Source organism: Dysidea avara, chromosome 11 (genome assembly GCF_963678975.1).
Source record: "Dysidea avara chromosome 11, odDysAvar1.4, whole genome shotgun sequence".
NCBI classification, from domain to species: domain Eukaryota; kingdom Metazoa; phylum Porifera; class Demospongiae; order Dictyoceratida; family Dysideidae; genus Dysidea; species Dysidea avara.
The window spans coordinates 14,520,917-14,583,240 of record NC_089282.1 but is presented as its reverse complement, the minus strand read 5'-3'; the positions used below and the strand labels follow the sequence as shown (position 1 = coordinate 14,583,240).

Below are 62,324 nucleotides of genomic sequence, written 5' to 3'. Positions count from 1 at the left end.
TTGCAGCTGAAGCCCTATAAACCAGGAAACAAGGCCAATCATTCAGGGTAAATCCCGTGCAAAACCCCTCAAAACAGGAGCAACTGTCAAAGTTCTATCTGGTGTGAAACCCCACAAAACCAGGAGCATCTGTATGCTTAAGTTGCTTTTGTATTTGGTGTATTGCTAAGTTTATGAAGTTTGTGTTGCTAAGTAAGTTTGTAGGTTACTAAGTAAATCCGAAGCAGAGTGGATCATCGGATTTCATTCTTACTTTTGTGCAGGAGCGGTTTGTATGGCTTCTTTCACACAGCTCCTGGTTTTATTTGGCTTCCATAACTCGCTTAATACAAACCCGAAGCGAAGCTGAACAGTAGATTTAATTCTTACTTTTGAGCAGTTTGCATGGATTCTATCCTGCATGGTTTTGTGCGGCTTCTTTTCCCACAGCTCCTGGTTTTGTTTGGCTTCCACAACTCACTTAATACAGATCCAAAGTGGAACGGAACATCGGATTTCATTCTCACTTTTGAACAGTTTGCATGGATTCTCTCCTGGTTTTGTATGGCTTCTTTCCCACAGCTCCTGGTTTTGTTTGGCTTCCACAACTCGCTTAATACAAATCCGAAACGGAGCAGAACATCAGACTTTATTCTTACTTTTGAACAGTTTGCATGGATTCTCTCCTGGTTATGTTTGGCTTCCACAACTCGCTTAATACAAATCCGAAACGTCAGACTTTATTCTTACTTTTGAACAGTTTGCATGGATTCTCTCCTGGTTTTGTATGGCTTCTTTCCCAGAGCACCTGGTTTTGTTTGGCTTCCACAACTCGCTTAATACAAATCCGAGACTGAGCGGAACATCAGACTTTATTCTTACTTTTGAACAGTTTGCATGGATTCTCTCCTGGTTTTGTTTGGCTTCCACAACTCGCTTAATACAAATCTGAAAAGGAGCGGAACATCGGATTTCATTCTTACTTTTGAACAGTTTGCATGGATTCTCTCCTGGTTTTGTACGGCTTCTTTCCCACAGTTCCTGGTTTTGTTCGGCTTCCACAACTCGCTTAATACAAATCTGAAACGTAGCGGAACATCGGATTTTATTCTCCCTTTTGAACAGTTTGCGTGGATTCTCTCCTGGTTTTGTATGGCTTCTTCCCCACAGCTCCTGGTTTTGTTTGGCTTCCACAACTCGCTTAATACAAATCCAAAACGTAGCGGAACATCAGATTTTATTCTTACTTTTGAACAGTTAGCATGGATTCTCTCCTGGTTTTGTGTGGCTTCTTCCCACAACTCCTGGTTTTGTTTGGCTTCCACAACTCGCTTAATACAAATCCGAGACGGAGCAGAGCATCGGATTTCATTCTTACTTTTGAACAGTTTGCATGGATTCTATAGATCTCCTGGTTTTGTACGGCTTCTTTCCCACAGCTCCTGGTTTTGTGCGGCTTCCACAACTTGATTAATACAAATCCGAAGTGGAGCGGAACATCGGATTTCATTCTTACTATGCAGGACGAGGTGAAGGAGCAGTTGAGTGTAAGCTATGGTACCAGAACGAGTATAGAATCAGAATCACGATAACAACATAAGATTTCGTATTTCAGGCAGGATTTCACTGAAGGTGTATGAGATTTCGAACCAGTTGGTGACCCCTCGGGGATTTGTGTAATTCACTAGACGGACCCCTACTTTTGTGAATGGGTCAGTGGTGCCATACCAACCCTGACCAACTACATCACTCATGCAGTGAAACACTAATTTTTGACTCCATTCTATTCCGAAATTGGATCAGGATTCTCACTAATTCTATCAAAATTGTTATTCTCCAAGTTACTTGCTACCGTTAAATGCTGACTGTGGGTGTGGCTCATTGAAATACTACATAGGCATGTGAGTCCCTCAGTCAACATACAACCACAAACAGGACCATGTATGGAACCATTGTGCATGGGCATGGCAAGGGAGAGAATAAAAAAGATAAAAGAAAAAGCCGCAAAACAAAGCAGACAAAAGAACAAAAGATTAAAAGCTACAATATTAAGTACTTATCTAATAAACTTCATCACCACAAAAAGGTCCATCTTTTCATCTAACGAACATAAAAGTCTGGCTATGGCCACTGGCAGTAGCCTACCGCTTTTGTGGCTTCATGGGTCGGGTACGAACTCACCGGTGTTGTTCCAGCTGATAGTTAGAAGTAGGAGCATGTAATAAACACTCCATCGAGCCATGACTGCTCATCTATAACACCAAAATTATTCAGGTTCGTTGGTTTCCATCTTCCCCGGCAGGTTGTTTGTTTATGTCACGTGATTAATTAGTGATGGTGCTTGCGGGAGTGCTTTAAACACGTGCGCTAAGTCTGTTAGGCCAGGCAAACTCGTTTAATTGTTTCTCATCCCCGCCCGCATCCCTATTTACGCCACCGCATTATTGCTGTTATATGTGCACATGTTTTTTGATGCTGGCTATCATTTTACAGCACAGCAAATGTCACAGTCATGCACTTCACCTCAGAAACGTGGTAAAATGTAAGTCACTAGTTCTTAAAAGGCTTTAGCTAACCTTTATAGTAACAGACAGCTTGATTTGGAGTATTTCCTTTATGGCTTTAGGTAGTGGTTACTGAACCGAAAGTCGGTTCTATTAAACCGACAGTCACGTGACACTTACAAAAGTTGACTTTTACAGGCTATTGGAAGGGCCAACTAATTCCAAACAACAAATAAAACAGTAGAATGGATCATTATCTATCGAATCTGGTCTGCTTTAATAATCACATGATCCATGCACTTTACAATGAAACATTTGGTGTTAAAGAATGGTGGAACTACGGATGGCCACGAAGTACAAAGAGCTGGCAACATTTACTGTGAAAGTCGGGATGTTTCTAGTCAAGAAACTGGGCGCTGAAAGGGTTTGTACGTATTACATTCGAGTCAGAGACTCCAGGCGGACATTATGTATGTTAAGTGGACGACTCTACTAGGTAGTGGAAAAGGCTCAAGAACAGCTTAAATATACATGCTGTATGTGAAAATTCTTGTGTTCATGGAGGACAATACAGTTGTTGAAGAGCCAACCAAAAGCTAGCACAAAATTAGTCTCGCGGCGCCCGACCTTAAAAAGAGGGCCTGGTGAAGCTGTGTACAAAAAGTTTGAGCTCTGGAATGTTACGTTTACGTGTTACGTAAGTGCACTGTTTACGTCACAACATCCATTCAACCAGATCTGCTTACAGCATCACCAAACTGATAGCGCTACTTTATTTATTCAACATTAAAACGAACCCAACAGAATTGTATGGCTGTTTTCTCAATGAGTTTAAGCGGCAGAGTCACCGGATGTAATTAACTGTAAGCCGCGAATCTTTTGAAATGTACGCATTACATAATCAATTTGAAATGGAGTGATCTGATTGGAGCTTCCAACATTCCGGCAGCGCCAAACTTTTTGTACACAGTTTCACCAGACCCTCTTTTTAGGGTTTGGCGCTGCGAGACTAGCACAAAATTAATGTAAGTGTCACAGTTTGTGTTGAGACACGTACAGTGAGATCACCGGCTTAGTGGATTATATTGCCAGTACAGTGGGTGATAATTGTACTGTGCATAGTACTGGCTTGGATTGGTGTGCACATAGTGTACATGTTTGTATGTTCAGTTGAAGTGCTTGACAATAAATTTCTATTTAGCTAATACAGTAGCTAATTAAATGTCAATTCAATATTCATTATACTAAAATGTGTTCAGCTTCTCCGTATACTGTATTCATTCGTTTAGGCACCCCTCAGGGTGCCTATACGAAAACTCCTGAACCAGCTGAAAAATTTTGTTGCTCCTTGTAGTAGCTGCTGTTGACATACCTTTGACAAGTCACTGGTATCATTAGTTGTAGTACTAAGCCTTGTTCTCTACAATTCTCCTTGTACACACCCTTTGTATTAAGATAGTACCCCCTGGCTTTCATTTAGGACCTGGCATTTGTTTGACCCCAGCTTTAATACGGATAAACACGGTAGCTACATAACCCTTTAAGCATAAGCCTGACTAGTTGTTTTTTTTGTATAAATACATTGGGTAAACAGTGAAAAAAGACATACGTAGGTGATATTCCATTGTATTTGCCTGTTCATGGAAATTAAGAATATTTATCTTTGTTTCATTTCAGTACCATCAAGCAAATATGGGTAATGTGTGTCTGTTATGTTTCTTTTTTGTTCACATGCTGGCAAACATGGGTTGAAAACTATACCTTTATGGATTTTCCAGTTCATGGTGAACACAATGATCTAATTGCAAGTCCCAATTCCACAGACTGTTGTACTCGTGATGTAATGATTAATATGGTCACTGTACCAAATGACAGCTTTGCTGTTCCTGTATACCTTCTAGTGTATAATAACAAAATTTGGTGAACAAGCTAAATTTTAGTGAATTGGCAATTCGTCACCAATCCACCAAATTTAAACTTTGCTAATATTATTTTCATAGCTATATGGTTCAAGCTTTTGATTGGTGTCAGTTTTGCCAAGCCAAGTATAGCTGTACAACACACCTCCACGTATTTTGCAAGTGGGACAAGTGTGGCTCATGACAGAAGCTGCGTGCTGCAACACTATAGACTGGGAAATTGTACTCGATTAGTTGGTTTGTAAGATTGCAAACTGTAATACTTTCATTGATAAATGGGCGAAGCTCTAAAGACAGTAACACATGATCCCTATAAATGGATGTGGCTCACAAAAGACGTGGGGCTGCAGCAGGGCTAGGTTAATGCACTTTCACATGAACTAATTATTGATCCATCACACACATGAACCTGGATATTTTATAAAGCGGGGGATGACCCAACTCGTTTTTAACTGTGAAAGCAACCAGGTGCAGGGTAGCCAGCCTGCTAATGCACGAATTAAAGCAGTTGATGTTTCAGCACAAGAAGGATGGTGCAGTGCTTGCTTCGTCAACTTATAACATCTACAATTTTATGTGCAACAAAAATCGCCAAATTAAAATGTCACCAATTACAATTTTTTAGCAAATCACCAAATGTTTGTTATTTCACTATAACATATTGAGAGAAATTTTAAAAAAGGAGAAATGCAAAATAGTTGGCCCATGGGTTTTTGCTCAGCCAGTCACAAATGGCAAATACCACAATAGGAATGCTGTAAGCACTGATTCAGAAACAAAAGTTGGTGCAACAAGGCCTACTCACGTAATACTTTACAGGTTGACTTTTATGAGGATTAAGGGCTTAATAAAAAATAAACACGGGAATGCATAATATAAATCTAGCCTGCTATAAGAGTCTATAGCTATTTAATCATATCAACAGTGTATTTTGAATTTTATTGCAGGATACAAGATGATTGAATCTTGAAGTTCCTTCACTCATGTAGTAATAGTTGATAGCATCTGCTACCAAGTTCATGGTGAAACAAATTGTGAGTACCTCCATTCCAGGCTATAAAATCTTGAGTTCTGTACTGAATGTTATATATTGTGTTTGTACACTGGGTGGCTCTTGACTGGCCAACATTGTAACACATCTTTATACTCATCAGTTTGTACATTAAATTAGATTGTCATGTATTGACCTGTTTATAACGTATTAATATCATAGAAATGGAGAAGGCCTTTCAGCACTTTTATAAGTATCTATAGCTGCTACTTTGGTGCACTAGTCATCAGACTTTATACCTAAGTGAAATTGCATGTGTAGAATTGTCTGGTGAGACATCAAAGACAAGTAACACTTATGACATATCCATGAAGTTTGAAACTGATGTGTAACCAAGGGTTTCAGATTTAGAGACAAGCTGTTGTGTAATATTGTGTGCATGTGTAAATTAATGGCTTCTATTCATGACACTGGAGATGTACAAAGCTCTGGATTTAAGTATGTTAGTACAATGCTAGCTAGCCTTTGACAAATAGTCAATTATCTGTTTGTTGCTCCTGTGAAAGTATCAATGCCAACTTAGGATCACTTTGTGTATAGTGATGTCTACTAGTGTGGGCAACTTAGTGAATGTCATTAACCGCTGTCCATTTTCACACATAGCTACTAATTATCATGTCTAGCTAGTGCATGCACGAACAAACTCCATAGTGTGGCAAGATGCATATGCATATTAAACACAATTTAGTTCAGTACGACAACGGAGATGACATTACTGTTGTCTAATGAGGTAATATGATTAACTTTGCCACCAATGCAGTGATCTTGAAGTGCATGGCAGTACCCAGCATATCCAGACATGTTATAGAGCTTACAGCCACCTTGCCTGTGTAGATGTAACTTAAAAGGCTGGTAAAAGTCTCTGCATCCACTGATGGAATTAAGTAATATCTCCATTTCTCCACTGGTGTGAACATTATCAGAGAACATAGCACGGAACACTGCTGAATTATATATATATAGCACTAGCACTACCACCACCAGATGTTACAAACATCACATTATGTGCACTGGGATCTTGTAGTAAAGACCTTAACACTTCACAGCACCAGTTAGGTTCTTCTAGCACCTCCACATTATTGGCCTGGCTGTTCAGTACATCAGACACATCTCGCACTACCACTCACTATAGCTACACGATGCTCGACTAGCTATAGCTGACACAAAGTGATTTTCAAACACAAGCACGGGCACTACGTGCAAAGTATAATGGTAAAGATACATCAGTTGTAATAATCAAGTGTATAAGTTAACTGTGACAATATTCTATTTCAGCTGATTTTGAACATTTGACATACAGTACATAAGTTACAGCTTTACATACAGTATTGCAAATAATTATAACTAATATTATACAGTGTATATATAGAGTATAGTAGGAAACTTTGGAGGCATAAAACTTTGGTGAATAGCTAGCTATTTATGAAAAAAATACCATGTTTGTTATATGTTACTATACATTGGCATTAGCTAATGACAGCCGGAAATATACTTTGGTAGAAAAACTTTGGTGAATTAAAGGACAATTCACCAAATTCGCCAATGTTTTATACGCCGAAGTTTTGTACTATACAGTATATAACAGTACAGTTACTAAAGTGTGATTCTGTACAAAGTTTCGTGAACTTCCAACTGTTTTCTAAATGAAATGCATTATCAAGTAATTCATGTGCAAAATTCATTATTCACATCAACTTACAGAATCCATTATAGCTTCTAAAACTTAACTGACTGTGAGAACTTAAGAATGGAGCACCCAGTAGAGATTACGTGATTGAAAATAATGGATGCCAAGCAGCAACCGCTTTACAGCTTGTTTTGTAGTATATGTTAGTCATGTATGGTATATTCTTATGTTGACATGAAAGTTGGGCATTGCCAGAATAATGCAACCACATCTTTTCCAGTGTTGTGATAACTCTTACCCACATGTAGAATGAACCCATGACAAATAAACTATCATTAAAGTTGGATGCATTTTATGTACAGGTATCCCAGTATACATCTAGAGACAGACATTCAATAAATTTATTCTCAAGCACCTCAACTGAACACGATACAAACACACCACATGCACACCAATCCAGCAGCCAGTTTACTATGCACAGTACAATTATCATCCACTGTACTGGCAATACAATACATTATATAACTGATCTCACTGTACGTGTGTCAGTACACAAAGTCAAAACACATTTTGTTGTGGTAGTACCAGCTGTTTGGCTCTTTACTAACATGAACACAGGGATAATTCACAAGCAGCTTGTATTTAGGCTGTTCTTGAGCCTTTTCCACTACCTATTAGGCTATTCTTGAGTATTTCCCATTACCCTTGGAGTTGTCCACTTAGCATTATTGTCCTGGAGTCTCTGATCAGTAACAAATCCTTTAGTGGGCAGCCTGCTTGACTCACTACGTCTCAACTTTCACAATAATTGTTGCCAACTCTCGGTAATCGTGGCCATCCGTGGTTCCACCATTCTTCAACATTGTACACCCCGCATCCCCTCATGTATCCCACAACTCAGTAGCGATTCCGGGAGAATTTTAAAATTAATGGAAATAATTTTTATTTAGCATAGCCTTGTGCAGTACTCCCTGAGGATCTCATAAACACTTAGTTTTTAAAAATCCATTATAGGATGGTAGAGTTATAAGCAATTTTGTCCTTTAAAATAGGCAAAATTTTCTTCGTATCTTTCCATTGAAAAATGTCCCAAAAATGGCACAATTGAACAAATGCTTATAACTGAGCTTTGCAATAACATTTTGAACTTCTGTTTTCTGTTATAAATACCTTACTAAATGGACTACAGTGTAACGGTACTTGTAAAACCCTCTGAATAAAGGTCACCTGCATAGAAAGCCACTAAATAGCTGTATGCATTTAGCATCTTGCAGATGGCAAACCAGCATACACATGGTGAAGTGTAACCACTCTGTACCAGTCACCTCCACTCAAAAAGACAATGTGCATGCAAATCAAGGAGTTGTACTGTTGATTTATAGCTGCTTATATGATTATTTTGTCTCTTAACGTACAGTTCCTTGTCAGCTACCAAAATGGTGCATCAAAGAGATGAGCTATTTGTGGTGCAAATTTGCTGACTTTAGCATAGTAATATTGAAAACTACATGGACAGAAATGCTCACCTTGGTGTAACTAACATGTGCTGGGTCGTTTCTTTCAAAGAAAACATAACATTGAGATGGTTATATTGCAAAATAATCTTATGATTCGCATAAAACTCCACTCAAACATATTTGTAGCAGAAAACTAACTGCACTGTCGTATTTCTTTCCCCCAGAAACCCTAGAAACTATCCAATTGTTTGATTAATCGCTCGTATGGCAGCAAAATGATTGTGCCAACTCTCCAATGGAAGATTCACGGAAAAATTTTATGCAAAATTTACGGAAATCCGGAATCGCTACCACAAGTTGTAAAGTGTATGAATCACATGATTATTAAAGCAGACCAGATTCGATAATCATCTATTCTACTGTATGATTTGCTGTTTAGAATTAGTTGGCCCTTCTCATCGGCCTGTAAAACTTAACTTTAGTCTTTAGTATGTGTCACGTGACTGTCGGTTCAATAGCCCCGCTGCCTTATCGGAGCCGACTTCGGTTCAGTAACCACTGCCTTTTTTTAAATAATGAACAATGAATAATGACCTCCCACCCGCATGGAAATCCAAACTTTTGTGGATGAGAAGCAAGTAATCATCAAGTTTGCTTGGCCTTAGTGCATAGGCGGTGAACTGAATGATGGGGGGTGCAATAAAGGAAATTAGCATGGCCTATAGTTTATACTCATTCAGTGCGGCTCCTTTGCACATGATTTATTATGGCACTGGGTCTGCACGAGACTGATCATTTAGCTACCTAGTTCTGAGTTCACAGCTTTAATGTGAAGACTATATGACTCCCTGTAGACTATCTACCTCCTCACAGGTAGTATTGAGCAATAAATCCGTCAATATAATGTTCCATAACACCGCATGCCATATGCATCATAGCTATAATTATATATTTGATACCATGATTATATTCAGTGTAAATAGCTACCAAGTACCAACTGAACTATAGTAGTGGTGGAAGATAACATTGTTATTTATTAAAAAGAAGAACCACCCCACCACACTTTATGCTAAGGTGCAGGTTTAGGCTATGCCCACATCTACAGAGCTATCAACAGTGCCTATAGAACAAAGAATAGACCGAGTGAAAAAGAGCTTGAGACATGCATGTGGTGCGCATAGACAGTCCAGAGATGTCCTTTCCCCCTGGAGCATGATACTTCACAGGATATCGATGATCAGAGCATGCAATGAGGAAAACTCGAGATGGCTAGTTCATCGCTTTGCAAAAGGCGTCTTCCACTTGCAGGACAAAAGGAAGAATATGTTTGTAATATAAACCGCAGGCTGCAGGCACCAATGTCTAGCAACTACATACCTATGTTATATACCTGCATGTGCAAACTGAGAAGGTAAATAAAAGAAATAGTACAGGTGTAGAGGGTAATTATATAAGTGCATGTTTAGGAACTTGTACCAACTGCCCAGACTAGCTACATGTATTTATATCATTGCATTGTGCATGTTCTTGTAACTGAACTCTTCCGTCATGGTGCTGTGTTTCATACACTGGCGTTGTTATATACTAAATAAAAGTTAGAAAATTGTAAGGTAGAGGTATACATCATACATTAGAAAATGGTTTGTATAAAATCCCTTGATCTTTGGGAGATGAGTTGTTTAAAACCACTAAGAGACCTCTGGAGAGGTTCTCTAAAATGGTTAGAGGCCTCCTAGATAGATATCTCCATGCAGTTGAGGGAGTCAACACATCACATGCACCTCACTTACGATCAGTATATATATATATATATATAGTGAATTAACATATACTCATCAGTGGCGTAGCCAGGAAAAAAATTTTACCGAGGCAAAGTTTATACATTGACCTAATTGAGAGGGTCTGCTTCTGACTCAACTGATTCACAAACACTTTCAAGCATGGGTGGTACAGCATTTGCTGGTTGACTCTCCGGTTAGATGGAAGAAACTGTTTCAGAAGACTACATTTCATAAGTAATGCTCCAGCTTAGTTTATGCTATCATGCTTCAATTATTAGACTAGTTTAATTGCATTCAACACAAAAAAACTGACTAGATATTTTGACATAAATGCCAGATGATATAGACCAAGGTGTGTAATGAGAACAGTGGCTATAATTTGTACTGAATCTCGTACTGAATGCTCTATTAGACTATATTACGATGACTGCTCTATTAGAGTATCTCGATCTTCAAGTAGCTGAAAAGTGTCCAACCAATGCCAGACCTTGCCACCGTGGGTTCCGGCCCTGCTTAGTACTACAGCCATGTGTGGTACAGTTATGTTGTTTAGTAATGTTTAAGTAGAAAATTCGGGGTGCCAAAACTCAGGCCTGCTCAGCCTGAATTGTTAAACATTTTTACCGAGGCAGCTGCCTCGGTTGACTCAATGATAGCTACGCCACTGGACTCATACAGACAAAGGTAAGTATATGTGACTCAAGGTGGATTTGCAAAAAGGTATATACTTTTCCACACATTTTACATGCCAGCAAATAAAATAATGGAACGCTTGACTTCAATTGCTCTTATAGTTTCAAAAATGCAGCCAGATACTCATGGAAAATTTCAGGCAATTATATGCGATGATAAAAAGGTTATGAAGCTTCAAAGTTCAAAAAATGGGTCAAATTTTGTGTGTGAAAAGGCACCTTTTTTTCAAATTCGGTCACAGTACAGTTAGCAGCATAAACAACAGTCACTTATAGGCAATTATACCAAACCATCAGGTGTGCAACCATATAATAATATTATATCTTTTATGTTTGTGTATATAGCTGAGATGGTAGCTACCAAATGAGTTCTATAGAGACATGATGATTGGTTGATTCTGCAAAGAACAGTTTGGACATGCACCCTTTCTTCGTGATCTACTATTTGACTAGGAGTTAGGAATCTCAACATTTTGAAATGAACTTCAGTGGTTCTGTCCTAACGAGAAATAGAGAACACATATAACACACATGTGTTACTCCTCCTTATGTATTAAGTGATTTACAGCAAAGGAGACTTAACAACTGAGTGAAATACAATGTTTCTGGAAGGAAATTGTCGACTGGAATAACTTACCAACTTCAATAATTTTCCTTCGGGCATTATTCACTTCCTGGGTGCATCGGCATGCTGTCTTCCCAGTAACAATAACTAAATATTCTTGTAATTTGCCATTACTGCATAAGCTTCACAAACAAAGCTGAATTGCATAGATGTGTACACAGCAAGTCAAAGGAAATCAATTTAATACCATGGCCAGCTGATTATCAGTATAAAATAATATAGCTGGACTTATAAGTCGACTATTCTGAGCAACATTGAAAAGTCAAGCCTATTATGCTTTTAAAATCAAGATTATTATATGCATGCCAATTAAGATCTGACTATATTTCATTAGAATGAGTGGCCACAAGAGTCATACTGTATAATATATAGTATTTCCTGACTGTTGCATTATAGAGTTGTTCGCAACTGCTCTAATAGAGCATCTCCATATTAAGTTTATAAAGCAGTAATGCTGTGGAGTGTATTCTTTTTATTGGATATATGTACATTTTATGTTTAATTAAAATTCTCAAAATAGTTTTGTGCTGGCATAATGCTTGATGCTTTTGCTAGCTGTTATGTTCAAAATTATGCCTTATTAGTGCAAACCTAATTAAAGTATAAAATGTTAAACACTTAGTTTATTACCTGGGTATAACATGAAGAATGACCTTTGTTCAACACTTCCAAGAAAGGTTTTGCAGTACGTTTTACTCTGTCAATTGTAGAGTTTACAAATATACATGACAACATGACATAGAGAACTCATATTGCTGCCAGTTGCAAAAGGTTGTACATTGCTTTTACTTGTTATACCAGCACTTCATTATACCGATGACCCATGCACAGTGCCACACAGTGCTGAACAATTGGCATTGAAAGCAGTAATGGTTGGCCAGCCCATGCATGCCTAACACACAGTAGATGGATCCCAGGGGCATGCCATGTCAATCAACCAAATTGTTTTTGTCACATGTATCTGGAGTACCAGATCTGGTTGCTGGTCCTCTATTTGCTCATCTAGAATTTAAAGTCCTTTGTGTTTTTTAATGATAATTCTACATTAATTTTTCTATTTGCTGTATGGAAAGGCGCATGTGTGTATACATAATACACATACACCCTAAATTGGACCTGAGATTGTTTCAAATTATCGCCTTCATTTCTACCAAATAACATGGACATTTATGAAACCTTTTCTCACATCACAAAATGCCTATACCGATTACAATTACTTCATCAACATGCACATATTCAGGCAAAATGGTGTCACCATTTATTTTATTATAATTAAATTTTATATTTTTATCTCTTAATTTATAATGTACAATATCCTACCTTCATCAAGGCTTTTGTTTGTTCTTCTCCAATTCCTATATCCATTAAGCTAGGGTCTGCAAAGGTATACAGCATTTATAGCACTTCTACACTGTTTGTTGCTTACATCAACTATTTGCCAGCTGCAGGGCTTTTATTTTCCTAAGGCTTTACAGCATGTACAAGTGCTGAATGTCTGCAGGATTCAGTGGTCCTGCAGCCTGTTAAAGGTGTCATATACTATATTTTTGAAAAGTTGATACATGGCAAGAGAAAAAAATCCATGACTGGACCTGGGAAGCCTTGAACCTGTAGCCATCTGATTAATACGTGAATGCTTACAGGAGTCTGCCAGGTAGTCAGGATGTTTTCTCTTGGCCAATGTCATGTATTTGTATCCATAGGAACCTTAGATAAGGTTACATATGTTTGCAGGTGCATGCATTGTGTGCCTCAAAATTCAAATGCTAATGACACTGACCTATATTGATGTGGTTCATTGCTATAGTTCAAACTCCAGTAATAATTTGAACACTTAAACAGTAGATGTGACTGTTCTATTAGAGTAGTTTGCTAACAGTTGTATGTTCTATTAGAGTAATTGAACTAAGCGCTGTGGATATAATCAAGGGCTTTGCTAATCCAAACCAATTCACTAATATGAACAGACTTTTATCAACTTGAGAACAGAGCTGTTCAGATTTATGAGGATCCACCAATAGCAAAATACATTTCCTAAAACCTGCTTTGAAATATTCCAGATCACTGTAAACATCTGAAATCTGAATAGGAAAGACAAGAATTAAGTAATGCATGCAGCACGTAGAGCCTACTGTGAGGGAACATCAGTAAGTATACAATGACCCAACTAATAAGAACCATCAGGTCTGTAATGCCCATTAATTCAATATTATATATTAGAACGTCATCCCAGCACTTTCCTCAACTTGTACCTTTATTCAAAGTTGTACAAGGTATCAAGATTGGCTTGCATGTGTTTTATATGAGAATTCATATCATACCATTAGAATGGTGGTGGGAAGACATTCCTTGATTTGCAGAAACTGTTGCTTTTAAAGATTTGGCAAACTACTATCTTATACACCAGCTTGCAATAGTTATCGTCACTATTCGTGTGATCCACAGGAAATTGCATGATGTCGTATGGACCAACGAGTTGCATGGTTGGCACACTTAAACTATATTTCTTAAGCTAGCTCACGCAGTATATTAAGTCCATTACCGTATGATGGGAAATTTTGACAAAAGAAAGTTAACAAATTTGATGAATCACTTAATTCATCAAACATCCATAAGTGCCTGTAAGTTTAATTGGTAGCTGATGAGTGTAGATTTGTCAAATTTCCCTTCTGTCAAATTACGGTATTTAGTCCGAGTCACATGGTATATTTGCATATAGCTAATACAACATAGGCTTAAGCAAATTTACATAGTGAACACCACCCTCTTTAGAACAACAGTCTCAACACACCAGCTACAGTAATTGCATTTGCAAATCCAATTTTTAAGCAACTTAACATACAGTACTTTGCAGCAGAATTGAAATGAACACCTGAGCTATGTACACTAGCTATCTTACAATCATGAAAACTACACATTTAACTACATAGTGCATAGCAATATTACACTCTAGGAGTAAAGATGTCTTATATGAGTCTCACAATTCAAGATAATCTTCATCTGTAGTAAAGAAATAACAGATATGATATACCGCTACAGTGAGCACATATAGTTAATACCTTTAGACTTCTTTCTTTTGTATTTTGACTTCTTGGTCAGTTCCACAGAAAGTGGTTCATATCCTGTTGCTGATCGAGTAGCAAAATCTCGACCCTGTCTTCTTTTGTGGCGACGTCTCCACACACAACAACAAATAGCGAACAGCAACAACAGAAACACTACAAAACCACCAGCTGCCCCAGCTGCAATGATTATCGTCATCTTATTATCATCTATTGTAACACATAAAAACTGCCAGTGACCATTACCTGATGTGTGTACCTGATTCCTTGCCAGCTGAAGTTGGAGTAGCAGTGGCAACAGATGAGCTTGCAGAAATGGAAGTGATAGTTGAAGCTGATGTAGTGGAGGTCACTACCACTTGTAATGGACTACAAATAGAACTATCTCCAACTCTGACTACTAGATGTGAGCCAACAACTAAAACAGAAAAAAAAATGCATGGCATTCTATAGGGGAAAGTATATGACTCACTAGCATATGGTCCAGTTAATGGTAAGTTAAGATCAGTCAATAAACTCCTCTCAGATAATACTCCATGTTTACCAGTCAGATCACCAACTGGACAAGCTAGTTGGCTATCAAGTGAACAAGTCAGTGGAGCATGATAAGGATTAAATACTGGAGCTTCTTCCTCACAACTGGTCTGTATTGAGAGGTGAATTAAACCACCAGAAGCCTGTGTTTGTCTTTTAACTACATCCCTCTTCTTCTTTGGATCTGTACCAGAAGGTGATGGTGTTACAGTAGTGGAAAGCATAGAAGATGAGGTCGCTGAAGAAGTAAGTGATATATATGGTATTTCTGGGCTAGAAATAATACTAGCTTGTGCTGAGGTTAGGGTTGTACTAGGTAATGATTGTGTAGTATTAGTTGGTACCACAGTTGAGTTTGATGATGTAGGATTAGTTGCGATGATTGAGTTGGAGACAGTTGAGTTAGGAGTGGGCACAATGGTTGAGTTAGAAGTAGCTACGACAGTTGAGTTAGGAGTGGGTACAATGGTTGAGTTAGAAGTAGCTACCACAGTCGAGTTAGGAGTGGGTACAATGGTTGAGTTAGAAGTAGTTACTACAATTGAGTTAAGAGTGAGTACAATGGCTGAGTTAGAAGTGGTTACCACAGTTGAGTTTGGAGTAGTTACCACAGTTGAGATAGGAGTGGATACAATGGTTGAGTTAGAGGTAGTTACCACAGTTGAGTTAAGAGTGGGTACAATGGCTGAATTAGAAGTAGTTACCACAATTGAGTTAAGAGTGGGTACAATGGCTGAGTTAGAAGTGGTTACCACAGTTGAGTTTGGAGTAGTTACCATAGTTGAGTTAGGAGTGGATACAATGGTTGAGTTAGAGGTAGTTACCACAGTTGAGTTAAGAGTGGGTACAATGGCTGAATTAGAAGTGGTTACCACAGTTGAGTTAGGAGTAGTTACCATAGTTGAGTTAGGAGTGGATACAATGGTTGAGTTAGAGGTAGTTACCACAGTTGAGTTAAGAGTGGGTACAATGGCTGAATTAGAAGTGGTTACCACAGTTGAGTTAGGAGTAGTTACCATAGTTGAGTTAGGAGTGGGTACAATGGTTGAATTAGAAGTAGTTACCAGAGTTGAGTTAGGAGTGGGTACAATGGTTGAGTTAGAAATAGTTACCACAGTTGAGTTAAGAGTGGGTACAATGGTTGAGTTAGAAATAGTTACCGCAGTTGAGTTAGAAGTAGTTACCAAAGTTGAGTTAGGAGTGGGTATGATGGTGGAATTAGTAGTTACCACAGTTGAGTGAGAAGTAGTTACCACAGTCGAGTTAGGAGTGGGTACAATGGTTGAATTAGTAGTTACCACAGTTGAGTTAGGAGTGGGTACGATGGTCGAGTTTGACGATGTAGGAATTGGTACCATGGTTGGTAAAGAAGTGCTCATAACTAAAAGAGTTGTAGATGCTATGAGCGTGAATATAGGAGTAGGTAATATTTTGGTTGAAATAATAGGAAACACATTGGTTGATGCCTGTGTTGTTGTTAGTGTGGTAGTGTTTGTGGCCTCCACCACTGAAAGATCCAAATATATCATAGTCTCTGAGAATGGATCATTAGCTAACTGAGTGAGGACAAGTTTCCCCTGAAGTGTTCCTGAAGTGATGTTGACTGTAACAGAAACTGTATTCATGTTATACTTTATGTTAGCACACAACCACCGACTACCATTTGGATAATGTATCACAATAGATCGACCTACAATACTGTCAACACCAAACAGTGATAGGTAAGGATCTGAATAGATAACATTGATGGAGTCTTGATCAGCCAAACTACCATATTTACCACTCAAGTCACCTATCTCATATGCATCAAATGTTATTGGTGAGGATGTGTCTCGTACAACATTCCTTGGATTAAAGTGATCACCAGCAAAACTATTAGCACATTTCTCACTACCTGGAGCAGTTTCATCTACTGGAAAATCATGTACATGATAGCCACTTGCTCTGGAGGATAATCCAGTCAACTCTACTGTAATAGTTGTAGGGGAAAATGGAGATACTTGGTGGAAAATGATTTGACCACTAACTCCATCTTCTTGAAACCTTGCAATAGCTGTCCTTGGAGTATATTCTGATATGTTAGCACAAGCAATTCTTAGAGCTCCGCTGTCTTTTGCATGCACCACAACTGAACGACCAACTATGCTCTCACCAAGTGTATTAACCCTCAGGGGTAGTTCAGTATCAGAATATAACAATGTAGAGTAACCATTTATAAAATCTAATTGTGATGATTTTCCAGAGAGATCTCCTATCTCACAACTAGTCTGATTGGATGGATTACAATATTTCTCATATGTTAGTTCATTAGTGGAAATTCCCCTGGAGTTATAATGTGGCCCCCCATCATCACAATTGCCGGTGCTCCCAATAGTGTTTTCATGAACGTGCCAGTTATGTCCAGTAGAGTCCACCGACCCATTTAGATATGACAGCCTAGTAAACACAGTGGTAGTTGGATTCATCACGAGTGGCTGAATGAAGTAGATATTACCAGTTAAGACACTGCGTAATGGACTATAAGCAATGGTGACATCATCCAGAGGTTCTAAATAGTCAATGTTAGCACACACCCAACGAGCTCCATCTCCATGATGTATCACAACAGAACGGCCAACAATACTGTGTATTCCATATAAGGGCAGGTAGCTATCTCTGAACATAATAAAATCAAATACTGCAGGCAACCGGCCAAATTTTCCACTTAAGTCACCAACTTCACACTGCAAAGGATTATCTTCTGAGCACACTGATGAATAATTAGGATTGTTACTAGCCATTAATGGGTCAAAATGACCTCCAACAGATACAGCACTACAAGCGTCAGGTCTTGCCATGAAAGGGTACTCATGGACATGCCACGGAAAACGTTCTGTTGGATATTGATGGAGACCACTCAGTGCGACAAGTACAGTAGTTCGGTTATCATTGGGTGGTGATTGTACAAAAGTGATTATCCCAGTTACACCATCCATATTGAATGTCGCTGTGGCTGTAATGGCCATCACACCTAAAAATACAGTACATATAAAAATAAACAGTGAGGTTCTAAAATATGTGCCCTCAATCATATAATCAGCATGGATACTTTCAAGAATGTGTGTATGTTAAAATTCCATTAAGACACACAGTAGCATACCATGTAGCCAAGAAAGCTGGTGCACCATACCATTAACAGATGAAAATACTATTGCTTGTGTAGCTACCTCTCTTCATTAAATGGAACCATTTTCACAACATAGCTACCGGCCACCTGGTTACACGGCAAAATATCCAAGGCCATTCACGATATTACAACTACATTTCCTTTTGCTCTTGCATTTCAAGAATACAGTTGGTTCGCATTCATCTGAGCTCTTCTTTCTTGTTAACAACTCTTGCTAAATGGGCCAGCTGCCCAAACATTTAGTAGTGCTGTCAAAAAAGTGCTTTGATACAGGAAAGAACAAGTGAGTTATGAGGCTATAAAAATATCCCATACATTTAGTACGGATGGTTCAGATTCACAAACATGTTGAAAACGTACTTGTTTAACCATTGGGAGTGAACACATGTTCACCTCTTTCATATTACTATATTTGGTGGGCTCAGGTGAACATGAACTGACAAAAATTTATTGCAGATAAAAGCAATATGAGGCTCCACTGTACACTGCTATAGCCATCGCCACCTTGCACCCTGGCTTTTCGGGAGCCACACTCTTTTTTCACAGCTAACATAGATATCACTTCTTTTGTATTGGTAAGTCCCAAAGCCAGCCTACTGCCAGCTTTGGGCTTCTATTTACCTTAGGTATAGCAGAGTGTTTTATCAGAGTTTAACGTATTCGTGTTTTATCAAACTATGCAAAAACAACTTTCTTCATGTGAATGTTCTATTAGAGTATCTTGATCATCTAGTTAAGGGATTATACTCTGTAGCTGTAAAAACAATATAACCTAGCTTCAGTGACAAAATTTTGACCTTGCATACATAATCCGCTAAGTGGAAGCTACAAACAATTTGAATAAAACACAAGTTAAATCAGGTGAGGTTGGGCCAAACAAACGCCAAGACTATACTCTGGTTAAAGGAATTTATGTCAGTAATGAAATTGTTTTGATGTTGGCATAGTATAGTACATGTATTCACATTGAGCTGATACAGTACCTCAAGATAATGTATGGAATATCACAAAGGCTTGAAATTTACGTACAGTATCTAATTGTAGGATCTTAAGACATGGCACTCACTATTTTAGTTATACAAATCCTATTAGGGACCTTATAAGTACAACATCTTCTATGTCGCCTTACAAGTTGATATTGGATCTTCACAACTTCATAACATGACCTTTTCTCAGGTATCAGCCCAGCCTAATTGCCCTGCAACTGTACCAAAACCAGGCTACGAGTGTAAGTGGGCACACTACTGACAAAAACATGTTTCACATAACACGTGGCTAATATGATGATAGTTGTGATGCATCAGACTAACCTCAATGTTCATGTTCTGGAAATGTTCTTGAGTGGTTTACTGTAAACGTTTTGTGCTAACTGTATGGACTGGTGATGAACCATGCATAAAATTATATCTAACAAAAGCATAATACTAGTACTGCAAGGCTATTTATTGTATAATCAGACCCAGAGGCAACGAAATACATATGCACGTGTTGACAAATTCACATTACACTAAGTTCAGGTCCACTAATAGCAAACTTTCAAGTAGTAACACAATTTACATATATACTGTTTCATATTAAATAAACTTGAAACCTATTCTGGCATTGTGAATGACCTCAACTGAACCACGTTGCCAACTACAAGGAAATAGCATTGACTTATGTTTCCGCTATTCATTTTCTGTACGTCGTATAAAGTTCAAGCAAACATAATGAATGACTGGTACACTTACCACATTCAAATCCACTGTAGTAAACTGTTAGCGTGCACAGAATTAGGAGTACACGATTGGGACGCTGTCCATACATGCCGACAGGTTCTTGGTAAGACTAGAACACGCCTTAAGCACCCCTGACTGCTGCGAGGATTTCTGTGTCTTTCGTGACCCCTATTTTAACTAACGAAGCACGTGAGTGATCTCGTGATTAAACGAAAAGGAAGTTTGTTACGAAAGATTACGGAGTTGGCGGTAATTAATTGTCGCTCAAATCCTTTCCATCCCCAACGGCATCTTAGGAGACCTCTTATTTTTTAGATAATAGATAATAATGGTGAGTTGCCTTGATGACTAGAAAGTCGTGTATTGTCATGTTCTAATAAAAGCACACCACGAATGTTTACATGTGTACATTTTAAATCCATGCAGACGGAATTACAAAGCCCACCACATTCTGTAGATGATTACCAGGAGAAACTGGTGAGTGTTATCACATTGTACTTCATTAATAATTCATGATTTGTTCTATCTTGACATGTCTTTCCGAGTGCTCCTTTACCTAATAAAAAGCTCAATTTATTATCTGTGTTGTGTGTAGATGCAAGATCGGTCAAAGAGATTCAAGTTTCTCCTGGAGCAAACAGAAATCTTTACACATTTCTTAAATAGCAGTGGCAGCAAAACTCCCACCAGCCCACTTAAGATGAGTATAGGCCAACCGAGGAAGATGAGAGACAGAATTCCTTCTGAAGGTGCCTCAAAGTAAGTCCATTTTACTACGTACAAAGGTATTATTCTGTGTTATTACAAATGCTCTTAGTCGTCATCGAATGACAGAAGAGGAAGAAGATGAAGAATTGTTAAATGAATCTTCGACTGAGGAAGGTCCAATGGTAGCTCGATTTGCTGATTCTCCGTCATGTCAGTCTAGATAATATTTATTGTGGGTTTGTTTATTATAAATCTTGTCTCCTTTTAGACATTATTAATGGGTTGCTGAGGGATTATCAAGTTAGAGGGCTCAACTGGCTGATATCTCTGTATGAGAATGGCATCAATGGAATCTTAGCAGATGAAATGGTACATATTGCTGTATGGCAGACCACAAACAGAAAAATAACTTATCAAAAATGTTTAAGCATACATACAATTATCACTATTATGCTTACTTTGAACCCTAACGTTTTAGTGTACTGTGGAATTCCTTTGTCTCAGAAACCTTGTTATAGTGTTGTTAGTGAGGTGTCCTGATTAAAAGAACTAGTTCTAAATACTCCTTAGTACAAAGGTCTTCTCTATTGGATATGTACTTCATGCTTGTATGTTTGCCATGTAGGGTTTGGGGAAGACCCTGCAGACGATAGCATTACTGGGATACATGATAAAGTTACGTGGGGTTCCTGGTCCTCATCTTGTGATAGCCCCCAAGTCCACTCTATCTAACTGGATGTCTGAGTTCAAGAGATGGTGCCCTAGTATTGATGTGATTTGTTTCATTGGCAGCCAGCCAGAGAGAGTAAGTGATAACTATTAGCTAAAAGTTGTGTGTGTTTTATTAGAATGTTTTGCAAAGTGGTCTTTATAGGACCATCCATTTTTGGCTCTGTACCTGTTTTGTATATGAGTAAAACTTATGTAAGCAAGGTGACTGTTGACTGTAACAAAGTTGCTTCATTGTCAGTTCTTACAGTCAGTAGATGACAAAATGGCTTGTAGTTTGAATGAGATTTTGCTCTCTCAGTAGGAATACAGTAGGTTCCGTCTGTATATACAGTAACTTAAGAATTTGAGTAGGTAGAACAAAAATAGGAACTTGAACATAAGATTGAGTTTTTGTGAGGCTTATATCATTTCATTCTCATCCATAATGCTGTAAATGATAAAAAGGTTACCATTTGGATATATCAGTTAGTCTGATGAAGTGAATTAAAAGTGTTATTCTCTTGCCTAGGTACTGCTAGTGGAGCAGATGGAAACAACAGAGTGGAATGTCATAGTGACATCATATGAGATGGTGTTGAGAGAAAAGTCAATGTTCAAGAAGTATGGTTGGAGGTACCTGGTCATTGACGAGGCACATCGGATCAAAAATGAAAAGTCAAAGGTACGTAAAAGAGAAGTCATATTACACTGCAAAATCTTGCATCCACTTTCCGAGGGTTGCTACTATAATATCTGGTTTCTACTTCGCTTACAGCTCTTATGAGGGACAGTATTTATGGCTGTGAGCTTTTGGATGTTTATAATACTAAATGAACGGGGTACTGTATTTACTTGGTTAAATGCTGTAGCATTTAAAATCTATGTGGTAACTATTCGAACTCAACCACTACTCGACACCCGAAAACAATGCTTATAAGCTCTAAATCATTTGTGGTACTGCTAAAGTGTGGCTACTATCGAAGGTGCGGGAAAGGTAAATATATTAGAGTATTCATCTCATGCTTGTTGTACAGAAGCACATGACTTTTTGGCTACATATATTTTTGTTGATTCTATATTTCTGGGTTCTATTTTTGTAATTGCCTTATTAGCAGATCAAAATTGCCTATTAGTAAACAATAAAGATGTTTTGTGGCTCATTAGCCACCATCATAATTAGGTAGTGGAATGACATATTATCTCACACTTCAACTATTGGATGTTGTATACATGTGTTAATGGATTCATTGTGAGAGGGAATTAGTCCCAATTATCACTATAATATGGTTGTGCAAAGCTGGTTTTACGCTTATGGTGTGGTAGAATATATGTGAGTGTTGTGTACTCTTTAGGAAGAAACTGCAGTGTAGTAGTGTACACATGCACGATGCACCCTCCCATAAATACGCTAAACTGTTTGTATCTGTTAAGATGGCCGAGTTAATCTTTTGTAACTAGGCGACAACTGTGTCATATCACCCGAAGAATCAATAACAATGAAGTGTGAATTTATGGGATGTAATGAAACATTCTAAAAGAAAACATTGTTTGAAAGCCTTTACTCACATATAGAAAAAACCTTATTATGTTCCCTGAGGTGCATGGTTACCTCTGACAGGTGGCATATGTTTTTACACAGGTAGTGTAATTTTATCCAAAGTAAAATTTGTAGTTTACAATAGTGAGGTAGTGTTTAATAATGATGACAAGTTACTAAAATGGTAACATTGTGTAGTGTGGCAAACATGCTGATAATTGGTATTTGGTAGATGACTTGAGTGTATATATAGGCAGCATAGCCAAGTGGTTAGGGCACTAGCCTGATAACTGAAAGGTGTTCCAGGTTCAGTGCTCAACTAGCTGTTACTGTTGTTTTCTTAAGCAAAAAACTTTACTCACATTGCGCTGGTGTTAAAATGGGGACCTGGTGTCAACTGGGGAAGTAGCCCACCCAGCTGTGGCATCAGTGGGTACCTGGTATTAATTGGGGACACAAATGTACACTATCCATCTCTCACCTAATGGATGAAGGGGGGACCATGTGGGACTATAGGTCGGTGCTCACACCTTAACCTGTGAGACATGGCGCAGCAATGCAGATTACTAGTCTTTTCCCAGGAGGATTTGCGTGGTGTTGACTCATAGCACCTGAGTAACTCGCTGCTGGTTCAGTGGGTTGGCAAAGGCTTTGTTTTATGCCGTATTTATCTGCTGGACTCAAATAAATGCATGGCCCCAAATACACCTGCAACCAGCTATCTGCAATAATGCAGAATCTGCAATAATGGAATCCACCCTGGCATCCACTATACACCAGGGTGCCAGGAGTGATTAAAACGTCAAGTTCACATTTTAGTGGCTAAAGCCTTGAATTACATGCTTCACCTCGCATTTCATTGTTACAAATAAAAATGTCATATTTAGAAAGTAAAATTAAACACCTCATTATGCTTGACTGTGGCTGATACAATGCCACATCAAATAAGGGTCAACATGTATTCCCTCTGATGGTTTTATATTTGTGGCAGGTACTATTTCATGTCAACAACTAGTTCATGTTAATCCTTGTTCTGGCTAATATCAAAGGGTAAAAATTTCTGGTAATTGGCAGCATTTGAAGAACTTCCCATTGTTGCGGCCTAACGTAGCAGGGGAAATGAGGCTTTCAAGGCCATATATATATATATATATATATATTCCTTTTCACAAAGTCCACACCTTGGAATACAAAAATAATTTTGACACAAACTCACACTATGTTTCATTACAGTAGTTTTTTTTTAAAATTCGTGACTGGACTCAATGAATTCCACTGCCACTTATAAAGGTTTATTTTTAAAATAAAAAGTTTATTTTATGGTAAGATAATGTCAACCATAAAACCCTTTGATTTCTTGGTAGTCAAAAGGCCTTGCCTTGTTAGACTTATAAGTGCTGGGTGACTAATGATAATGACCTATACTATTTTTTCAATGGTATTCATGCTCACAGAAAAGTCAACTTTATAAAAGAATTTTATGCCTTTTAACTTCAGGTTGAGAGGTTTGTGTGTTGTGGTGCATTGCGACTTGGATGTAGAAATTCATGATTCATAAATGACTTGTCTTTTAAAATCTTTTAGTGTTCTGATCAGCAGTGTTGTCTGTTCCCCATCATATTAGAGTTTAGTGGAAATATTTTAGCCAAACTAAATCCAAACATTGAGGGTGTTAATTTAGTTTATTGTACACTAATTTTAGGATGTTGTGTCTTTAACTTATCTTGGTTGCATGTGCCTTACACATGGTACACTGGAACAATAATTATAGTGACTAATGAGAATTTAGTTCAGTGGTTAGTTAGTTAACTCAATGTTCCTAAATGGGATGGATTTCTTGTTAGTTTGCATTAAAAAATTGTGCACAGTAGATATATGTACACGTACTCAGAAGTTTGCACTAAGAATGCCTTGGATCTGTAGCTGTCCTGGATGTAACTAAATACTAACCTCCATTGGAAATAATTTTGTCATTGTAATTTGGTCAGGGGGGTTAGTATTCAGTGGACTGGACTACTGGACTGACATATTTTTGGTTTTTACACATTCTGAGGTTGGTTTTATTGAGTCTTGCTAGTAAGAACCCTTTGGGTACCTGCAGCCCACTTCTAAACACTGAAGACAAACAGTGGAATATGTGAAAACTGTCCGCTCAGTCTTAATAATTTCGCTACTGTTCATTATGCCACTATACAACACTTATTCCTTACCTGGTGTGTATTAATGCTGCAGGCAGTGCAGGGAACTGAATATGACAGCAATAGTTAACCAGCGATCAACTAGCCAGTAGACAATCTTTCGAGATATCTTTGAGGAGCAAGCTAGTCTCGCCAGCATGGCCAGTCAGTGCAGGGCTTACCAATTAGAGATTTTTCAGCATGGGCACTTATAATCTTTATTTGATAAGCCCCTACACTGAAACAGCGAGACTAGTGAGAGCAAGACTAATGAGACTAGCTTGCTGCAAGCTTGCTCTAAGGATATATCTTGAAGGATATTGTCTACTGGCTAGTTGATTGCTGGTTAACTATTGCTGTCACATTCACTGGCGGAATTCCCTGCACTGCCTGCAGCATTACTACACACCAGGTAAGGAATAGCTAAGTGTTGTATAGTGGCATAATGAACAGTAGTGAAATTATTAAGAGACAGTTTTCGCATATTCCACTGTTTGTCTTCAGTGTTTAGAAGTGGGCTGCAGGTGCCCAAAGGGTTCTTACTAGCAAAAATCCAACCATAGAATGTGCAAAAACCAAAAATATATCAGTCCAGTAGTCCAGTCCACTGAATAGTGACGCCCTTTGGTCAGCAACTTGGTCAGAGCAGCCATTTTTGTACAAATTGGTTGATATGTAAAATGTTGTAGCGTTTAGTTAGCACAAAGGTCTTGAGAGTGTGTAGTTTCAAAGAAATTTTAAACATCAGAAAATGTGTTGGTTGTGTTCAGGCTAGTTTCCATATAACCACAAACATATGCATTATTGCCTTTGTCCCAAGCACATGACTGGTATCAGTGGCCTTGCGACAGTGGATAAACAGTTCTTTGTTTTTGGTTATAGCGAACTGTAAAAACAAAAACAAGGGATAGACTTTCATGAGTGACGATGCAATTCATTATAATCATTTTAGTGACACAAGATGAAACATGGCATATGTGCTAGCATTAATGTTGGGAAGACATTGCTGACATTTTCCTGCAGTGTTTGCTTCCATATAGGTCTGGTCTGTAACGTTGGAAGAACCAGCAAGGGCTTCCAACTCATAAGTCACTGTCAAATCACTTAGATGCTTTATTTGTAGTTCACTATACTTGTTGTAATTTATTTGTCTTTTGGTAGAATCTTAGCATCCTTAAGTGGAGTACTTGTTTTGTCTTTTTCTTCAGCTTTCAGAGATTGTGCGTCAATTCCAGACAACTAATCGGTTGCTGCTGACAGGAACTCCATTGCAGAACAACTTGCATGAACTTTGGGCTCTGTTAAACTTCCTTCTTCCCGATGTGTTTAATTCTTCTGAAGACTTTGATGCCTGGTTTAGTAATTGTAACTTAGAGGATACTGCTTTAGTGGAACGACTGCATAAGGTTTGTGTGTGTGCGCGTGCGTGCGTGCGTGTGTGTGTGTGTGTGTGTTATGATGTATGCTTCAGTACGATGTATGTTGTGCTTGACAATTGACACGTTAGTTGTTACATTTTCAATTGACTGAAGACTCTTATATTGCTTAGTATTCACCGAGTGTATCACATACTGAGTGTATCACATACCGAGTGTATCAACAACACAACTCAATCAACCTTGTGTTTAGCTTATGTTTGTATTGTCCAATCTCTTTCTCAAGGTGCTCCGGCCATTTTTACTTCGTCGTTTGAAGTCAGATGTAGAGAAGGGCCTACTGCCTAAAAAGGAGGTGAAGATCTATGTGGGCTTGAGCAAGATGCAGAGGGAGATGTACACAAAGATTTTAATGAAGGATATAGACATTGTTAACTGTGCAGGCAAGACTGAAAAGTTGAGACTGCTCAACATTTTGATGCAGTTGAGGAAATGTGCTAACCACCCCTATCTGTTTGATGGAGCTGAACCAGGTAAGTGTGTGTCTGTGTCCGTGTCTGTGTGTCGGTGTCCGTGTCTGTGTGTTGGTGTCTGTGTTTGGTGTTTGGTGGGTGTGCGTGAGATAACAAGACAGGGAGGTGTGCCTGTGTGTAGACATGTATGTGTTTTGTTTGTTTTTGTTTACATAACAACAGTGCATTCACATGTTCAACACACACATAGGTCCCCCTTACACAACAGACACCCACCTGGTATACAATGCTGGAAAAATGTGTGTGCTAGACAAACTATTAGGCAAACTGAAGGAAGAAGGTACTGCTTGTAGCCACTTAATGTGTACTTTTGTAACCAATTAGGTCTTTTTCTTCTAGGTTCTCGTGTGCTTGTATTTAGTCAGATGACACGTATGCTTGACATTTTGGAGGATTACTGCTTGTGGAAAGATTACGATTATTGCCGTCTTGACGGACAGACACCCCACACTGAGAGACAGGTACATACCTTAATGTGTCCACATTCATACCAGTGTATGTATGCCATATTGATCAATACTATAGTCACCAGTTTAGTTTGATCAGCAAATTCTCTAGCCATATAGGCAGACATTTTTGAGGGATGATAGTTTCATGGCAGGGGGGGTAGGCGTAATGGAATTACATAAGGCCCTTAGTACTACTAAAATATATTCAAAAGAAATGGATTCTTCTACCTCTCTACAGTGTTGGGGCAATTACTTTTTAAAATCAACTCGTTACATATTAATATTACTTGCAACTGAACTATTTAGTTACAGTTACATATTACCCACAAAATAAAGTAACTATAATAATATTACTTTGTGTCCACAGCCTTTAGTTGTCATGTGTGCAACTACCACCTTATCATGTGACATGATTGCGTTGTTGGACAATCTGTAAATCTTGGTTATAAGTAAGAAGCTGGTGAATAAGCTCACACTGGTTGTGGCTAGGCATTACTCAGTGGATTACTAATGAGATTAGTAACTTTGTTACTTTTAGTAATAATATTAGACTTGTTACAGTAACTTATTACTTAGGTAACACTTTACATTTGTAAGTAAAGTAACTTGAGTTATATTACCAGTTTTTAGAGTGTATTTCGTATATTACTTAGTTACCACAAAAGCAATAAATACTATGTAACGTGTTACCCCCAAAACTGCCTCTCGATCTATAGGGATATATCCGACAGAGGCGATTGTTTGTAGGTTGTTTGATAAATGCAGAGACTATTAGTGGCGAATTGGTGATCGCCACGTGTCGTCATTTCGGAACGCTGATTTCTTTGTAACGGTTTTGTATTTCTTCATGAAAATCACGCCTTCGTAAAGTACAAACATGGTAGAACTCAAATATCTGTCGAACCTTGTCGAACCTCTTCATCAATATTTTGTACAGTAACCATTCGCTCATGTGAAATTTTTTCAAGCATTGTTTAAGTGCATTGCATAACGTACATCAGTTCATGTGGGCTTGTTGTACCTCCTCTGGTTTCATGGAAATGTGTTAAATTTATTTAAAAATTTTTTTTGCGGAAACAATTAAATGTAACCAATGATTAAAAGCTACCATCACTTGAATTTCTGCTTGTACCGTAATCAAGAAATAAAACACTCAGTTTCATTCTCAAATAAGGTCATGTCCATGTTGGTTCCAAACAAAACCATGGTGTACTTCATGTACTAACTAATAGGACCACCGCATTGTAGTAACCATGTTGAGTATGTCCAAATATTAAGCCAATAATGACTCATTATTCAGGCCACATTTTTGGTATCAAAAGTTGCTGTACGCATTGTAGTAACCATGTTGAGTATGTCCAAATATTAAGCCAATAATGACTCATTATTCAGGCCACATTTTTGGTATCAAAAGTTGCTGTATGGTTTCACTGTCCACACATAAACTCACAAAACTGTTTGGCCTGTGAACAGCAGGGGGAGAAGCTTGTTATTGTTGACATAGTAATTTATCACTTGTGTACTTGCTTAACATTACTTAATTAGGAAGTTGGTCAGGTGTCACAAGCTCATGACACACTGTCATACATGATTACACTAGTAAACTCACTAACATAATGTTCTCAGGGCTCTGCCCACATCACTCATCTGGCCAACAGCTACATGTTTTGAGAATATTGCTGTATTCATGATTTCCGACCAGCAATATTGATCCAAAGTATACATGTTTGTAGTTGCTTTATTTGATTATGATAGGCATTGCTGACTGAGAAAGCTGGTGTTGAAACTGAGTATTCTTATTGTTTCATGCAGCTATACATTGATGACTTCAACCGGCCAGACAGTACAAAGTTTCTCTTTATGCTGTCAACTCGTGCTGGTGGCCTGGGCATCAACTTAGCAACAGCAGACATTGTGATACTCTACGACAGTGACTGGAACCCACAAGTGGACCTGCAAGCTCAGGTAAGTACTAGAAATATAACTTTTTGTGATTGTTTCACTGAAATTTTTCGTGTTTTGGTCTACTCGTGTTTTGTAGGATCGCTCACATCGGATTGGCCAGACCAAACAGGTGAAGGTATTCCGATTCATTACAGAGCACACGGTAGAGGAACGTATCGTTGAGAGAGCAGAGATGAAGCTACGACTTGACGCTGTTGTGATACAACAAGGTGTGTTAGATATTGCATACCATATTATGCCATGAATATATTTAGTTTAATTTTGTAAATTATATATGTACGCACGAACATGCTTGTGTTCATGGAGTTATAGAAGTGTTTTATATTCAATACTTTAGTGTAGATCTTTTGAGGTATATATTCTTCATAGCAAAGAAACCGCTTGCAGTGGAAGCCTTGATGTCCACTGTTTTAGTCTGTTTTGCTGTGGTAAAGAGGCTGTCATCTTTCAGAAATAACATTTTGATAACACAAGCCCGTTGGGAGTGAAATTTATCCTGACTAATAAGGGTTTTCTATTGTGTTTTTTAATTTGAAAAATCCTTTCTGAGATAAATAGATTCCAAATTTCCCTGTTGTATTCAGAATGCTCTCTATTACTTAAGCACTTGTAATCCTATTGTAGTTATCATGCTAGGCCAAACATATTGTTCACGCACTTCAAGGTCTATTAAGTATGACAAGGCAAATGCCTTGACAGTTTTGAAACCGAAAACCACAAAATTGAGGAAATGGTTAATTTTTAAAAATAAACTTATTTACTCAGCTATAATCATTACAATCCCATTTCCCTGGGTGGGGGAGGTAGGTGGTGCATTGAGGTCTACTACTCAAACCATAGACGCCTGCAAAGAAAACTGCAGCAACAAAACCAAAGCGAGGATGACAAAATAGCACTGACCAAAATCTTTAAAAAGAAAAATATATATATGTGGTCAAGACGTTAGAGCTTCTAGAAGCTCTGTTTTACACAATGCATCACCTATACAAAATCCATACATGTGTTTACTGTAGAAGGGCTGCACCGGACACATACATGTACTTTTATTACATGGATATAATGTATATGTGTGTGTTAATATTACATCACAGTTTTACTTAAGTGCTGCTGCAATATGATCTGTTCTTGTATTGCCTCAGGAAGACTGAGCAATCCATTAACCAGCTGGCATTGCAATTTAAGCCTCTAAAACAGTAAAATATTTCTTTGAGTCTTTGATGAGCTGTCTGTGAATGCTTAGTGCTTATAAGTGTGAGACAATACTTGACCATTTTTGTAGCCTCAAGTTTGCTTCCCAGTTAATAGAAAAATGCTGGTAGTGTTTATGTGTTAGAATTCCCAAACTCAGCCACTACATGGTTTGTAGAAGAAGAAACCTTTATTGCAGTGCTAAAACAGTACTAGTTACAAAATGTGCCATGTTAGGTGTTAGGTTCTTGACTTCTTGTCAGCTACAGAAGTGTGGTTGAAAGCAGCCACAACTGTTTAAATCATACAATTACTCTTCTATTGTGAGTGACAATAAAGCTAATTAAATTTCTCTCATTGAATAATTTCATTTAGCCTGGAGGCTACTATCTCTCATTTGTTGGCATAGCAACCTTGTTTTGTTTGGCTAAATGTATGAGTGTTGTCTTCAGATCTGGTCACAGTGTTTAGTGTATTATACAACAGGGGCAGAGTTCAAGTGCTTACATTATATAGTACAAACCCATTGACTTAATGGTGCCATATGTGTATCATATGTGGGATGTATGTTCTTGGGAAGTACACAAATACCTTGAACCCTCCATGTAAGCATGCTCTTTCAAAACAGGCATAACCTGATTAGCCTGTTTGTGTAGAGCACCATCTACTGTGATCTGTGGAATTTGGCAGCTTATTTCAACCAGGTCATCCCACTTACACAAATGCTTGTATGAGTTACAGCTAACTGTTTATGGGATGGATATTTATACGATTTGTTGTTTTTGGATGGCTTGTGATTTTGTGTATGCCGTCGTGTTGTGACTGTTTTAGGCACCATGTTTTAATTGTATTAGGCCGACTAGTGGATTCTCAACGCAAGCTTGGCAAGGATGAAATGTTGTCGATGATCAGGCACGGTGCTGATGTTGTGTTTAGCTCCCGAGATTCAATGGTAACTGACAATGATATTGATGAAATCTTAGAACGAGGAGAACTGAAGGTACCTATAGTCTATCCCTAATGTGCACTTCATTTTATACTCTCTTTCTTTTGCCATACTTTATTTAGACAGCAGAAATGAACAAGAAATTAGAAGATCTTGGAGAATCACAGCTGCGCAATTTTACTGTCGATGCTCCGGCTGGCAGTGTGTACCAATTTGAGGGAGAAGACTTCCGTGAAAAACGAAAGGTTTTTTTGTAAAGTTTTTGCCTACAAAAGGTTACCACAAGCGTATTTCTAGGAAGCAGCTGCGAGTATCCACTGGATTGAGCCTCCAAAGAGAGAAAGAAAAGCCAACTATGCAATCGACGCTTACTTCAGAGATGCTCTAAGAACTTCTTCAGAACCTCGAGCCCATAAGGTACAATATGAGTACAATGATTTATTCATAACACATCCAATTCTTAACACTTGAAATCTTAGTTAGTAATTAGAGTAATTGACACTTTATAGGCTCCCAGACCACCTAAGCAACCAAATGTCCAAGACTACCAGTTTTTCCCTCTAAGACTGTTTGAGATTCTGGACCAGGAGATTTACCATTACAGGAAATCATTGGGATATAAGGTAAGAATGGGGTTACCATAGAAATTCATGTACAATATAATTTTTTGTTTGAGGTTTTTGAACATGCTAGCAATTGTTGTTGTGGTTGTTCAAATGATGTTTTGTCTTGGCTAAACCTTTATTGGTGCTGGCAGTTAGCCAGTTAGGCCAGGCAGGACTTTGTTCTGAGTTGGTGTGAAGCCACATAAAGATATGTCCTGGTGCATTTGTGGTTGTTGTAAGTGTATTTGTATCCCATAGTCGAGCTGGTGGGAGAGAGCCAGCTGCCACAAATGCACTCAGCTGCTGTTGAAATGGAATTCATTTGCTGTGGGCTTTTTGTCTGATCACCTGAGTAATGTGTTCACTTCCTCACAGAGCAAGGCTTGTTGTCTATTATTGGATGTTTAACGATCTATATTTAGGTTTGCCTGTATGGGATGCCTCGCATTTTTAAATCCTAATTTGGCATCTGTTTTCATGCCATTGTCACAAGTGATTTGTTGTATTGTTCCAGGTGCCTCTCAACCCTGAACAACCAGATGCTGAAGAGATCCAGAAACAAGAACAGGAGAAGATAGATACAGCTGAGCCACTGACAGAGGCACAACTAGAGGAAAGGGAAAAGCTCCTTCAAGAGGTACACAAGTATGTTGGTGACATTGAAATTCATGGGAACTACCCACAAAGGGATTTACCAACTGGTCTAAGAGAGATTTTAACCAGTTTGTGAAGACTAGCGCTGAATATGGGCGAGAAGATCTTGACGCAATCAGTAAAGAAATAGATGGCAAAACGCCAGAAGAAGTAAATATCCAACTGTATTTGCACAGTTTATTTTTTATTCCCCATTAGGTTTGTGAATATGCTGCCGTGTTCTGGGAGCGTAAAGATGAACTTGAAGACCACGATCGCATCATGACCTTAATTGAGAAAGGCGAACAAAAGATACAACGTAAACAGGACATCCGAAATGCTTTGGACACCAAGGTAATTTTTGTCAGTGCTATCTTAACCTTATGGAATGTGTTACATTACATTTCACAGATGTCGTTCTATCGAGCACCGTTCCATCAACTGCATATCGTGTATGGTACAAATAAGGGCAAAAACTATACTGAAGAGGAAGATAGGTTTTTGGTAGGTTTTTGTGTAGTCACTAAGGCACGCTTCACTGGCTGCTTGTGATGCTGGGTAAACATTGAAAACTGTTTGATGACAACATTATTGTTATTATTGTTGCTAAATAGTTGAAGAGTTGGGATGGTTTCATTTTCATGGCTTTTCTGTCACCAATAGCATCCTAGTGTATTCATCATAACATTTCTCACTACAGTTGCATGTAATGTATAGTATTTACTAATAAAAGACACTATAACTTTGTATGCTATGTTTCGTAGAATTTCTGGAGACATTGAAGACACATTCATAGTGTAGCATAATTGTAACAATTGTGATGTAAATTGACGTCTATAATCGATGGGTGGTTAATTTGGTACACAACAATTATCATTGTTTTGGCTTACCCTAATGCTATAATATAAAGTCTTGTAGTTTATTATTGTAAATCATTAAAGATGTATTTATTTAACTGATGCGATTATGTTGTGTGAGTGTGTGTGTGTGTGTGTGTGTTTCTGTAGTTGTGTATGTTGCACTCCATTGGGTTCGACAAAGAGAATGTTTACGAAGAAATTCGTAACGCTGTCAGAAATGCTCCCCAATTCCGATTTGATTGGTTCATTAAATCTCGGACGGCGCTGGTAAGTGTTTCTTTGCAAAACAATTCACTAAACAATTTTTCCAACTGCTGTTAAAAGAATATTTCATGTAACCCAAGATGGGTCTAGTTACCAAGTTTGATGGATGTGTAATTGTTTGATAATTGTTATTGTGGTTATGGTTTAGCCTGATACCCTTCAAGCGTTAACACATGTCCCTTTGAAGTGATTGTACTGTAGTACAACACAGTTTGCGCTAATAGCCATCACACTTTAGGGTGACAAGGACCCTGCCTTACCTAAAGTTAGGCCCTTCCCTTCATTCTTTCACCTGAGCTGTAAATTGAGATTGAAACTAGGTCTACACCTGAAACATTCATCACCATTTCTGTGGCCATATTTTGCTGTTTGATTCATTTAACATCTTCTGTGTTGTGGCAGCATCATTTGTAGACTAATTTCTCTTCTTTGTGTAGGTGTACTTCTCTTTGTTCTTGTCTAAATTCTGTGAGTTTGTATCTACATGCTCTGTCATCTTATGGCTTTTCTATGTAACAATTTTCATTTCGTGGTGTCAGCTATAAGTCTCAAATAACCTTATGTGTCTTGTGATAAAATAATTAGCAATCATTTTATGAGTATCTTAAACTGGTTAGCCATTCTTGTTTGCTTGCTTCCTTTTTGTCTGTGAAACAGTAGAAATTGTCTTCATATACTTTGTGTGATATCACAGACAAAAATATTTCATAAATAGATGGTGAGACACTTCACACTTTATCACAATGCTAGGGAAACAGTTGACTGGCTGTCTAGCTACCACTCCTAATTTGTCTAGTTCAGTAGGAATTACCTTTTGATGTATCTGTCTTCAGCTGTTGGCTGGCCAAATATGGTAGATTAATTTGTCTCCAGTCTGTTCAAGTGCAGATAGTTTTAAAATCACATAATGGTTTGTATGGAGTCCCAGTTGTTGGGTGATTAAACCATATCCCATAGATTGTATTGCCTATGTGCTAATGTTTAGGCAGAGAATTCTGTGTGCATGGTTCAAGCTTGTTTACTCTATTTTATGATGCACTAAGGCTATCAGTGATTATTTTGTCTTCTAGGAGATTCAACGTCGTTGTAATACTTTAATTGGTTTGGTTGAAAAAGAAGTTCAAGAAATGGAAGAAAAAGAAAGACAAGAGAAAAGAAAGAGAGGCCCTAAACTAAAGGCAAGGAGATATTTTGTATAACATCAAGTTTAACATGTATTTGTTTGATAGATACATTCTACTACTGCTGGACAGAAAAGAAAAGATGGCGGAGGCACCCCAGAAAGAAGTAGATCGAAGAAAAGAAAGAATGCCACATAAAACTTGAACATTTAGCAGAAACACCATTCACTCAAACTGCCACACATGATAATACTTAGTTTTATTTATTGCCACGTCATTATCAGTTTCCAACTGAAGTATATTATATAAGTGAACTATTGATATCAGAGACTACTGTGTAGTACAGCTGATCGATGTCTTTTATTTAAGCGCATCTGATTACAAAAGAATTTAGCGAGCGAACTTTGTACTGTTTTTATGAGTTTATGGGATGCAACCGACAGTTTTTTGGCTCCCCAGTCAGTTAATTGGCATTCACTCGTTGTTATCAAATGCTGGAGATCAGTAGAATAACATAGCTCGGGAATTTCTCGCAATTGGCACTCTGATTTTGTTAGCTTCGTCGAAACAACAGAGAAAGGAGAACAACGTATGTACGGCAATATGGCCCGCGAAGCGTTATCTCCCGATTGGACCAGAAGGTACGTTGGTAAAAATTCTTCTAACATTGTATTTTGTTTTTGAACTTCTAAGTAAAATGTAAATCGCTTTGTTTCTGAAAACAGGTACTATTGTAGTGTAAGTAGATTCCTCTATAGTTCTGTGGTTAGCTTTGCCAATGGGTAATTTTATTTGATGATAATGGATGTGTCCTAGGACACTTAAGTAACATTTTTTTCTTACTTTTAGTAGTCGATTGGAGCGAAAGAGGAGCCGAGACAGTGGGAAAATGCTGACACAGCGGCCCAGCATGTCAAGTAACGGGTCATCAACGTTATTTGAGATCGATATGGACATTCTGGAAGGAGTTAATAGAAGAGACTCACAGCCAGCACCCAAGACTGTACCTAAAGGTCTATCATTCTTCCAGCGAAGCAATAAAAACTGGTTAAATCCTACATTCAATTCAAGAATATTGGAGAACGTACTGAAAGCCAAGTTACATGAATATGTACGCCGAAGATTTAGAGCTACTTTGGGAATACTGTGTATATTTTGTGGTATTTGGTTGGCGTTTTTCTCGACGCAAAGCGAAGTTCCCAGTAACACAAGAGATAGCTCGGAATATTCAGTTACGTATCATTGGTGGTACATTATTGGTGGTGGCCTTCTACTAGTCACTATAGTAATATACATTGCTGTATCATTTGTGGTTTATAAAGCCTCTTCATGGCTGTTCTTTTCATTTCTACTTTTCCTTGCAATATTCTCATATTTACTTTCCCTCACAATGGAATTTGATCACGACTCACCGATATTCGGATCTGTATCATTTGTAGTACAATTCAGTATTTCATCAATGTTGTTGATCTTCATTCACGTCCTATCACTGCAGTCATGGACTGTCAATTGTGTTTTGAGCGTTTTGTACATACTTATTTTGGAGATTCTACATGGATTTTTTGGACGTGGTAAGAATGGTGATCAGTTTTCATCTCGGACTGTTATTATTTCCAGGGTAACTCACACCATTTTACTGATTTGTGTAAATCTTATCGCTGCCAATGCTGGTTATTTTCTAACTGTTCGACACCATGACACTTTTTGGAAAATAACTCAGTGTCTTTTCTATAGAGAAGGACACTCTTTAGAGAGAGTTTTGAAAGAGAAGACGATTCATTCTTTAATCCCCAATCACATTGCTAATTCGCTAATGACTGAAGAGGTGCAACAGTCCCTAATGGAAGAAACAATGTCTGCCCTTCAGTTTCCATTATACCAGCTTGATAATGTGAGCATTTTGTTTGCTGATATTGTTGGGTTTACATCACTCTCAGCAACAATGCCAGCTGCAAAGATGGTTGCCATCCTCAATGACATTTTTTCAAAGTTTGATCATCTAGCTAGAGTACACAACTGTGAGAAAATCAGTACATTAGGCGATTGTTATTTCTGTGTGTCCGGGTGTCCTCAGGCTGACCCCAATCATGCCAGCAACATAGTTGATATGGGGCTTGGTATTGTCTCAGAGTTACAACGCTACAAAAGAGAGAGAGGTTACGACATAGATATGAGAGTGGGGATTCACACTGGCACAGTCCTATCTGGTGTAATTGGAACTAAACGATTCAAATATGATGTGTGGTCTGAAGATGTGTCTCTGGCTGGCCAAGTAGAGCGCTGTGGTGTACCAGGACAAGTTATGATAACTGAAGCAACCTACAGGCACATCTCCAGTGCATATACATGTGAGAATGTGTGCTTGCCAAATTTCCCACATGCTATTGCAACTTACTGGGTCAGAGAAAGAAGACACCACAGTACAGGCACTCCAACAAGAACATGGAAATATCGAATCAGAAACATTGACCTTGCTATGCCTGTGGCATCAGACAGAGACAATGACAGTATTAGTTCACGGAGTGCTACAAGCAGTAGCACTGGTCCTTTAACAAGAGCTTTGTGCCGCCTTCCTTGTTTATCAAGACGTGGAGAAGAAGGTGAATGTGAAATGGAGCGCAGTGTATCAACAGACTCCATTATTGAAATCATGAACAGGCGTTCAGAGTTAGACAAGTGCCGCTCAATTGCCGACCACTCAAACGAGAAAGATGTTGATCAGAGAATTGTTGAAATGATTGAGAAGAACAATGTAGAACTTGAAACATTCTTTGAGACACATTTACAGCTTATTTGGCTAACCTATGGGAACCCAGAAATGGAAAAGGAGTACAGAAGTTATGGCAAAACTTTACGAAAGTCTGGTCCTAAAGATGCCGAAGTTAACTTTTGTGTCTCAAGATTAAGTTTCTTCGTGGATGTATTTATATCCTTCTTGTTATTCACTTTTTGCTGTGTGTCGGTTTTTCTTGCTGCTGGTAGTACATCAAGAGAGAGATTGTCTCTCATTGTGGTTACAGTTGCTGGGATAATCATCGAACTACCTATTCTTGTTTTGTCATTTGTTATTTTCAAACCCCGTTTTTTCCCTAAATGGTTTGTCAAACGTGCACAGTTTATTCTAAACTGGAACATAAAAACTGGAATAGCTCTTATCTGTATTTTCGGCCCAATGTCAGTCAACTGCTTGAATTTAGCAGTGTGCCACTCGGATGGTTTTGTCAGTGAAGAGAGTATAGTGAATACTAGAGTATCCTTTTACATTTTAATTGTCGTATTAACTTCAACTATTAACTTTATGGAAGTGAGTTACTTGGCCAAACTGTTTGGAGGTATTGTGTCAGTATCAGTAGTACTATCGATTGCCTATGTTAAACAATTCACGTCGTGTTCCTCCAAGTCTGATGATATGCATATTAATACCAACATTACTTCAAAAGACATTGAGAAATACTTTGAAAGGCATGTCTTACCAGAAACTATCATTCTACTAATACTTTTGTTGTTTCTATTAATCCAAGTTAATCGCATGTCTGAAACAACTGTTAGACGTCAGTTTAATGGATTGATGGAGGCATGGCGTGGCAAGCGTAATGTGAGGCTTCTCACAGACCAGGCAAACCGATTGTTGAGCAACATAATCCCGAAACATGTGAATAAGGAACTTAGAAAAACAGGCAAATTTTCTAAAGACCATGACTGTGTTGGGGTGATATTTGCCTCCATTGAAAACCTCCATTCGTTTGTTACCCAAGATGATGTTACAAGTTTAAATGAAGAAGAATCTGTATGCAAAATCAGACTGCTGAGTGAAATTGTCAGCCATTTTGATAACTTGCTCAGCCGCAAAGACTTTGGTGGCATTGAAAAAATAAAGACAATTGGAAGCACGTACATGGCTGCATCAGGTCTTTTAGAAATAGATGAACGTCGTCCCTCAGTTGCTCACCTTGTAAACCTTGTTAACTTTGCTTTACAACTAACTGAGCTAATGAATTGGATGAATATTGAACTCAAAAGGAAATTTAGCTCAGTGGAAGAACTACAGATTAGAATTGGCTTCAACTTTGGTCCCGTCACTTCAGGAGTGGTTGGCACCAGTAAATTACTTTATGATATCTGGGGTGACACTGTCAATGTAGCCAGCAGAATGCAGAGTACAGGTGTGACAGGTAAAATTCAACTACCCTCCACCTGTACTAGATTATTGGACAGATATTTTGAATTTGAACGTCATGGGACAATCCTCGTCAAAGGCAAAGGTGACATGGAGACTGTATTTATTACTGGCCGAAGAAGAGTATTCATTCAGTTTGAACCTATTCCTGAACAGTGTGATATACCCGAGGACTGTGAAATCCTTGATGAGTCGCAAGTATGACACCCACATACCTTGTCTTTTTAGATCTATTGTCATTATTTAAATATCTAAAAATATTATACCACTTCAATATACATGCATTTGTTTGTTGTCTCGTGTTTTTAAATCTGTACTTGTATGTATGAAAAAGTATGTACCCACATTATTGCATGTATGTACAGTGTATATATATATATATATTATATTATATAAAACTATGCGACTTCGGTTCATTTTTGTACAGCATTTCATTACATGTACAAATACAATAAAATCGATTTGTCCACTTATAAAATGGTTTCAGGTAATGTTGATGGCATATCTCTTTGTATTGAAGCCTGCAACACAAGGCATTAGTGGTTTTGGATGCTTTACAAGTTCAGAATGGCTATATTTGGGTAGAAAACGCATTCTTTAATTACAACTGTCAGACCAAGGAAATTAAATTGCAGTGTCATACCTTGTAGTCTTCCTATTATCTGGAAAATTGTACACCTGGATTTTCACACTGCTAATGGAAGAGAAGAAACGCTCCAATTTCATACTAGACAGATACTACATGCTAACCTGCACTTGTCTTGACATCTACCACCCTTTGAACTGGCGGCCCTTGCTGCTTGTGGTGTAACATTCTTTTCAGTAATTGTTGGCAAGCTTCTTGAAAGATCTGCAGGAGTGGTGGAAGGTCTTTCATTTTTGATGGAACTCGTTTCTAACAGTTTGCGTTGTGGGGAAGTTTTTAGGAGATTGTCCTGTGAGAAGGATACTTTGATGCTCGACCCTTCTGAGGCCTCCAGAGGGGCACATTTCTTAGGACTCTTGGAAGCAGCAGTAGTAGATGGTGTAGATTCTTTTGCCATGGCATCCTTTGTTGAGGATGGTCGTGATACTAAAAAGCTTTTCACAGTCTGTCTACATTGCTCCACCTGGGTAAAGAAAATAACCACCAAACCATAACATCTACCTCAATTGGTACTTGTTGTTTCTCAGCTATCATCTGACCAGCAACCTCAGAAGCGAAATCATAGACCTCCCCAAAATTCAATTGCCTAGATCTGTCCATAAATCATGCCAGTATTACACAATACAATAACTAATGTTACCTATAGGTTTCTGCTACACTATCTCCTCTGCCGGGGATTATCACTTTTGACATCAAAGCAGGTTGCAAAGACCCTGTGTGACACACAATGAATATATATATAATTCAGATGGATAATATTCAAATATTGTAGTACTTCTTCTGTTGCGGCTGGTTGGCTTCATAGTTGAAAGTTTTGTAGGAGAGTTGGCACTTTGACACCGTTGTTCTAATCCTCTCTTTGCTACCACTGGAATGGTGGGAACTATAGTTGCTTCACCTCCTACAAGTCATGATCACAGCAACCATACTTTGTAGGGCAGCAGCAAATACACCTCTCACTTGTAATTCCCAGTACTGTTGACATGTAGTTTGTGGTAAATGTGGTATGCGGCCTCATTTCTGATGTTTTTAGCTTTTCATCCTCAGTTACAACAGCCTCCTACAAATTCCAACATACAAGCATGTGGTTTCAACCTTATAGTGTGCTCAATTAGCTACATTTGTGTGGCATTTTAACTATGCAACTCAACATAACCATTACATTTAATAGAGCAGGAGCTGTTTGTGGTCTTGATATCTCCTTCTGATCAGTTGAAGTCACATGTATAGCAGGCTTTCTTGTAGTGCGACTCTTGGACTGAAGGGGGCATAATTTATAATAAGGACACCAAATGGGGTCACGTACCGAAAACAATAGCGGTTTATTAGCTAAATACCAGTCATGAACGCTCTCCAATTCTTTCTTTTGATCCTTCTCATCTGGGTTACTGTAAAAGACATAATAATATTGAGTTGCTGGACGGTGGCCGGCTTTTATACCTTGCCACATGTTTCAGCATGGTTGCAAGAGCAGCAGAGAAGCAGTAATCCCTTCCATTAACAACGCTTTGAAAAAATAATTTGGTTTACTTAACTAACTTACGAATTGGTGAGGATTTATTTACCTCGCAGTAGTGGCGTGGCCATTTCTACTACTCCCACTCCCATGTTTAGCGACGGCGTTCAGCATACGATTGAATTCAGCATAACAGGTAAGCTTTTAAAAGTAACATTTACTCGGGAACGAATTACAACTCTTTACCTTTGAGCAGCGGAGACAACTTGTGTCCCTGTCCATGTTTTCAGATGTTGACACGCCCCTTGGTGATGTTATTTCTTGACGCGCATATGTTCGCAGTTGCTAAGGGCCACGGACGCCGAAATCGGCTGGATGGACTACTGTTGCTTTAAATGCAAAAGTAAATTAACACCACTCAATTCTAAATGTGCAAAAAGCAAAGATATATTTAAAAGGTGTTACTTTCAGCACTTCTCACTTTACTATTTGGTAGGTCACGTGCGATCACGTGACATACGAACCCTGCGCTTTTATCCGAATAAAGAAGTCAAGAAATCATCCGATGTAAAACAGTCTTTTAACAGGTTTGTGCCTTTTTCAATGTATTCACTCATTGTTATTATTATTTTTAGCTTGCGCAAATATGGCTTTTACTCTTGCCCGAATGGTGGGTAGACCGTTGCCCCCACAACCGGTAGACTTCCTTCTACCAACCGGTATAATTGTATCACTCCAGTGTCACCAGTCCGAGACTTTGTCAGAGGTAAAGAAGCGACTATGGGCTGAGACAAAGAAAAACCACCCGTTGTTCAGTCTTCTCCGGGATGCAGCTTGGTACAACTTCCTTGGAGTGACAACTGATGGATCAAAAGAAGAATTTGTAGATGACACAAGAACACTGAAAGATTTGGACTTATTTCAGCCTCTTTTAAAATTGGTAGAGCGACAGGGTGACCAAAGTGAAAAGTTTTTCAATGCAGAAATTGGAAACTTGATTGGCAGAAGACTACACGATTTCGATGTCATGGGACCAGAGATTCAAGATTTCCGACGCAGGATTCTGCCAATTTGTGAGAATGCGATTGCAGAAAGAAAGAAAAATTCTCGTCTTATGGCCAAATACTACTTCCCGCCAAATCTGGATGTTACATCATCTGTCCCGCCAAATGCACCATCAAATGTTTTTGCTTCTCAACAATTTCAGGCAGAAGTGTTGTTTGTTGATGGAGACCAAGGGTCTTCAAGGGAGCTGTCTACCACCATCAACATAGGTGTAAACATGGATCCATCAGCTATTGTGAAATTGGTTCTTCAGAAGCAGAAATTTGCATCGCCCAGTTCACAGAACAATAGTGACTATGTGCTGAAGGTATGTGGCCGTGAGGAATACTTCCTGGAAGATTGTCCTATCACTAAATACAAGGTGTGTTTTCAACCACTTATTGTTTTATTGTTGATGTATGTTTATTTGCACATACACACATGCACGCACAAACATACACACACGCACACACACACACACACGCACACACACACACACGAAGAGGAGCCTCTAGCAGCCATGCGAAACACAGCTACTGTATAGTAAAAAAACTTTGACGATAAAAAACTGGTGAATTTGGCAAATGACATTACAATCGCCAAAGTTTTATCCGCCAATTTAGTAATCACATGAGCAGATTAGCCATGTTGAAAGGATGGGTACTGGAGTATCGTGACAGGTATTGTGGGTATTTCCAAGCATTCCCTTCAATTGTCATGAGGTTCATTGTCCCACAACAGTTCATGAAAATCCAAACATTGCTCTCGACATTACAATAACCAGCGAACAATGCTTACACTTGTACGGTAGCTACCACTCAAATGCAACGTTGCTACGCAAAAGTGCAAGTGATTAAAAGATTTACTAATTAAGGGGTGTGGCAGCTGTTTTCATTGTGAGTCGTCATCCCTCAATAAAGACTCGCGATCAAAATGGTTGCCATGCTCCTTAATTGGCGAGTTGTGTAATCACTCACGTGTAGCAATGTTGTATTCGAGCAGTACAGTACGTGGCAGCTAAAAAAAATTCACATGGAGCAAAGTTTTTTCATTATTTTTGCAATAGTGGGTTTTCGCCAAACTTTTACCGCCAAGCTTTTTTACTATACGGTGCACCACTTGAGTCTTGTGCAGAAAAATCCTCCTGTGGCAGGACTACAGGAGGACTGTCCTAGTCTCATGGAAAGGGGCCACAGAACCCGAAGTTCTACGATGACCCCAACACTGCTATGTAAGTAAAGATTCTTGCTCAAGTAAACAACAGCTACTTGATATTGCACCTGGAACCTTTGGCCAATGTTGCGTCACACACATACACATATACAAGGATGATTTATGGTGCATACAAAAAAGGTTTTAAAATATGTGCTTATATAGCGTTTTGTAAGCTAGCAGGGATCATTACAGTAACTAATTAATAGTTAGTTACTCTAGTGTATGTGTATGCAAAGTAGATCACATTGTTAATATTTTTTCTTCCAGTATATTCGTCAGTGTCTAGTGAAGGCCAAGAAACCACAGTTAGCACTGAAAATGTTTAAGAGCATCATCCCAGTGGAGTGGCTTGAGGAACGATTCATTCCTCCAGTGTATAGTGGCAATGCTATGCCAGCCATGCCTCAAGCTAACAGGATTTCAGGTTGGTGTAGTCTTACTGTTGCTTGATTTACTGTTTTTTTTTTTAATGCACATGTAAACAACATTTGGGAAGGACAGCCAGTTCCCAGAGTTTACACAGAGTCAACAAATTTATAATCTTGCCATTATTGATATATGCATCTGTATGAAGAACCTTTACCATAATTAAATCTCATTAAGTATTATCTTGAAAATTAGTCTCGTCAAAATGTCAAAAATTGTATACTGATACAAAGTCAAGACAGTGTGCAAATATGCCATATAGATTTTTTTTTCAGTGTAATTTCAAGACACAATAATGCGTGTGTTATTATGTATATTACACGTATTCGGTAGGTTCTACTCCATTTTCTCTGCTAACGCAGTCAGAATTTGTGTCGATATACGAGATCCGGGAAACGCTAAAAGTCAAGATATTTTCTGCCAAGAATGTCAACATAAGTGACAATTATAAGGTATGTACATACCATAACCTGTGGTAAGTGTGTATATTTCAAATTTCTGACTATTGCGAATGCATAAATGCAGGAACCTATAAATGCTGCAAGGCGGCACTTATAACTATTGACAAACAAAATGATATACAATATACAGATGTATGTTTCACTGTGCACACACTTGTCAACCTGAGTCATTGGGAGATATCTAGCCAACTTAGCTGAGTAATTTATTTACAAACTTTCTCTTTAGAGGACCTCCAGGACAGTGAATATGTCAGCTTTCGTTTCTAGACCTGGCCTGGAACCAAAAGCATTCTTTCCTGCATGATGTAAGTCATTTTGTTTGCTTGCAAGGTAAGCATGAAGGGACTCCACCTGGTCTCCACCACACATTCACCGCAAGGTGTGTGTTACCAGGAGCTGGTAGCATGGGCCCACACACCCTTTCGTGCATACAGAGTCCAGCAGTGCAGACCTGATTTTTTCTCATGCAGGGCTTTATTGCCTGCATTATAAGTGCCCATATAGAAAAAGTACTCTGGATAACATATATACACCATTCCATAATTCTGCTGCTACAATAGCGCAGATTGCAGTATTGGTTGGCATCATAGCATTAATTTCTGGGGGTACGTTGACAACATAGTTGATTAATACATGCATTCCTTTTTTGGTTGGATGTGTATACTGCTAGTAATAAAAGGCCTATGAGACTAACACATTAGTATTAGTATTGATTTCTGGGAAAAGGCACAGCCTGTGAATCCTACTCAATAACATACATACAAATCAATCATTATAAAAATAATGATGATCAGACCAACGTTTATCTAAGAGATTCTTGAATGAAGTTAATGAATCAGCATTAACAATGTAATCAGGTAAACTATTCCAGTCATTAATTACCCTGCTTTATTTTTCACAAACACATGTTTTCACACAGGTCTAGGGGGTTATCCATAAGCACTTGTATAGGTGTGGTAATCACTTTTGTTATTGTTTTTACAGTATTGTATTCAGCCTAATAGTATTGTCACAATATAGAATACACTAACCACCTTTCAATTCATAATGACAAGACAGCGATTCAAATATTATTGGCCAAATAACACAGCTATTATTGCCACAGGTGATCAATTTTTGATGCATGTGTGTTTCGTGTAGTAAGGATTCTATGGAGAACTATATAAACAGAGAAAGAGTTTAAATCCAGCCAATGTTTTAGTGGCAGCTACGTATTTAAATAGTTAGTTTTTTTTGTATGGAATTAATCCTTCTATACTTCTCATACCAACATTGCTGGTTTTACTGAAACAGCGTTTTCCTGAAACATGATACCTTGCATATCAATAGAAACCCATATGAACCTTGCAGCACTAGTGGTTCCTGGTGGTGGCCATGGCACCATTATAGTGACCATGTCAAGTAGGTCACAGCTAAGGTGTACTTTATGACTATTGAATTGGCCACTTTGTTGAGGCCATAAATTTTAGTCCAGAAGGTGCCCTCCCCTATTGCCAAGGCTTCTTCAAGCTTCTTTGTGGCATTGCTTTCTGCTACATTATTGCCCCCCAAAGAAGAGCAAGTTTATATGGATGGGTATATTTATGTTCCATTGTACATCTAACCGTTTTCCCCTACAGGTTCATGTTCGTGCTGGCATATACCATGGTGGTGATCTGTTGTGCAGCATTGTGTCCTCTCAGATTGGGGTCAGCCCCACCTCCTCAGTGTGGAATGAGATCATGGAGTTTGCCATGCCGATGTGTGACATTCCTCGTTCTGCTCGACTCTGTTTCATCATATTTGGAAAGTAATAGCAGTTAAGTGTGGTGGAACCTGCCTAAGTCAGCCAGTCAGTCATGCAAAATTTTCTATAACACTTACAAACTATTTTCTTGTAGAATTAAAGTGGCCACTAAGGCAGGTTCCGCATTTACACCAGATGCATGCGTGAAAGTGTTTTGTAAACACACATGTATGCCTGCTGCCCGTGAACAAAATTTTTGTTGTTGTAAGTGACTTGCGTGTGTCACTATTGAAACCATGCAGGGAGGTATAATTGAGGTTGTTCGTATGTCATCGAATGTTATATGATCTCAAAAGAAAAAGTTTAACCCTGATGCGGTAGTATTGAATCATAAAGTATTTTAATGCATAAATTGATATTGATAAATTACAATTTCCTCTCAGCCACCCAACACTTTGTGTGGCTTTCCTAGCCATGAAACATCATGCGTACTTCTTGAAAATACTTCATAATATCGATGCCAATTTTTCAGACACCATACTAGTTTGTGTAATCATAGTTGTAGTATGTCATAGTGTTATGACTTCCTCCAACTCGGGTTTTCTCTATCAGATGTGAAATACAGGTGTGGCAAATTGTTAAGAATGTTGTGAATTCCTTTGCTACAGGTTCTGGAGGCATTCAATAATAATCTCACTAAACTATGTACATTGCTGGCCTTGTAGACTATCGACCATAGTTAGTTGTTTCCGGTAGAAAATCTTATAGGGCTTTGGCAAAATAATTTGTGCAGAAATGTGTTGTAACAGCAATACTGCTCTGAATGTGATTACATTTCTTACTGGGAGTTTCCATAGTAGCAAATAATGTGAATAATTACTGATTAATAAATTAATTATCCAAAAAATCTAAATCACATTATGATGATTAATAAACAACATCAATCAACAGTGTGTGAGCAATTAAACGGCTGATTACATGTGGTTGATTTCTTACCTCTGTTCAATCACACAACATCAACTTGCTTTGTTGCCACCTTAGCTGGATTCTGTCCAACAATTCTGATACATATCCTAACATGGACTGAGATTATTATTGTACTGACTTATAAGGATTTTAATTATAAACGCTGGTGAATTTTAAGGAACGTTGGCTCCTTTGTATGACTACATTTGCCAATCACGCAACCCTAGATTTAGGTAGGGTTTTTAGAACTTATCCTTGGTACAAGTGTACTACAGTGGTTTTGTATTGTTTTATAGTACAAATGTGCACATCTTTTACTTTTGTACAGAAATGCTTAATGTTTTGGTGTACATACCAATTTTATAGGTATCAGACCAGCACTTCTATGCATGATAATTCCCAGCTGTTTTTTGCTTTTCCTTCATTAAGGCTATTACCACATTGCTATTAATATAATCCATACATTAGGCATACAGTAGTTGTTCTGTAGAGATTAAGCTATTAGTTAAAACACCACATTGTTTTGGCTAATAAAAAAAGTGTCAGTTTTAAAGCCACACTGGCTGCACTACATTATTGAATTTTATTACTGGAAGCATGAATGTCTTCATACAAGACATATGTGACCCAGTCTGAGAAAACCGGTCTTATCACCCATGTCAGCAGATTCGATTTTTCACCCAGGACACACAGCTACATGAATAAACTATCTAATTCCACATTTAAAATCAGCTAGACTTGAGTGGTCTGGTTTTGCTGGCTGCTTTTTCCAAGCCCAGTGGCGATCCGTACGTGTGGTGTGGGGCCTTCATGGAGCTCTGGTCAGCCTGGGAATGACTGTGTGGCTGTACAGCTCTGTGGTGTTGAATAAGTACCTCTGCTGTGAGTTTCCTTTCATTTTAGCCAGTTGTGAGACCTCATTGGCTCAAAACTTGGCCTAATTCATCCCTTGGCCTTCCTGTTCAATTTTTGAACACCATCTTGCCCGCCTTCCAGGGCCCCCCCGCCTCCCACCCAATTTGCAGCTCGCCTGGTACAGTCAACCTCGGTTTAAAAACTATCTAAAATGGCAGGAAACTTAGTTGTTGGCTACTTGCACAGTGGATACTCTGTAAGGTAAGGAATTGGTATAAAACGTGTGAAAATTTGGTACACATAGCTTCAACCATTGGCGAGCTACAACACACTAAATACCTAAAACCGGCATTTCTCAATACTTTTAAATAGGCGGTAAGCTTTTGTCAGACTGGGTCACATATATGTATATTTTCCTGGTATGTATATTGATCATCATGTGATCATTCCAAAGCTGGGTGGCTGTATATTTGGTTTCAGACCCACTTAATTTTTATTTTCAAAATGAAATTCATAACTGGCTGTATAAACACATAGTGTGGACTGAATGGCGTGATATATTTGAGGTCAAAGGTGGTAGCAGGGTATTATTTCTGTTTTAATAACAAAGCTAAGTGTGAAATTGCTCTATGACCACTATCCTTGCCAACCTTGGCCACTGCATAATCCATAACCTTATTAGGGTCATGCTGTATGCAAGTCATAAATACATACGAGACCGCAAACATGCATTTTATTGAAGTTGGAGCAATACAGTAGTAATGTTTTGATTTTGATTAGCCGTTAATGCATGATTAGTGTAATATCAATTTGTTGCTTTGTCCCTGTAGACTGTTGTAAATGAATTAATCTACATGTGGTAGCACACGCCTGTTTTAAGGGGCACCGGCATTGTGTATTTTGTTCCTAGATAGATAAATAAATAAGGAATTAGTGAAGTAGTGAAAGAACTTTAAAATCTAGCTGGGTTTAGTTGTACTATTACAAAAGATATTTGAAATCTGCCGCAATAACGAGTGGGTCACACATTTGCATCTTTTAAGGTATTACAAAGACTGTAAGCTGTAAGCAAATGTACAATATATTGCACACACGACAATAGGTAAGACATCTCCCTTCGTGCTTAATATAGTATTTTTCTGTTTTGTCCATTTGTGGTTTGTCATGTCATCGTAGAAGTGTTACTTCAATTTAACATGCTTTATGCTAATATTGTTTTATTATCGTTTTGCAGGAACACTGCGAAGAAGAAGAAAAACGTAAGGCCCACCAGTAGCAGTCTCAGAGTTTTATTTGAATTATTTTCTTTGTTTATTGTTGCCTGTAGCAAAATGTCACTATAGCAATGGCCAACGTGAATTTGTTCAACTACTCCAGCACATTTCTGCTTGGTAAGCACATGTTGTATTGTTGGCCGGTGGATGCTGGGCAGTTTGAGGACTCACTACACTACCTGGGGACAACTGTTCCTAACCCAAACACCAATGAGTGTGTCCAGTTGGAGATTGAGATTATGCCACCGACCACTCCTTTGAACAAGAAACCGCTTACTTTCCCTACCTTTGACCAGGTGCGTGTGTGTGTGTGTGGTGCATGGGCATGTGTGTTGTAGTGTGGATGTGTAGCACAAAATGTTGTGTACATGTTAATCACAATTGATTCTCCTGTCTTGATAGGTTGATAGCTATGCAAGGGATTTGGGTGACATTGCTTACGCTGCAGTAAGTTAAAATATTCATGTATAAGACCATGTCAACTTGATTAGTTGTTGTTTGATGGGTCTGACCAACTCAATCTTTTTCATAGGTTAAAAAATTTAAACTGTAAGTGGAAAATGAAGCTAAAATACCACTAGAAATTGTGATCACAAGCCTCGCATGTAATTGTACTGTTTGCCTGCAAATATCTTCTCAAAACCAATAAACACACTCCATGGCTGCAAGCAAATGTATTTGTTATTTTTTGTACTCCTTTAGTCTTAATGTGTTATTTATATGCCAACCTACTGACCCTATTCTTACGAGTTTTTGGCCCATTAAACAAGTAATCAAGTTGAAGTGGCCTAATTACATGGTATATACTAGCATTGGTACCTGTCTCAATGTAGGACAATAATTTTAGATTCTGCATTAACCACAATAAAATATATCATTAATGCTATCTAGAATGTTAGGGCTGATTTTGCTAGCATAATAGAGTTACAAGACTCTAGGTTTGTTATGATATGTGACTGGATCTATGAAACCGGACATGTGAGTGTGTGGGTACGAACTACACCTCTTCATATTTCACACAACAGGTTGTATTTCATTACTGTAATGGAATATCTGTATTCTGTAACTTGTATTACAAAGCCATATGACTATTTAATAATTAATAATGGTAGAAAATCACGTGGCTATTTTATAATCACATAAAAAGGTTAAGTCATGCAAGTTAGCATATTCAATGAACCAACATGTCCTACTTTTTCAGCCCCAGTCACATCATGGACCCTTTATGTTGTAGAAAAGTTGTACGACAATAAATGCACTTGAATCTAAACATCATCTGCTTCTAATGCACCCTTAACAGGGGGCTTGATTTTTCTGCATCCATATATAAAGCAAGGCTCTGTCACTAGAGTGATTCTGTAGTACATAGTATTCCATACTCCTTCCTTGCTTGTCTCTATGTATAAGATTTCATATTTACCACTCAATGCTGATTGTACATGTAGTGACCCCACCCTCTGTAAAACCAAAAACAGTCCAGTTCAAATACTATGAACTTCCCGTGAGCAAAAAAAAAGTCAAGTTAAAAAGTAATTACCAAAAGGTATGCTAAAATGGGGAGAAAAAAAAGTATGTTGCTGGTAGGATTTGAACCCACAAAAACCTGCTCAACCGCAAGCCAGGTACTCCACCAGCTCAACCACAAAAGCTACACATAAGTACATTACCACTCAACTATTGGTTTGCAGTGGAATTCAGCTGAAGATGATGGCCTAGTGTGCTGTAGTGGATGAAGGAAAGCATATAGAGGCTTGCATTAAACTTTGTGAGGTAGCCAGATTATGAGCGTTTTCATTTCACGTGTGAATAGATTAGTAAGTAAGCATTGTCAATATCTGATGCATGAAAAAGTGTGGCACCAAAAGATGGTGTTGAGAAGAAAAAAAAAGTTGTCATGGGCTGGAATCAAACCCTGGATCTTTGGGTTATGTGCTAACACTAGAACTGTTTGTCTGGTTTTAGCTCAAGTTTTCCTCTACACCAATGCCTTCCAAGTTTGAATGAAAGTATGCAGTGATCTACAACAGCAAACTTGGAGTTGCCAACTGATGGGCACTCTTAATTTTGCCAAATCCCATTGTCGATACGGACTTTGGTTGTAGATTTAGCAGCCTCACAAAGAAAGGATGAAGATGGACAAACAAATAGACAGACAGCTTTTCAACTTTATGTATAGCGGCATCATGCAGAGTGAAAATGGATAGACAGATAGACAGCTTTTTTCCACTATATATAAGGCTGTTTGTATAAAGTTTTATGTTATCTGACACATTCTTTTTATTAGGAAAAATTCCCTCCATCAGATGTGCGTGAATTGCAAAGGATTATAGAACAAGATCCACTGGCCACGTTGGATGAACAGGATCAGATGCACGTTTGGAGCATGAGGTAAGTCAGAAACACTACACGGTCATGTGGCACATGTAACTGTGTTTTGTTGTGTAGAAATGTTTGCTTGAAGAAGTTTCCTGTGTCGTTGCCTAAACTGCTGTCTTCTATTTCATGGAACAACCGCAGTGATGTAGCCCAGGTGTATATTTAGTGTATGAGTGCATGTAGTGTCTATGTGGAACCAACTCAGTTATCCAAGCCTCTAATATCCACATTCCCTATAACTCTGAAATTGTGTGTGAACTTGTTGCAGCAAACCTAAAATCTTAGAGTTCTAATAGAATGGTGGTCTAATGGAACAATAGAACACATCATCTGGCTAACCAGAATTCAGGTCAACTGGTACCATACCTGAACCTCCATGTGTAATAGGTTAACTAAATTCTTGTTGAGCATACAGTATGTACTTACAGAAGAAAACACTCTAATAGAACATTCATCTAAAGTAGAAAATTAATTATCCAAACTAATGCAGGGAGGAAGAGTTATTCATAAAAATTAATGTAAATCAAGGATTCATTTATTTATTTATTTACAGAGCTACTCTAATAAAATAATTATACACTTTGGGAGTGGCTATTCATACAGGCCCTTACCAGGAGGTTATAGTTTATTTGTATGACATAGGAGCAATGTGACACTGGCATGTTGCATAAGTAAACAGAAATGTGCGGAACTTAGATGTGAATATGCATTTATGGCTGAGTAACTAGCAAGAAAACATGTATATCATATTTGTTGTGAAGTGAGAAGAATAGAGGACAATGAATCTACTCATTGCTTGAGAGAAAGAGGACATGTGCCATAATGTGTTCCATTGTTACCTGTTAGCATTCACTTATCGTGGCCATTAGTGTCCATTAGCATCCATCTAGTAGTGTCCATTAGGTACAGTTGTAATCTGAGTTCGACATATTTTGCTTCACTGGCCTGTGAAATCATTACAGTTAAACAGCTTCAAATACAGTAATATCAAAGAGGTGAACATGTGTTCACTCCCAATGGTTTTGTACTGAAACAAGCATGTTTTCATGTTGTAAACATGTTTGTGCGCCCATACTAAATGTATGGCATATTTTTAAAGCCTCATAACTTACTTGTTCCAGCCTGTATCAAAGCACTTTTTTGATAAACAGTTCCAGCATTTGAAGGGCTTCACAGTGCTAAATGTTTGAGTAGCTGGCCCTTGTAACAAGAATGAGCCTTATCTGAAATTACATCACAGACATAAAATGGCTGCTGTATGTGGGTTGTTTGTGAAATTTGTATGGGCGATTATGGGAAGAAAATTTTTGAACAGCGATATCTCAGCTAAGACGGAAGGTATCGAGCTCTAACCAGCAGGTATGGTTATACATTAGCTGAAAGAATAGGAATCTAGCGTTGTTTTGAAAATCAACCGAAAATCGCTTTTACCCACTTACTGTGTTGTCTTATAACCATACCTGCTAGTTAGAGTTTGATATCTTCCTTCTTGGCTGAGATATTGCCGTTCAAAAATTTTCTTCACATAGTCACCCACACAAATTTTACAAATATCCCCACACTACAGCGGCCATTTTTAAATCTGTGACGTAATTTTGGATAAAGCTCATTATTAACAAGAAACAAGGGCTCAGGTGAACGTGAACAGACTATAGTGCCTCACTATTCCTTTAAATAGAATATAGGCTATTCATATGGCAGTAATCCGTCACAACTCAAGTATCATGCATACAAAGATTTGGTGAGTTCAAGGTGGAGCCATTTCCGCTGAAGGCAGTAGACATCAGACTCATCATAACTTATGTACCTTCATACACACAGTGAAAAATATCATTATGCTCATCAAACAATCCTCATATTTGATTTAGGGTTATTGGGTTGAGCTGTGGTTTCTTCTTCACCTAGATATATATTTGTAGGTCACATGACTGCAGTAATTTATTGACAAATACTCTAATAGAACAGTCATTGTGACATTCGGGTATGGTTAATTGAATTTGGATAATTGATTTTCTACTGGATTACAATTAAGATATTCCAGATACCTGCTGATCCATTGCATTTTACATTCACTACTGTAGATGTATGTGTTGCTGTTTGAGTGGGAGCGTCTACCTCCAGAAAAGGCTATGCAGTTGCTGGATTACCACTATGCTGATGTGGCTGTTAGGAACTATGCTGTGGATTGTTTGGAGCAGCTTGAGTGAGTACTATCTTTTGTGTAAGGTGTATAGGCATGTGTGTGCATGTGTTGTGTGTGCGTGTGTGCATGGTGTACATATACCTGTGATTAATACAAATTCTATTTCTTCTTCAGTGATGGTAGTCTGTCACAGTACTTGCTGCAGCTGGTTCAGGTATGTACACATCCAGCAGTTAAAAACTGTCTGGGTATCATACTACTCTTCTTGTAGGTGTTGAAATATGAATCTTACCTTGACAATGCCCTGGGGCATTTCCTACTGAAACGTGCTTTAAGGAATAAGACAATTGGTCATTACTTATTCTGGCATCTCAGGTTTGCAGACTTGACTAGACTGTACTGTTTACAAATTGTGTGTGCTTGTAGGGCTGAGATGCACTTGCCTGCAGTGTCTGTACGGTTTGGTCTCCTCTTGGAGGCTTACTGCCGTGGCTGTGGTTTTTACATGAAGGAACTAAGTGACCAGGTAACATTAATTAAACAAATAAATAGAGAGATAGCCCCCTATATGTATATGAAATAGTGCTGAAAGAAGTCGGGATTTATGTAGTTTTAGTCTTGTCTGACTATAACTGTTTTATGTTTAGCTAAATGCTCTTAACAAGATGAGGAGTCTTACTGAGATGCTGCAGAGAACAGTGAGTATTCCACATCAGTAAATGCTTGCCTGTTAAATGTGTGACTATGTACAGAGTAAGAAGAGGCCAGAAGCTATCAAGGCTATGCAGGATAGTTTGAGGGAGCAATCGTATGTGGAAGGCTTTTCAAACTTCCTTTCACCACTTGATCCAAGCTTGAAACTAAGTCAGCTGAAGTGAGAAGCATTGTCGTGTCCACTACAAGGTGGTGACAATCTTGTGTTGTGGTTGTAGGCCTGATAGTTGCAAGTTCATGGACTCTAAAATGAAGCCACTGTGGCTTGTATTTGAGAATGAAGATAAGACTGGTCAAGATGTCTATCAAATATTCAAACATGGAGATGGTGAGATATTGTGATAGCTGATGTAGGCTCGTGTGCATGTGCTTGGGAAGTACATCCACACTACACATATGCATGTAACTACTCACATGTACATACACATGCGCAAAAACACACACACACAACACACATTTGTACACAGAGGTAGAAACTCCTTACCTTGCTGTTTCTCTGTTTATAGATCTACGTCAGGATATGCTGACTCTGCAAATTATCAGTTTGATGGACACTTTTTGGCAGCAAGCCGGACTAGACTTACGGTAAAAAAATATGTGGTGTTAATTAAGTAGCTCAGTCGAATCAATGTAGTTTTGACCATCTCCAGTAGTGCCCTGATTCTTGTGTGTATAGTCTTCAATGAAATGTACTGAAGACTTTCTGTACTCGTTAATATAAATTTGACTTTTTGACTGATATCTAATTAATGCCTACCTTCTAAGTAAGGCCATTTTAATATTGTTAGTGCTCCACAGTACAGACAATGTATAGATTGTTAAACACACACACACATTAGTAATGAATGTATAATGGCCGCATGTGTCATTAGCCTTGGGCCAGTTTAAATATAATATGCTTTGATTCATTACACTGAGCAACACGTAGCATTACACAGTACAAAAAGGACAGAAAAAGTGTAAGTTTGAAGTAAATAGAAATGCAGCAATGAGTTATTTGATTAGTTTGTTGTGATATACAGATTTGGTGTTACCACTGTTACACATGTTACAAATTCAAATGAGGGTGGAATTCACAAAGAACATAACGTCTTGAGGGTACACAGGTGTACATCAGTGGTAATAGATTCAGTTTATTAAGGCATGTTTTGTAAATTTCGATTTTGCTTATGTGTGCTGATCCATGCATCAGCTTACCAAATACTGCTATATTAGACCAGCCGCGTGTTCTATTAGAGTAGTTGAGAATGTACACCACACATCTTAAAACAATATTTGAAGGTCCCCAGGGGTTCATTCCAATGTCTAACAAGATTACACATCTTTAAAACTACACACTTGTGTTTTAACTATATACTGTTACAACTAATTCTGCCATATAGTATGATTCCATATGGATGTCTGTCTACTGGAGACCAGATTGGAATGATTGAGGTGGTATTGAACTCGCACACAGTTGCTAACATCCAGAAGAAGAAAGGGGGTGGGGCCAAGGGTGCTTTTGACAAGACCACACTCTACCAGTATTTGACAGAACATAATCCTGACATTGATAAGTGAGTTATGTTGTTGTGTGGTTGTGGGTGTGAAGGGTACGTGTGCATACGTACATGCATATAAGTGTGTGTCTGTGCATGCATGTGTGTGTGTTTGTGTGGATATGATATTGAAATAGTTACTGTAGATAGTGGCATTTTCATTCACAATATAGTTTGGGACAAGCAGTAGAGAATTTCACATACTCCTGCTGTGGCTACTGTGTGGCCACATTTGTGCTGGGAATCGGTGACCGACACTCAGACAATATCATGTTGACCAAAACTGGAAACGTTAGTAATGCAGATGTTTCTTGTACTTACTAAAAAAGGACTTTAGTGAATGATATTATGATTTGTTGATATTGTGTTTGTGTAGCTTTTCCACATTGATTTTGGTCACTTTCTTGGGAACTTCAAGAGCAAGTTTGGAGTAAAGAGAGAAAGAGTTCCCTTCGTGCTCACAAATGATTTCATCTACATTATCACTGATGGTGGAGACGAGCACAACCTCAAGTTCAAGAAGTGAGTTAGTTTGTACTTAGGACACATACACACGCACACACGCTGCGCACACACAGACACACACATACACACACAGAGAACTATATTACAGCAGAACCTTGGTATCCGATACTTGATCTGCCAACCCTATTTGAATGTCAAAAGTGGCTGTTCAACTGTTGTGCATTCATTAGACAAAAGTGTATGTTCTATTAGAGTAGTTGAACAGAGCTCTATATAAAAGCTTTATTTGACCTTAAGTAGTTATAAGTTGAGCCATAAAGTACTGGTTACATTATGTTGTCTACAAAAGGTTCAAACAGCTGTGCGAGAAGGCATTCTTGGAGTTAAGAAAGAAGGGAGACCTGTTTATCAACCTATTCTGTATGATGTTGTCCACTGGTATACCAGAGCTGAGGAGCATTGATGATATCAGCTACATCAGAGAGGCTTTGTGTCTTGGAGAAACAGAACAGGTAAGAGAGTATCCTCTTTTTCTAGTAAGATGACTATGTGATGTTTGTAGTTTGCATTGAAGAACTTCAGGAAGAAGTTTCAAGAGGCGGTAAAGAACAACAACACTGTTAGTATCAACTGGTGGATGCACAACATGGTGCATTAGACTGTAGCTAAAGTTTATATGCTTACTTTTTAAAATAAAGTAGTATTTTGTTGTTAAGAGCAAATGTACTGGTAATTAGTGGTAAATAATATATAGTATTATTGTTGTTGAAAAGTGAGAAGAGAATTTTCATGCAATTCCCTACAGGTTGAAACTTACCTTTATGTTCTAACAACGACAGCAGTAGCAGAGATATTACTTGTGTATGCTTACCCACATCTTCCAACAACAGTCTCTCAGCTGAAGGTTGCTAGCAACTTAATGGAAGCAAGTGTATGTCAGTCCAGTTCACTAAAAAGGAGATGAAACAGCTATCACAAAAATTACTGTCCTAAATTCAGTAATCTGCAAAACAATCAATCTGGCAGAAAACCAATTTAGATTCAGAGAACATCACTCCTGTGAAATGCACTGCTCATGATTATCAACAGTAGAGTCAAGGCAATAAACAGGAAACCATACAACTAGATTTGGCAGTAGTAGACTTCTCCATGGGCTTTGGCAAGGTTGTGCATGGATGACTTCTAGGAGTATTATGGGTTTGAACCCTTTCTCCATAACAGAACACAACAAGTAATAGTGGAGGCCGCTATTCCACTACCCAAGCCATCAGAAAAGTATCATAATTATATGTGTACAGTCTTCAGTAAACACTATTATAATTATAGCTACTTTTTCCTTATTAAGGACTAGCTCAATGGAACAGTCTATCAACTTGAAACATTTAATAGTCAACAACCAATTGCAACTTAGCATTTATATTGTAATTGTCAGGATTTGACAAGGGGGTGCACCAAGGCAGTAGGTATAGTGCGGAAGCAGGGAGTGTGGGGGTCACAGTCCCTCAGAAGCTAATTAAGATACTTCATGTTTCAGAACTTAAAATTATGTTTTAGAGTACTTTTATGATCTAGTAATAAGTTGTGATTTTCTAATTGGTCTACATAGAGCTGTAAGCAGCATTACATTTGTTTGGTAGTATACTGTAGTTAGCTGAAATAACTACATGTGTGGTACTTTCATTTGGGTTTGTTTAGGATGATGTATCCAAAGTAAAGAAATCAGGAGGAAAAGAACACAAGCTGGAAAACCAGTTTACTTTCAGTGAGAGAGCTTCACAAACACAAAACAACCCATTTAGGGTAAGCCATGTAATGGACAAGTATACGATTTATATTTATCAGGCACATGCTCACAAGGGATCAGTGGCATGCAGTCATGAGTAACTAGTTCAGTTACATATTATGTGCCTATATCATGGGATACAAAGGATCATGTACACAGGGTGTGTACATTTTATTTGCATGTAATGTATCCTGCTAAACTGCTGATAAGTGTGCATGCCTGTGGGACCGTGCTGCAGATGTAAGTTTCATGCTCATCAGTATATAGCTGTTGAGGATTAGTAGTGACTGTTCTATAAGAGTAGAGTAATCTCGTCCCCAGCCGCCCACATGCTTGATCCCGTGAAGGTCCCTTGTGTGATCTAGCACGTTCAGCGTAATCAGTGTAGTCTATGAGGTGTCGATTATCTATGGTGTAAGTAATTAACTATAGGGTGATTAACTATCTATGCTTTCTGTGATGGCACTCGAGATAGGGCTTGAATAATTTAATGTCCTCTTCTTGATATCAATTGGCGTTGCATGCTGTAGGTAGCTACGGTAGCTAACCATGTGACACCCATGCATAAAATGAAATATTATAGTGCACCAAGGCATGTACTTGAATAAATGAGAATTTACCACATTTTTTGCATAACTGTCAGTATATAATTAAAATGTATATATCCTAAAACTCACTCTATAGATTTAATTATTTTTAAGGCTTCCTAATTTAGTAAGGCAGTTAAGACCCTTTTTTGTGCACTTTTGGATAAAAGCATGAAACTTGGCACATAGTTTGTATTCATCATAAAGGTCAATTTTCAGTAGGGAGCCACCTCAGATTTGACCTTTTGTGACCTCTACAGGTCAATTAAGCCCACAAAAATACATTATCTTGCATTAACACCAGTTCCACAAATAATAAACCTTAAGTGTTGGGTATCAAATGAAAGCTGAGACTTCAGGGAGTGTAATGAAACCAAAATTACACCTGTAGCAGGTACCAAATCATAGATATGTTTTTTACTGCTTATTTTTTAGTTTTAAACATGACCTGTGTGAAGGTATTTCAATAGCACAACCTTCTCTTGACTTGATTTTTCATGCCTGTCATTCTAAACATTCCAACACCATAGTCTTCAAAAAATTTAAGAGTGGATTCTGTAAAGTTGTGCTCTACTAAGTCAGGTAAGGCATGTATTGTATGCAAGTTAACAATATTGCAACATACACTCTTAATACAGGATATGGCCTCAAAAAAGTATTAATAACGCTCTGTAATGGCAAAGCGCCATGTGTTAGTGGATATTGAGACTCCCACACCAAAAAGAATTGATACAGGGGGCATTAATTGGGAGTTTTGTACACTGTGCCAAGAGAATGGGACAGGACTGCAGTGTCCATAATTATGCAGTTAAAAATAAGATGATTACTGATAGTGGCTATAGGTCTTTAGCGGAACAGCTAATTAGCTTTAATGAGCTTGGTCACATGCCAATCAATGTTGATATCAAACAGCTGGATGATGGTGGTGGTATTGAAGCCACATTGGCAAGGAACCGCACTGGATGGCATAAGTCCTGTCATCTGAAATTTAACCAGACAAAGTTAGAACGACTAAAGAAACAACAAAATAATGAGAAAGTTAGTACGCCTCCATCTGTACACACACGTTCAAGTCACAGATCTATTGACCTTATAAAGATGACAAGTGTTTTCTTTGCAATAATCCAGGTGGATCTGAAGGTCTACACAATGCTTCAACATACAACATTGATGCAAAAGTATGCAAATGTGCCATAGCTTTGAAAGACACTACCCTTCTAGCCAAGCTTGAACCTGGGGACATGATTGCTCTAGAAGCCAAGCATCATCGGAAATGTCTTGTGGGTCTATGCAACAGAGCTAGGGCACTGGACAGAGCAGGTCAAGAAAAAGATTGTGAGGCTCATTTACATGGAATTGCTTTAGCAGAATTAGTTGCATTTATGGAAGACCTTCGGAAGGAAGATATTGCACCAGTTTTCAAATTGACAGATCTTACACAGATGTACAAGAATCGACTTGAACAGCTTGGTGCTGTTGTTGAAGATAGCATACATTCTTCAAGGCTCAAAGACAGGTTGCTGTCAGCACTTCCAGATCTTCAGGCACATCTACAAGGCAATAGTGTCATTCTCAGTTTTAATGAAGATTTTATTGTAGCTCTTACAAAAGCTTGATGATGATGCAATGCACTTAGTACGTGCAGCGCAAATAGTGCGCAAAGAAATGTTTGAAAAGAAAAATTTGTTCGATGGATCTTTCAAGCACTCAACTGAACAAGAAGCTGTAGCACCATCACTAATGGCCTTTGTTAGAATGATTCTAGATGGCCCTAGCATCAAGCATCAGTCTGACACTGGCATGTCCACCTTGAGGGCTGCTCTTTCCATATCTCAAATCCTTATGTTCAACAGTGTGAATATTGTCGAGGCGCAGATTCTGTTAATCACAGTCGTGAACGACATAATCGTGATCGTGAAATGCCACTAGCTTTGTATGTGGCATTTAAGCTCCATGTTGCTACTAGAAAAGACCTCTTATTGATGCATTTTTCAATCTGGGTAACTGTATTTCATATGACCGCCTTCTGCAGTTGACATCTGATTTAGGCAATGGAGTGTGTGAGCGATTTGAGTTAGATGGTGTTGTGTGTCCTCGAAAGATGCGTAGTGGACTTTTCACAGTAGCAGCAGTTGACAACCTTGATTACAACCCTAGTGCTACAACAGCAAAAGACTCATTTCATGGCACAGGCATTTCACTCATGCAACATCCTTCCCACATATTCGGAGGCCATGATCGAGGTGTGCTAATCATTGATCAAACCGTTTCTCATGGAAAAAGAATTACTCCGCTTCCTCAGAAATATACTAGTGTACTTCCAGCTGCTTTTAAAACCAAAGAATTTAACGTTCCTCCTGTCAATGGCTCTGTACAACCTACCAATTTCAATGCTACTGATGAGGGAACAAAGGCAGAATGGAAATGGCTTGAAGTAGTGAAGGAAAATCTCAAGAAGAGCCCATTACAGAAATCTGATTGGATAACCTGGTCTGCCTATCATTCCAACATGCAAACTGCAGTGATTCCACCAGCTGCAATCAATGCACTGTTACCCTTGTTCTTAGACAGTACTCATTCTGTAGCAATGATTAAACATTCAATGGAAATGGTCAAAACTACTGTGCAGTATCTCAACCCTGGTCAAACTCCTATTCTTTCTGCTGACCAGCCGTTGTATGCACTTGCCAAGCAGATTCAGTGGGCTTGGCCAAATGATTTTGGAGAAGATCACTTTGTGCTGATGCTAGGTAGTTTGCACATAGAGATGGCAATTTTAAAGGTAAACATATATGGGTACATACATGTACATCATACATATACATACGTCATGCATACATACAAAACCATACATATGTATGATGTACATAATTCGAATGTATTATGCACACATCATGCTATATCTTCCACACTGGAAAGTAACTACACCTATTATAAACTTAGGTACTAGGAGACTGGCTGGATGGAAGTGGATGGACTAGTGCACTAGTACAAGCAGGTTTTGCAAAAAAATAATAATAATAATTGCAGGCACTGGTACAGCTGACTCCTTCATTAAAGTATGCCATGCTGCAAGAACTAGACATGCTCACCAAGTAACAGCTGCAAGTCTCTATGTACTGCTGAAGGAGGCATATGATGAGTATACTTCTGAGTCAGGTTCTCAAGTGACATTAGAGCAATGGTGTTTGGCACAAGCACAGCAAAGCTTAATGTTTAACTACTGGTTGAAATCATTGTCGTTGGAGATTCTGCTACTGTTGTACATTAGGTCCATTCGTGAA

General features: G+C 38.3%; 6 protein-coding genes across 10 annotated transcripts in view; 3 read left to right on the top strand and 3 right to left on the bottom strand.

Annotated features, from left to right (window-relative positions):
- The window catches only part of LOC136237703 (mucin-2-like), a 9,007-nt gene extending 6,706 nt beyond the window's left edge, over nucleotides 1-2,301 (bottom strand). Inside the window, exon 1 of the mRNA XM_066027918.1 lies at nucleotides 2,161-2,301. Within this exon, the coding sequence (XP_065883990.1) occupies nucleotides 2,161-2,221 (61 nt within the window). The 5' untranslated portion in view covers nucleotides 2,222-2,301. The remainder of the gene's footprint in view (nucleotides 1-2,160) is intronic.
- Nucleotides 2,302-14,438: 12,137 nt separating this feature from the next.
- Nucleotides 14,439-20,322, bottom strand: LOC136239646 (uncharacterized). Its single transcript, XM_066030422.1, has 5 exons — nucleotides 20,128-20,322; nucleotides 15,170-18,241; nucleotides 14,957-15,115; nucleotides 14,695-14,907; nucleotides 14,439-14,635 (listed from the first exon to the last, which is right to left on the bottom strand). The coding sequence occupies exons 1-5, from the start codon at nucleotides 20,201-20,203 to the stop codon at nucleotides 14,613-14,615; spliced, it is 3,543 nt and encodes a 1,180-aa protein (XP_065886494.1). The 5' UTR covers nucleotides 20,204-20,322; the 3' UTR covers nucleotides 14,439-14,612.
- On the top strand, nucleotides 20,314-35,502 carry LOC136239649 (SWI/SNF-related matrix-associated actin-dependent regulator of chromatin subfamily A member 5-like). The gene is made up of 24 exons (XM_066030425.1): nucleotides 20,314-20,446; nucleotides 20,542-20,592; nucleotides 20,711-20,874; nucleotides 20,933-21,033; nucleotides 21,092-21,192; nucleotides 21,449-21,628; nucleotides 22,064-22,216; nucleotides 26,457-26,654; nucleotides 26,911-27,157; nucleotides 27,348-27,437; nucleotides 27,497-27,618; nucleotides 29,419-29,571; nucleotides 29,648-29,780; nucleotides 31,614-31,759; nucleotides 31,828-31,950; nucleotides 32,003-32,122; nucleotides 32,215-32,328; nucleotides 32,825-32,947; nucleotides 32,998-33,114; nucleotides 33,163-33,297; nucleotides 33,355-33,447; nucleotides 33,951-34,070; nucleotides 35,138-35,245; nucleotides 35,297-35,502. The coding sequence occupies exons 1-24, from the start codon at nucleotides 20,444-20,446 to the stop codon at nucleotides 35,384-35,386; spliced, it is 2,985 nt and encodes a 994-aa protein (XP_065886497.1). The 5' UTR covers nucleotides 20,314-20,443; the 3' UTR covers nucleotides 35,387-35,502.
- Nucleotides 35,503-35,622: 120 nt separating this feature from the next.
- LOC136239645 (adenylate cyclase type 9-like) lies at nucleotides 35,623-39,781 on the top strand. 2 transcript variants are annotated; one of them, XM_066030421.1, is made up of 2 exons: nucleotides 35,623-35,829; nucleotides 36,041-39,781. In XM_066030421.1, exons 1-2 carry the CDS (start codon nucleotides 35,780-35,782, stop codon nucleotides 39,567-39,569), a joined length of 3,579 nt encoding a protein of 1,192 aa, XP_065886493.1. In that variant the 5' UTR covers nucleotides 35,623-35,779; the 3' UTR covers nucleotides 39,570-39,781. The 2 variants fall into 2 exon arrangements, with proteins under 2 accessions (XP_065886493.1, XP_065886492.1); XM_066030420.1 differs by having other exon boundaries at nucleotides 36,038-39,781.
- On the bottom strand, nucleotides 39,778-41,986 carry LOC136239653 (uncharacterized). Of its 4 annotated transcripts, XM_066030437.1 has the most exons (13): nucleotides 41,949-41,986; nucleotides 41,714-41,891; nucleotides 41,577-41,668; nucleotides 41,452-41,517; nucleotides 41,318-41,399; nucleotides 41,174-41,269; nucleotides 40,972-41,071; nucleotides 40,787-40,912; nucleotides 40,652-40,724; nucleotides 40,525-40,603; nucleotides 40,116-40,474; nucleotides 40,009-40,059; nucleotides 39,778-39,936 (listed from the first exon to the last, which is right to left on the bottom strand). In XM_066030437.1, the coding sequence occupies exons 2-13, from the start codon at nucleotides 41,747-41,749 to the stop codon at nucleotides 39,849-39,851; spliced, it is 1,248 nt and encodes a 415-aa protein (XP_065886509.1). In that variant the 5' UTR covers nucleotides 41,750-41,891; nucleotides 41,949-41,986; the 3' UTR covers nucleotides 39,778-39,848. The 4 variants fall into 4 exon arrangements, with proteins under 4 accessions (XP_065886509.1, XP_065886510.1, XP_065886508.1 ...); XM_066030438.1 differs by having other exon boundaries at nucleotides 40,525-40,597; nucleotides 41,714-41,974; XM_066030436.1 differs by having other exon boundaries at nucleotides 41,714-41,973.
- On the top strand, nucleotides 41,916-57,442 carry LOC136239647 (phosphatidylinositol 4,5-bisphosphate 3-kinase catalytic subunit beta isoform-like). Its single transcript, XM_066030423.1, has 23 exons — nucleotides 41,916-42,054; nucleotides 42,103-42,893; nucleotides 43,994-44,150; nucleotides 44,486-44,604; nucleotides 46,233-46,402; nucleotides 49,395-49,419; nucleotides 49,488-49,730; nucleotides 49,837-49,881; nucleotides 51,719-51,822; nucleotides 51,880-51,964; nucleotides 53,892-54,013; nucleotides 54,128-54,167; nucleotides 54,225-54,328; nucleotides 54,380-54,479; nucleotides 54,601-54,651; nucleotides 54,706-54,827; nucleotides 54,886-54,995; nucleotides 55,174-55,252; nucleotides 56,050-56,223; nucleotides 56,379-56,496; nucleotides 56,582-56,727; nucleotides 57,020-57,182; nucleotides 57,233-57,442. Exons 2-23 carry the CDS (start codon nucleotides 42,114-42,116, stop codon nucleotides 57,326-57,328), a joined length of 3,153 nt encoding a protein of 1,050 aa, XP_065886495.1. The 5' UTR covers nucleotides 41,916-42,054; nucleotides 42,103-42,113; the 3' UTR covers nucleotides 57,329-57,442.
- The last annotated feature ends 4,882 nt before the right edge of the window (nucleotides 57,443-62,324 follow it).

Bases quoted from the DNA above. Each gene is read 5' to 3' on its own strand.
- LOC136239653 (XM_066030437.1), bottom strand. From the start codon at position 41,749: ATGGACAGGGACACAAGTTGTCTCCGCTGCTCAAAG. The intron at 40,913-40,971 runs GTGAGAGGTGTA...CATGACTTGTAG, and splicing joins AACAGTACTGGGAATTACAA to GAGGTGAAGCAACTATAGTT. The intron at 40,475-40,524 runs GTACCAATTGAG...TTCTTTACCCAG, and splicing joins TGATAGCTGAGAAACAACAA to GTGGAGCAATGTAGACAGAC.
- LOC136239646 (XM_066030422.1), bottom strand. From the start codon at position 20,203: ATGTATGGACAGCGTCCCAATCGTGTACTCCTAATTCTGTGCACGCTA. The intron at 15,116-15,169 runs GTGAGTCATATA...TTTCTGTTTTAG, and splicing joins ATTAACTGGACCATATGCTA to TTGTTGGCTCACATCTAGTA. The intron at 14,636-14,694 runs GTATTAACTATA...TCTTTACTACAG, and splicing joins CAAAAGAAAGAAGTCTAAAG to ATGAAGATTATCTTGAATTG.
- LOC136239645 (XM_066030420.1), top strand. From the start codon at position 35,780: ATGTACGGCAATATGGCCCGCGAAGCGTTATCTCCCGATTGGACCAGA. The intron at 35,830-36,037 runs GTACGTTGGTAA...TCTTACTTTTAG, and splicing joins TCTCCCGATTGGACCAGAAG to TAGTCGATTGGAGCGAAAGA.
- LOC136239647 (XM_066030423.1), top strand. From the start codon at position 42,114: ATGGCTTTTACTCTTGCCCGAATGGTGGGTAGACCGTTGCCCCCACAA. The intron at 44,605-46,232 runs GTATGTACATAC...TTTCCCCTACAG, and splicing joins ACATAAGTGACAATTATAAG to GTTCATGTTCGTGCTGGCAT. The intron at 49,420-49,487 runs GTAAGGCCCACC...TGTTGCCTGTAG, and splicing joins CTGCGAAGAAGAAGAAAAAC to CAAAATGTCACTATAGCAAT.
- LOC136239649 (XM_066030425.1), top strand. The intron at 21,034-21,091 runs GTCAGTCTAGAT...GTCTCCTTTTAG, and splicing joins ATTTGCTGATTCTCCGTCAT to ACATTATTAATGGGTTGCTG. The intron at 32,329-32,824 runs GTAAGAATGGGG...GTATTGTTCCAG, and splicing joins GGAAATCATTGGGATATAAG to GTGCCTCTCAACCCTGAACA.